Source organism: Triticum aestivum, chromosome 3B, assembly GCF_018294505.1.
Source record: "Triticum aestivum cultivar Chinese Spring chromosome 3B, IWGSC CS RefSeq v2.1, whole genome shotgun sequence".
Lineage (NCBI taxonomy): Eukaryota > Viridiplantae > Streptophyta > Magnoliopsida > Poales > Poaceae > Triticum > Triticum aestivum.
In genome coordinates, this window is record NC_057801.1 from 700,368,544 (window position 1) to 700,440,632 (window position 72,089).

Consider the following 72,089-nt stretch of genomic DNA (forward strand, 5'->3'; position numbering starts at 1 on the left):
AAGACCCTTGCCGGGGACAATTGCAGGGCCGCAGCCAGGCCTGCACCTGACAAGGCTTTACCACCCCACGACCGTTCCAGCATGGCGACCAGCTTGCCAACTAGGCAGACGCCTGCATGGCAGCATGCAGATTCTAGGCCAATTTATCAAGCACCTGCATGGTGGCATGCAGATCCTTGTGAAGGCCCTGCCATCGCGCCAGCACAGCGGCTAGGCAGCCAGCCTGGCGCTGCATGCCTCATCAGCTTGGATGCGTGTTGGAATGGGGTGAAGCGGCGATGAATGAGACAAGTTTTATTACCGTCCCCGATAAAGTTGGAGGGCACATAAGCGACACATTAAATGCGTTTGTTCTACAACGCCATCGATAAGCTTGTACACTATAGCTACTTTACACCTCCTGTGTGCCACTGTGGTGACCCCTTTTGCATATAAAAGGAGGCCCGAGGCATATTGGAGGAGGATTCAGACTTTTTGGACTGGGCATGCATAGCAGCTAGACTAAGAACTCAAGAACACGAGATATGCACCAAAAGCAGGACTAGGGTTTTATGCTGCTCAGCGGCCCGAACCTGGGTAAAAACCCCTCGCGCTGATCACCAGACCTGCTCTTTGTGCAACTCTCTCCCCGCCAAACGTAGAAGGGATCCTCGTGATCCCATAGGTGTCGTTTCCCCCGACATCTTTGGCGCGCCAGGTAGGGGGGAAGTTGCGAAAATCTGGTCTGGTAGTTGGTGCGTCAGTTTCTTCATCTCCATGGCTCTGAAGATGAAGACGATCACGGTGATCGGTTTGTCTGGAGACGGCCTGCCCGTGCCAGCGTGAACGGGCGATGTGGCAGACACTGGTGGCGGAGGAGATCAATACCATCCACACCATTCTGGTACCAGCAACCAGGCAAGCAGTATCGTCCGCAACCACGACAACGATCCATGCACCACCGCATCCAAGGACGGAGCCGTGCTGCCTACGGGCAGCGCGGGGACCTTCAAGGACAGGAAGACAACTCCGCCGACGCATGCATCATGGTCCTCTCATCTCGTGCGCGACGAGCAACGCCTTGACATTGGTGACCCCAGGCGTTGCCGTGGCAAGAGCCCTCGGCATCATTATCAAGACGCGCAGGGCCGACATGCATGCCAAGATGCTGGTGAAAAGGGCGTGTGGCCATGGAACCGTGATGGAGCTCCTTCTAACGTAGTTAGAAGTTCGAGCACCTCCCGTTCCTCGCGTTTGGCGCTGCCACCCACGCGAGTAGAAGCATTGGCACGAGCGCATCTACTCCTCAACTTTCCTCATACTGCGAAGAAGCAAGTAGAGTGGGGGGCTGCTATCCAGAGCCTTATTGGCCACGCCAACAAGGATGGCCACCCCGAGGCAAGTCCTTCGTGGCGCCGGACCACCGAGCCGGTGCGTGTTGATAGTGGTAGGGTCGGGGGCGCTGCAACCACGGTGCACTCCCCTCCACCGCGACAGCTGCGGTCACCGGCTCGTCGATCGACGCCCATGACGACATATCCACGGTGTCGTCTGACCCCCGAGACCGCCACGACCAACGTCAAGTTCTTCGAGAACGGCTCAAGGATGACGCTCGAACCACCATCAAGCGGCGACGGGAAGCGTGCCATCAGTCTGATAGGCATGCAGGGCCCACTGCGTACAAGCCTACGCCGGGGGATTATGGTGATTTGCCTTACGCAATAACCTGTCCAGCATTTACCCATGACCTGCGGAAGTTCGAGTGGCCCACAACCCGCACGTTCAAACCAGAGGTCCCGGAGAAGTACGATGGAAAGACTCATCCCTCCGAGTTCCTGAGCATTTACACCATCACGATGCAAGCTGCCGGGGCTCGGGACGACAAGGTGCTCGCCAACTATTTCCCATTTGTGCTCAAGCCCAATGTCAGGTCATGGTTGATGCACCTGCTGATAGATTACATCTCCTCTTGGTTAGATCTGTGCCACGAGTTTGTTGGCGCCTTTACTAGAGGCCACATAGCTCTTGACCAGGCAAGTGATCTACATGTCATCCCTCAGAAGGATGGCGAATGCTTGCACAAATACAATACAGAGATTCAGCCGGGTGCAATATAACATCCCAGATGTTCATCCTGCTGCTATCATCAGCGTGTTCCACCAAAACATGCACAATTGTAAGATGCATGAAGAGCTGGCGATGAACAAGGTTGCGGATGTTGCCGAACTATATGTTCTGGCCGACAGGTGTTCCTGAGCTGAGGAAGGAAGGAAGTACCCCGATGAAGATGCCGATGTGGGAAGTGACTCTGAAGATGAAGACGTCGTCGCCCCGGCAAAGAAGTGCCGACGACGCAACAAGAAGCGCAAGGGCAAGACCGTGCTTGTCGTTGAGGAATCCAGCGACCTCGACACTGCTAAGAAGGCCAAGGTTGACGACCCCGGCAAGGAGATTGCCGGGTGCGGTGCCTGCTGAGCCTTGGTGGCTACCGGCAAGCCAGAGGGCTCCGACAAGCAATATTGCAAGATTCACCGCACCAAAGGCCATGATCTCCAAAACTGTCATCAAGTTGAGCAGCTGATGGAGAAGTAGAGGGCTGAGTATGAAAGACGAGGCAAAGATAAGAGCCATGATGGTGCGGATGGATCTAGCAAGAAGCACGATGGCCGAGGAGGTCGCCGCGGCAAAGATAAGCAACAAGAGAGGCCTGCTCGAGGCCACGACAAGGAAGAAGGAGATGATGATCGTGACGATGACGATGAGTCCACCGAGCACGAGTTTAGAAAGCAATGGAGGTGATGTGTGTCGATGGAGGTGCCTCGTTGCATTCCTCCCACCGCCAACTTAAATAGTGGGTGCGTGAGATTAATGCGACGGAACCGATGATCGACGCCCAGAAGCCACTGAAATGGTCCAACATGCCTATCATTTTTGACGCCAAGGATCACCCTGATTGCACAACCGCGGTCGGGTGTTTGCCATTGTTGGTTTCACCAACAATACGCAACCTCAAGGTGACGGAAATTCTAGTTGACGGTGGGGCCGGTCTGAACTTGATCTCACCCAATGTAATCAAGAGGTTGCAGATACCTGACGAAGATCTCGAAGAAACATGTATGTTCCAAGGGATCAATCCAGGAGAAGCCAGCTTAAAGGAAAGGTCACGCTACCTGTCACGTTTGGTGGCGACCTGAACTACAGGATAGAGAAGATCGTTTTTGATGTCGCTGAGATCCCGTTGCCATATAATGGGATTCTTGGTCGTCCAACATTGGCAAAGTTCATGGTGGCGTCACACTACGCATACAACAAGGTGAAGATGCCCGGCCCAATGTGCATCATCACCGCCAGCTGCGACAAGAGGGATGCGCTCATCTGTGCCGACCAACTCTACCAAGAGGCAGTTGCAGCATCCGCCACCAAAACACTTGCTCCTGCCACTGGGAAGAAGACTGGCAAGGCCTCGGTCACCGGCAAGACTTCAACTACCAGCAAGACTCCTGGCCCCGGCAAGGACTCCTGCAGCCACTCCGGCAAACGCGCCTCTTTGGAGTGCTACATTCTCGTTGAGGATGTGCCAGAGAGCTCCACCGGCAAGAGCAAGAGATCCAAGGCAGCCCCACCAGAAACCAAGAAGGTACCCATCAAGGAGGATGGCACGGGCGAAGCTTTTACCATAAGCTCCACCCTTGACAGCAAATAGGAAAGCGCGCTCGTCGCCTTCCTGTGGGCGAATGTCGATGTGTTTGCATGGCAAGCATCTGACATCCCCGACGTTCCCAAGGAGGTGATTGAGAACCACCTTGCTATCTGTCCTCATGCACGACCCGTCAAGCAGAAGGTCAGGAAGCAAGCTTTGGAGCGGCAAGAGTTCATCATTGAGGAGATCAGGAAGTTAGAAGCGACATGCTTGGTTAGAGGAGTGCTCCACCCAACATGGTTGGCCAATCCAGTGGTTGTGCACAAGGCGAATGGGAAATGGAGGCTATGTATTGACTATACAGATGTCAATAAAGCATGTCCAAAGGATCCTTTCCCTTTGCCACACATTGACCAGATAGTGGACTCCACTGCCAGGTGCGACCTGCTATCGTTCCTCGACGCCTACTCAGGGTACCACCAAATCTTCATGACGAAGGAAGATGAAAAAAAGACCATGTTTATCACCCCATGTGGTACGCACTGTTTTGTAAGAATGCCTTTCGGGTTGAAAAGCGCTGGTTCCGTGTTCGCTCGAGTGGTCCAAATTGGTTTTGAGCCCCAGCTGCATAGAAATATGGAATCTTATATGGATGATATAGTGGTCAAAACCAAGGACAGGGCCATGCTCATGCAAGATCTGGAGGAAACATTTACAAATTTGCATAAAATCAACCTCAAGCTCAACCCTGAGAAGTGTGTGTTTGGCGTCCTGTCTGGCAAACTTCTTGGGTTCTTTGTATCTCGATGTGGAATCGAAGCAAATGCCGACAAGATCAAGGCGATTGAGCAGATTGAGGCACCGAAGCGAGTCAAGGATGTACATAGGCTTGCTGGCTGCATTGCTGCCCTGAGTAGGTTCATCTCCAAATCCGCTGAGCGCGCCCTGCCCTTTTTCAAAATTTTGAAAAAGGCAGGTCCAATTAAATGGACTCCGTAAGCGGAGGCAACGCTGCAAGACTTGAAGAAGTACCTCTCCTCTACGCCATTACTAGTCGCACCTAAACCGCAAGAGCTGTTGCTACTATATCTAGCGGCGACGAATCAAGTGGTTAGTGCTGCACTAGTAGCACAGAGAGAAGTTGAGGAAGAAGTAGCAGCAGCGGCGAGGCCGTCAGATGTTGAGCCGGGGCCTCCCCCGGCAGGCCCTGATGCCGACGAGGCGGGACCCCCGGCAGAACCTGGTCCCGGCGAGATAGGATCCACGCAAGCGAGCGAAGGGAAACAGAGGAAGAAGATGATGCAGCACCCAGTCTACTTTGTCAGCTCCCTCTTGCCGGGGGCTAGATCAAGATACTCCGGTATGCAGAAGCTGCTTTACGGCCTTCTTATGGCCTCAAGAAAGCTGCGTCACTATTTCCAAGCACATGAGATCACCGTTGTCACTCGCCTCCCATTGCAACGGATCTTGCACAACCCAGATGCAACCGGGAGGATTGTGGAGTGGGCGTTGGAGCTGCCAAGCTTTGGTCTTAAGTTTGAAAGCACTTCAACAATTAAGAGCAGAACCTTGACAGAGTTCATAGCAGAATGGACCTCAACGTCCGACGAAGAAATTCAAGAGACCACTCTTCCCGGCAAGGAGGCGAGCCGTGATTGGCTTATGTACTTTGATGGGGCTTTCTCGCTGCAAGGTGCTAGTGCCGGTGTGCTACTCATCGCGCCCACCGGAGAGCGCCTCAAGTACGTAGTCTAGATGCACTTTCCCCAGGAAAAATCAACAAATAACTCTGCAGATTATGAGGGACTACTCGTCGGTCTCAGGATCATGGCAGACCTTGGGATTAGGAAGCTCATCATCAGAGGTGATTCGCAGCTTGTCGTCAAGCAAGTTAACAAAGACTATCAGAGCCTGTTGATGGAGGCCTATGTAGATGAAGTGAGGAAGTTGGAGGAGCGTTCTGACGGTCTGCAAGCGGAGCATGTTCCTCGAGCAGAGAACAACATTGCTGACGACTTGTCCCTCAAGTTGCCTGTGGAACCAGGTACCTTTGTGCTCCAATTAACTCAGCCATCCGTTGAACCATCAACAGGATAGAATAAGCAAAGTAAGGTGGGCCCCGACAAGTACTTTCCCGCTGAGCTCCCAGGAGCCACCGGCAAGGAAGTTGCCGAGGACCCCAAGCTTTTCGGGGAACAGTAGGTTTCGGTAGGGCCTCAAGCCCTTGCTGTAGAGCCAGCTGCCCCCATGGTAGAAGACATGACTTTAGTCCTTGCCGTCAAGCCTCAGGCTCCGGCGTGGGCACAACACACCGTTCGGTTTCTCCAAACAGGGGAACTCCTAGAGAAACAGGAAGAGGCAGAGAAAGTAGCTCGTCGGTCCAACATGGACCAATTTTTGGACAATGTCCTATACAGAAGGAGAACTAACACCATGAAATTGAAGTGCATTCCTCAGGAGGATGGACTGGAGCTATTGGCAGAGATACATGGAGACATATGTGGCTTCCACATAGGGTCGACAGCCCTTGCCGACAAAGCATTCCGGCAAGGTTTCTTTTGGCCCACCGCTCTCTAGGATGCAACTGCACTAGTAACCAAGTGTGAAGCGTGCCAGTTCCATTCGAAGAAGCTTTCATCAACCAACTCAAGCTCTTCAGACGATCCCTCTTTCCTGGCCATTTTTGGTCTGGGGGCTCAACATACCGGGACCCTTTCCCCGTGCTGTCGGGGGCTTTGAGTACTTGTATGTCACAGTCGACAAGTTCACAAAGTGGCCAAAAGTGGGACTAGTGAGAAAGGTGACAGCACAATCAGCCGTCAAGTTCTTCAAGCGACTAGTTTTCTGTTTTGGTGTGCCAAACAGAGTCATCACCGGCAACGACACACAGTTCACGAGCCACACCTTCATGCAATATATCAAAGACCTTGGTAGAAAAGTTTGTTTTGCTTCTGTTGCTCATCCAAGAAGCAACGACCAGGCAGAAAGGGCAAATGCTGAAGTGTTGTGAGGCCTCAAAACAAGAACTTTCGATAGGCTACGCAAGTGCGGAAGACGCTGGATTGATGAGTTGCCAACGGTTCTTTGGTCAATTAGAACGACACCAAATCGAGCCACTGGCCAGACACCCTTCTCCCTGGTATACGGGGCAGAGGCAGTTCTCCCCACAGAACTCATATATGGGTCACCTCGAGTGCTCGCTTATGATGAGCCTGAGCAAGAGCAGTTGCACCAAGATGATGCTATGCTCCTTGAGTAAGATCGTCTTTGGGATGCTGTGCGAGCCGCGCACTACCAGCAAGCCTTGCGCCGCTACCATAGCCGCAAGGTTCATGCCCGAAGCCTTGATGAAGGTGACCTTGTTCTTCGGCGTACATAGCTGCTTCGGAAGCAGCAAATGAAGGAGTCTGGATGAAGGAGTTCATATCCGATCTAGGTGTAATACCTAGTGCATCGGGTCCAATGAAAATCTTTTGTGACAATACTGGAGCAATTTCCTTGGCAAAGGAATCCAGATTTCACAAGAGAACCAAACACATCAAGAGATGCTTCAATTCCATCCACGATCAAGTCAAGGAGGGAGACATAGAGATTTGCAAGATACATACGGATCTGAATGTTGCAGACCCATTGACTAAGCCTCTTCCACAAGCAAAACATGATCAACAACAAGACTCCATGGGTGTTAGAATCATTATTATGTAATCTAGATTATTGACTCTAGTGCAAGTGGGAGACTGAAGGAAATATGCCCTCGAGGCAATAATAAAGTTGTTATTTACATTTCCTTATATCATGATAAATGTTTATTATTCATGCTAGAATTGTATTAACCAGAAACTTAGTACATGTGTGAATACATAGACAAAACAAAGTGTCCCTAGTATGCCTCTACTTGACTAGCTCGTTAATCAAAGATGGTTATGTTTCTTGACCATAGAAATGTGTTGCCATTTGATGAACGAGATCACATCATTAGTGAATGATGTGATGGACAAGACCCATCCATTAGCTTAGCATAATGATCGTTAAGTTTTATTGCTATTGCTTTCTTCATGACTTATATATGTTCCTCTGACTATGAGATTATGCAACTCCCGAATACCGGAGGAACACCTTGTGTGCTATCAAATGTCATAATGTAACTAGGTGATTATAAAGATGCTCTACAAGTGTCTTCGAAGGTGTTTGTTGGGTTGGCATATATCAAGATTAGGATTTGTCACTCCGTGTATCGGAGAGGTATCTCTGGGCCGTCTCGGTAATGCTCATCACTATAATCTTGCAAGCAATGTGATTAATAAGTTAGTTGTGGGATGGAGCATTACGGAACAAGTAAAGAGACTTGCCGGTAACAAGATTGAACTAGGTATGAAGATACCGACGATCAAATCTCGGGAAAGTAACATACCGATGACAAAGGGAACAACATATGTTGTTATGCGGTTTGACTAATAAAGATCTTCGTAGAATATGTAGGAACCAATATGAGCATCCAGGTTCCACTATTGGTTATTGATAGGAGATGTGTCTCGATCATGTCTACATAGTTCTCGAACCCGTAGGGTCCGCACTCTTAACGTTCGATGACGATTTGTATTATGAGTTATGTGTTTTGGTGACCGAAGTTTGTTCTGAGTCCCAGATGAGATCACAAACATGACGAGGAGTCTCGAAATGGTCGAAAGGTAAAGATTGATATATTGGAAGGTTACATTCGGACACCGGAATGATTTCGGGAAGTATCACATAAGTTTCGGAGTACCGGGAGGTTACCGGAACCCCCCGGGGGACTATTGGGCCTTCATGGGCCCTAGTGGAGAGAGGAGACCGGCGGCCAAGTGGAGGCGTGCCCCCAATCCCAAACCGAATTGGACTAGGGGTGGGGGCCATGGCCCCCCTTTCCTTCTTATCTCCACCTCTTTCCACTTCCCCCCTTCTTTGGAAAGGAAGGAGGAATCCTACTAGGACTGGGAGTCCTAGTAGGACTCCCCCCTTGGCACGCCCCCTCTAGGCCGACCGCCTCCTCCCCCCTCCTTTATATAGAGGGGCACGGGAGCACTCCAAAGCACAACAGTTGTTCTCTTAGCCGTGTGCGGTGCCCCCTCCACCATTTACTCCTCTGATAGTATCATCATAGTGCCTAGGTGAAGCCTTGCGCGGATCACATCATCAACACTGTCATCACGCCATCGTGCTAACGAAACTCTACCTCGACCCTCTGCTGGATCAAGAGTTCGAGGGATGTCATTGAGCTGAACGTGTGCTGAACTCAGAGGTGCCATACATTCGGTACTAGATTGGTTGATTCGCAAAGACGTTTGACAACATCAACCACGTTAACATAACGATTCCGCTTTCGGTCTATGAGTGTATGTGGACACACTTTCCCCCTCTTATTACTATGCATCTCCCAGACAGATCTTGCATGATCGTAGGATTTTTTTTTGAAATTGCATGCTACGTTCCCCAACAATGGCATCAGAGCCAGATCAATGAGTAGATGATATGCACGAGTAGAACACAAAGAGTTGTGGGCAATAATAGTCATACTGCTTACCACCAACGCCTTACTTTGATTCTGCGATATTGTTGGATGAAGCGGCCCAGACTGATATTACATGACCGCGTTCATGAGACTGGTTCTACCGACGTGCTTTGCACACAGGTGGTTGGCGGGTGTCTGTTTGTCCAACTTTAGTTGAATCAAGTTTGACTACATCCAGTCATTGTTGAAGATTAAAATGGCACACTTGACGAAAAGTCGTTGTGGTTTTGATGCATAGGTAAGAACAGTTCTTGCTAGAAGCCCGTAGTAGCCACGTAAAACTTGCAACAACAAAGTAGAGGACGTCTAACTTGTTTTTGCAGGGCTTGTTGTGATGTGATATGGTCAAGACATGATGTGATATAAATTGTTGTATGAGATGATCATGTTTTGTAAAAAAGTTATCGGCAACTGGCAGGAGCCATATGGTTGTCCCTTTATTGTATGAAATGAAATCACCATGTAATTGCTTTACCTTATCACTAAGCAGTAGCAATAGTCGTAGAAGCAATAGTTGGCGAGACGACAACGATGCTACGATGGAGATCAAGGTGTCAAGCCAGTGACAATGGAGATCATGACGGTGCTTTGGAGATAGAGATCAAAGGCACAGGATGATGATGGCCATATCATGTCGCATATTTTGATTGCATGTGATGTTTATCTTTTATGCATCTTATTTTGCGTAGTATGGCGGTAGCATTATAAGATGATCCCTCACTAAATTTCAAGGTATAAGTGTTCTCCCTGAGTATGCACCATTGCTAATGTTCATCGTGCCGAGACACCACGTGATGATCGGGTGTGATAAGCTCTAAGTTCACATACAACGGGTGCAAGCTAGTTTTGCACATGTAGAATACTCGAGTTAAACTTGACGATCCTAGCATATGCAGATATGGCCTCGGAGCACTAAGACCGAAAGGTCGAACGTGAATCATAAATTAGGTTTGATCAACATAGAGATGTTCACCATTGAAAACTACTCCATCTCACGTGATGATCGGACATGGTTTAGTTGATATGGATCACATGATCATTTAGATGACTAGAGGGATGTCTATCTAAGTGGGAGTTCTTTAGTAATATGATTAATTGAACTTTAATTTATCATGAACTTAGTCCTGATAGTTTTTTTTACATATCTATGTTGTTGTAGATCAATGGCCTGTGCTACCGTTCCCTTGAATTTGAATGCGTTCCTAGAGAAAGCTAAGTTGAAAGATGATGGTAGCAATTACACGGACTGGGTCTGTAACTTGAGGATTATCCTCATTGCTGCATAGAAGAATTATGTCCTTGATGCACTGCTAGGTGTACCACCTGCACCAGCAACTGCAGACATTGTGAATGTCTGGCAATCACGTGTTGATGACTACTCGATAGTTTAGTGTGCCATACTTTACATCGGGACTTCAAAGACCTTTTGAACGTCATGGAGCATATGAGATGTTCCAAGAGTTGAAGTTAATATTTCAAGTAAATGCCCGGGTTGAGAGATATGAAGTCTCCAACAAGTTCTATAGCTGCAAGATGGAGGAGAATAGTTATGTTAGTGAACACATACTCAGAATGTCTGGATACCATAACCACTTGACTTAGCTGGGAGTTAATCTTCCTAATGATAGTGTCATTGACAGAGTTCTTCAATCACCGCCACCAAGCTATAAAGGCTTCGTGATGAACTATAATATGCAAGGGATGGAAAAGACAATTCTTGAGCTCTTCGCAATGCTAAAGGCTGTGGAGGTAGAAATCAAGAAGGAGCATCAAGTGTTGATGGTTAACAAGACCACTAGTTTCAACAAAAAGGGCAAATGGAAGAAGGGAACTTAAAGAAGAATAGCAAGCAAGTTGCTACTCCCGAGAAGAAACCCAAGTGTGGACCTAAGCCTGAAGCTGAGTGCTTCTACTACAAAGGGACTGGTCACTGGAAGCGGAACTGCCACAAGTATTTGGCGGATAAGAAGGATGGCAAAGTGGAAGGTATATTTGATATACATGTTGTTGATGTGTACCTTACTAATGCGCATAGTAGCGCCTGGGTATTTGATACTAGTTTTGTTGCTCATATTTGCAACTTGAAATAGGGGCTACAGATTAAACAAAGATTGGCTAAGGACGAGGTGACGATGTGCGTCGGAAATGGTTCCAAGGTCGATGTGATCGCCGTCGGCACGCTACCTCTACATCTACCTTCTGGATTAGTTTTAGACCTGAATAATTGTTATTTGGTGCCAGCGTTGAGCATGAACATTATATCTGGATCTTGTTTGATGCGAGACCATTATTCATTTAAATCAGAGAATAATGCTTGTTCTATTTATATGAGTAATATCTTTTATGGTCATGCACCCTTGTTAAGTGGTCTATTCTTGTTGGATCTCGATCGTAGTGATACACATATTCATAATATTGAAGGCCAAAGATGCAAAGTTAATAATGATAGTGCAACTTATTTGTGGCACTGCCTTTTAGGTCATATTGGTGTAAAGCGCATGAAGAAACTCCATGCCGATGGGCTTTTGGAATCACTTGATTATGAATCACTTGATGCTTGCAAACCATGCCCCACGGGCAAGATGACTAAGACTCCGTTCTCCGGAACAATGGAACGAGCTACTGAGTTATTGGAAATAAAACATACCGATGTATGCGGTCCAATGAGTGTTAAGGCTTGTGGCGGGTATCGTTATTTTCTGACCTTCACAGATGATTTGAGCAGATATGGGTATATCTACTTAATGAAACATAAGTATGAAACATTTGAAAAGTTCAAAGAATTTCAGAGTGAGTGGAAAATCATCACAATAAGAAAATAAAGTTTCTATGATTTGATCATGGATGCGAATATTTGAGTTACGAGTTTGGTCTTCATTTGAAACAATGTGGAATAGTTTCACAACTCACACTACCTGGAACACCACAGCGTAATGGTGTGTCTGAACATCGTAACTGTACTTTATTAGATATGGTGCGATCTATGATGTCTCTTACTGATTTACCGCTATCATTTTGGGGTTATGCTTTAGAGACAACTGCATTCATGTTAAATAGGTCACCTTCTAATCCGTTGAGATGACACCATATGAACTGTGGTTTGGCAAGAACCCAAGCTGTCGTTTCTTAAAGTTTGGGGCTGCGATGCTTCTGTGAAAAAGCTTCGACCTAAGAGCATCTCTAACAGACCCCGCAAAATCCTGACCCGCATAAGTCTTTTGCAGTTCGCGGAAAAGGGTATATGCGGGCCGGTGCAGACGAGGACAGACTCAGACCCCGTATAATCAACCCAAAAAAAGAATATTATCTGAATATACAAAATAGACCCACATCTAGTTCTTTTTTTAGTCGTCCTCTTCCTCTCATCAACCCGACAGACAAGCGGATGAGGAAAACGTGAGGCGAGCGCGGCGCGGGCGGAGGCCAGGGCGAGCGCGGCGCGGGCGAAGGCCAGGGCGGCCGGGGCGAGCACGACACGGGTGGAGGCCTGGGCTGCCGGAGCAGCGCGAGAGGAGGCCGGATTGAACAATCGGCGCATCAAGCTAGCTAGCTAGCTAGCTCTTCGAATCGATTGAGCTGCTAGCTAGCTAGCTCCATTCGAATAGATCGAGCTAGCGAGCTATCTAGCTCCATTCGAGAGCCGCGAAGCCATGGGCGAGCGCGGCGGCCGGGACGGAGGGCCGATAGGCTATCAGACGTCTGGTGGGCGAGCATGGTGGCTGGGGCGGACGGGTGGCGGCCCGTATGAGTAGGGCGGTGGTTGGGGACGGATGGGGCGGCGGCTCGGATGAGCAGCGTGGCGGTCGGCGACGGACGGGGCGGTGGCCTAGAGCGAGCCTGAAAGCTCCGATGGCAATTGGACTCCCGCCAACTGCTTTCTCGCGATGTAGGGCACCATAGAAGCAGAGGCGAAACCTATGTTTTGGCAGATCGGAAGGACTTTTTTTACCGCGCCCCTTAAATTTTTTTGCATGTTGGAGTCATTTACGGGGTCTATTCGGGCATGATTTTCTGCGCCGACCCGCATTTTGGCGGTTATTTTGTGGGTCGGGGCTTTTTGCGGGGTATGCTAGAGTTGCTCTAATAAGCTCGAACCCAAATCGGAGAAATGCGTCTTCATAGGATACCCAAAAGAAACTGTTGGGTACACCTTCTATCATAGATCCGAAGGCAAGATATATTCGTTGCTAAGAATGGATCCTTTCTAGAGAAGGAGTTTCTCTCGAAAGAAGTGAGTGGTAAGAAAGTAGAACTTGATGAGGTAATTGTACCTTCTCCTGAATTGGAAAGTAGTTCATCATAGAAATCAGTTCGAGTGATTCCTACACCAATTAGTGAGGAAGCCAATGATGATGATCATCAAACTTCAGATCAAGTTACTACCGAACCTCGTAGGTCAACCAGAGTACGGTCCGCACCAGAGTGGTATGGTAATCCTATTCTGGAAGTCATGTTACTAGACCATGATGAACCTACAAACTACGAGGAAGCGATGATGATCCCAGATTCCGCGAAATGGCTTGAGGCCATGATATCTGAGATGGGATCCATGTATGAGAACAAACTGTGGACTTTGGTTGACTTGCCCGATGATCGGCAAGCCATAGAAAATAAATGGATCTTCAAGAAGAAGACTGAAGTTGACGGTAATGTTACTGTCTACAAAGCTCGACTTGTTGCAAAAGTTTTTCGACAAGTTCAAGGAGTTGACTACGATGAGACCTTCTCACCCGTAGCGATGCTTAAGTCTATCCGAATCATGTTAGCAATTGCCGCATTTTATGATTATCAAATTTGGCAAATGGATGTCAAAACTGCATTCCTTAATGGATTTCTTAAAGAAGAGTTGTATATGATGCAACCAGAAGGTTTTGTTGATCCAAAAGGTGCTAACAAAGTGTGCAAGCTCCAGCGACCCATTTATGGACTGGTGCAAGCCACTCAGAGTTGGAATATACGCTTTGATAATGTGATCAAAGCATATGGTTTTATACATACTTTTGGAGAAGCCCGTATTTACAAGAAAGTGAGTGGGAGCTCTATATCATTTCTAATATTATATGTGGATGACATATTGTTGATTGGAAATAATACATAATTTCTGGATAGCATAAAAGGATACTTTAATAAGAATTTTTCAATGAAAGACCTCGGTGAAGCTGCTTATATATTGGGCATCAAGATCTATAGAGATAGATCAAGATGCTTAATTGGACTTTCACAAAGCACATACCTTGATAAATTTTTGAAGAAGTTCAAAACGGATCAGTCAAAGAAAGGGTTCTTGCCTGTGTTACAAGGTGTGAAGTTGAGTCAGACTCAATGCCCAACCACTGTAGAAGATAGAGAGAAAATTAAAGTCATTCCCTATGCCTCAGCCATAGGATCTATCATGTATGCAATGCTGTGTACCAGACCTGATGTGTGCCTTGCTATAAGTTTAGCAGGGAGGTACCAAAGTAATCCAAGAGTGGATCACTGGACAGCAGTCAAGAACATCCTGAAATACCTGAAAAGGACTAAGGATATGTTTCTCGTTTATGGAGGTGACAAAGAGCTTGTCGTAAATGGTTACGTCAATGCAAGCTTTGACACTGATCCGGATGACTCTTAAGTCGCAAACCGGACACATATTTATATTGAATGGTGGAGCTGTCAGTTGGTGCAGTTCCAAGCAGAGTGTTGTGGCGGGATCTACGTGTGAAGTGGAGTACATAGCTGCTTCGGAAGCGGCAAATGAAGGAGTCTGGATGAAGGAGTTCATGTTCGATCTAGGTGTAATACCTAGTGCATCGGGTGAAAATTAAAATCTTTTGTGACAATACTGGAGCAATTGCCTTGGCAAAGGAATCCAGATTTCACAAGAGAACCAAACACATCAAGAGACGCTTCAATTCCATTCGTGATCAAGTCAAGGAGGGAAACATAGAGATTTGCAAGATACATACAGATCTGAATGTTGCAGACCCGTTGACTAAGCCTCTTCCACGAGCAAAACATGATCAACATCAAGACTCCATGGGTGTTAGAATGATTACTACGTAATCTATATTATTGACTCTAGTGCAAGTGGGAGACTGAAGGAAATATGCCCTAGAGCCAATAATAAAGTTCTTATTTATATTTCCTTATATCATGATAAATGTTCATTATTCATGCTAGAATTGTATTAACCAGAAACTTAGTACATGTGCGAATACATAGACAAAACAAAGTGTCCCTAGTATGCCTCTACTTGACTAGCTCATTAATCAAAGATGGTTATGTTTCTTGACCATAGTGAGGATATGTGAGGAATGAGATCACATCATTAGTGAATGATGTGATGGACATGACCCATCCATTAGCTTAGCATAATGATCGTTAAGTTCTTCATGACTTATACATGTTCCTCTGACTATGAGATTATGCAACTCTTGAATACCGGAGGAACACCTTGTGTGCTATCAAACTTCACAACGTAACTGTGTGATTATAAAGATGCTCTACAGGTGTCTCCAAAGGTGTTTGTTGGGTTGGCATAGATCAAGATTAGGATTTGTCACTCCGTGTATCGGAGAGCTATCTCTGGGCCCTCTCGGTGCCGGTAACGATATTGAACTAGGTATGAAGATACCGACGATTGAATCTCGGGCAAGTAACATACCGATTACAAAGGGAACAACGTATGTTGTTATGCAGTTTGATCGATAAAGATCTTCATAGAATATGTAGGAACCAATATGAACATCCAAGTTCTGCTATTGGTTATTGATTGGAGATGTGTCTCAATCATGTCTACATAGTTCTCGAACCCGTAGGGTCTGCACGCTGAACGTTCGATGACGATTTGTCTTATGAGTTATGTGTTTTGGTGACCAAAGTTTGTTCGGAGTCCCGGATGAGATCACAGACATGACGAGGAGTGTCGAAATGGTCAAGAGGTAAAGGTTGATATATTGGAATGTTACATTCGCACACTGGAATGGTTTCGGGAAGTATCGGATAAGTTTCGGAGTACCGGGAGGTTACCGGAACGCCCCGGGGGACTATTGGGTCTTCATGGGCCCTAGTGGAGAGAGGAGGCCAGCGACCAGGTGGAGGCGCGCGCCCCCGCAAGCCTAAACCAGATTGGACTAGGGGTGGGAGCACGTCCCCCCTTTCCTTCTTCTCCTGCACCTCTTTCCACTTCCCCCCTTCTCCGGAAAGGAAGGAAGAATCCTACTAGGACTGGGAGTCCTAGTAGGACTCCTCCCTTGGTCGCCCCCTCTAGGTCGGCCTCCTCCTCCCCCCTCCTTTATATATGGGGCAGGGGGCACCCCAAAGCACAATAGTTGTTCTCTTAGCCGTGTGCAGTGCCCCCTCCACCGTTTACTCCTCCGATAGTATCATCATAATGCTTTGGTGAAGCCCTGTGCGTATCACATCATCAACACCGTCATCACGCCGTCGTGCTGATGAAGCTCTCCCTCGACCCTTTGCTGGATCAAGAGTTCGAGGGGCATCATTGAGCTGAACGTGTGCTGAACTCGGAGGTGCCGTACGTTCGGTACTAGATCGGTTGGATTGTGAAGACGTTCGACTACATCAACTGCGTTAACATAATGCTTCCACTTTTTTTCTACGAGGGTACGTGTCTCCCCCTCTTGTTGCTATGCATATACTAGATAGATCTTGCGTGATCGTAGGAATTTTTTTGAAATTGCTTGCTACGTTCTCCAACATCAACCGCTTCAAAATACTCGACAACGAAAATGTTCAGCAAACCTTCAATCACCTCACTGACATCTCAAATGAGCTTCAAGCACTCGGTGCCACTGACATCACCGACCATGAGGTGGTGAAGAAATTGCTGAGATCTCTTGATTCCTCATTCGATACTCTTGCACTGAATATTTAAGAACGTGTATACTACAAGTCACTACATCCTACTGATATCCTCGAGAGGCTAAATACTCATGAGTTCTAGCTTGCTGAGAAGATAGACCTCTGTGGGAGAAGCTATGGAAGATCACGCGCACTAAAGGCCAATACAGTCTCTGAATTTGAAGGTGAGGATTCTGGTAGTAGCCTTGGTGATCCTAAAGAACTAAGCCAGGAGCTAGCAATGGTCATGAGGAAATTCCAGAAGTTCTCAAGGCGTGGTCTCTTAAATCTTCAAGAAGTGATGACATGAGATCTGATTCCTCATCCCGCGATTACAAGAAGAGGACTTGCCACAAATGCAAGAAACCTGGTCACTACATTACCGATTTTCCTCAGTAGGAGAAGGAATCAAAGAAGAAGAAGTACAAGAATGACAATCCTGATGACTCAAAGAAGAAGAAATCTTCAAAGTCCTCATCGTCAAAATCTTCAAAGTCTTCATCTCATAAGAAGAGCAGTTCCAAAAAGGCTCGGACATTTATTGGCAAGGAAATGGACTCTAAAGCTGAATCTATGGAAAATGTGGAAGAGGAGGAATCTGAGGAGTCAGACTCTGGTGTGGAGAGCCTAGCCCTCGCTACTGCTTACATCAGCAAGTCCATCTTCAACACTGAAGAAAATGACCTCCCCAACACTGCTGATGACAGTATCGATGACTACGCTCCCACCTATTGCTTCATGGCAAAAGGAGCCAAGGTACTCAAACATTCCCCCTCCGAATCTGGTGAGGATGAATCCGATGATAATCTCAAACCTAGCTATTCCAAACTTTGCTAAGATTGCTATTAAACAACAAAAGGCTTTGGAAAACATTCAAAATCTGCTAGACAAAAGCGATGACCTGTTGGGTGAGGAATTGGATCGAACTCAAACTCTTACTGATAATCTTCAGCGACTTCAGTCTAAGTTTAATAATCTCCAGAGTCATCATAACTCTATCTTAGCCGATCATGAGAAGCTTTCTTATGAATTTCTTCAGAGAAAGCAAGATCTTGAGAAGTTAAGGGTGAGTTATGAAGATGTTCAGAAGGAAAATGATTCATTGCTTTCTCAACAGATCAGTTTTGCTAAGGAAGAATTCATTCCACCATGTTTGAAATGCATTGCGTGTGAATCTGCTAATTCTTCACCTGAATGTTCAAATGCTTCTATTGCTTTAAATTCTTCAACTGTCTCTGTGGTCACAAATTCCTCATCTGAGGATACCACAAGTATCACTGACGATAATGCAGGTTGAAGGAATTGTATGTGACAGGCATATACAAAAGCCTCAAAGGGCATCAGACCCTTTGTGATGTGCTCAAAAAGCAGATCTTGAACAGGAACCCTAGAAAAGAGGGTATTGCCTTTGAGAGGAAACTCAATGCTGATGGGACCTACTGGAAACTTGAGTAGTGTCCCAAAACCTCATGGGTTGCTGCGAAAGGACCTCCCATAGATACATCCACTTTATCTGGGTTTACTTGTGAATCTTCATGTTCCTCTGATGAGTCATTTGACTCCAACTATAGACTGTTCAAAAATCAGAATGGTGAAGTATTTGCTTGATATGTTGGAACTAACTGTAGGAATGGTCCCCCTATGAAGAAAATCTGGGTTCCCAAAAAGTGCCTTGAAAGTCTTCAGGTGAATGTCCTCACGACACCACCTGTGAAGAATAGTAACCCCAGATCAAATTCTTCATATGTATCAAAATCTTCATATGGATCTATATTGACCAAATTCTTCATTTGGATCAAATTCCTCACATGGATCCATATCATCATATGAACATCATCGTGCTAACACTTCTGTTTCATAGGGAAAGTCTAAAGGCTATGAATATGTGCATTATTCTTCAAATCATTATGTTCATAAGTCCTCAAATAATTTCTCTGCTTATTCATATGCTTACTCTAACCCGTCTTCTGTGAAACGAAGCGCGTTGGCTTCAATGCCACCTTTCTCTTATGGAGCTCACAGAATGATGAGCTCTTTGGCACCCCTCCAGCTGTGGGTGGTGAAGAGAAAGAACTAATCTCTTGTGTATGGTCAGGTCTCCAAACAAACTTAATCGTCTGAAGAATTTGCTGGAGACCTAAATATGCTTGAAAGGTTGCAAGCTAATCATGAAGAAATGAATTACTCATTTTCTCACATCCTCCTACTGCTATATCTGTTGTACTGCTTGATGAAATTCAATCTAATGAAATTGATGTCATATTCTTCACTGTTGAAGTATAGGGGTTCGTAAGTTGCACTAATTCATCTGTAGGATGAACAACCCAAAGCTACTAAGTGGGTCCTCGACAGTGGATGTACAAATCACATGACCGATGACAGGAACTTATTGATGGACACTGCTTTATCTCCATCTCATCTGAAGGATATCACCTACACCGACAAAGGAAAAAGCAAGGTATTGGGTCTAGGTAGGGTTGCAATCTCAAAGGATAGACACATGGACAAAGTTATGCTTGTCGAGTCCTTAGGATTCAACCTCATGTCTGTCTCATTGCTTTGTGACCTTGATATCGTTGTCGTCTTTGGCAAATATCATTGTATTGTGCTAATGGAATCTGACAATTCCAAAGTCTTCGAAGGCTTTAGGAGAGGGGACTTGTATATTGTTGATTTTTCTGCAGGACCACAGCCTGCCACATGTCTACTTGCAAAAGCTTCAGAAGGCTGGTTATGGCAACGATGACTTGGTCATGCTGGCATGAGGAACTTGCATACACTCGCGAAGAAGAAGCATGTTATTGGCATCGAGGGTGTCAAATTCCTCAAAGATCATCTTTGTGGGGCTTGTGAGGCTGGAAAGATGACTAGAACCAAGCACCCCTCGAAGACTATCATGACCACCTCTCGTCCCTTTGAATTACTTCACATGGATCTCTTTGGCCCTACTCATTATGCCACATTCACAAATGCAGCATCTCTATATGGCTTTGTTATTGTTGATGATTATTCTCGTTACACACGGGTGCATATCATCACTTACATAACTGAAGTGCAGGAAGTTTTCAAATGATTTTCCTCAAGAGCATCTACGAACTTCGGTTTGAAGATCAAGCATATCCGGAGTGATAATGGGACCGAGTTCAAGAATACTAGTCATGATGACTATCTTGATGAACTTGGTATTACTCACGAATTATCTGCCCCTTATACTCCTCAGCAGAATGGCATCGTGGAGCGCAAAAATAGGACTCTTATTGAGATGGCTCGCACTATGCTTGATGAATACAAGACACCTCCTTGTTTCTGGCATGATGCTATTGATACTGCATGCCACATCATCAACAGGGTATATGATCACATATTCTTCAAAAAGACCTCATATGAAATCCTCACCGACAAGAAACCCAATGTGAGATATTTCAAAATCTTCAGTGCTAAATGCTGGATTAGAGATCCTCATCACAATTCTAAATTTGCACTAAAATCACATGAGGGTTTTATGCTTGGTTACAGAATGGACTCTCTCACCTACCACTATTGCAGGATGTTGCTAACACGACACTACGATCAGAGACCCTTCGACGAAACTGTGTGCGATGCAATAATCGCAAACAGTGGTGTAAAAAAACCATCAAAAAAGGTGCAAAACGTTTGCGATGACGGATGCATCAAACATGGTTCAGATTTTGGTTGCGTGTGCGATGCAGGGCATACGGTTTAGTTAAATTAACTGTTTGCAATGAGGAGGAACAAAAGAAACGGGCTGCCAAATGAAGGTGTGTGCGATATACAGCATACACTTCACTTGGATGAACTGTTTATGATTAGGCAACACAAAAGAAACGGTCAGCCAGATCAAGGTGTGTGCGATATACGGCATGCGGTTCACTCGGATGAACTGTTTGCATTGAGACAAGAACAGAAACGGATCAATATAACAAGATGTGTGTGATACGCGACAAACAGGTCTGTAATCAGAAATGTATGCGAAGACCGATAATAACACAGACGATTGATTCTAATAAGACGTATGTGATATGCTCTATCTACACAACATCTATTGGCCATTGGGGGACGGGCGGTCATCCAGATACGCCAAAAGGATGCGAAGAGGTATCCTATATCAGCAAGGACTAGATGTTCCACTAGTAGCTCATGTAAGAGAACTCTCAAGTTAAGTGTGCTCAGGCTAGAGCAGCCATCAGATGGGTGACTGGATGGGAAGTTGTGTTGATGTTGAATTAACTGATAGGATGGGTCATATCTGTCAAATTAAATGACTGATATGACCCATCCCATGAGTTAATTTAACCTCGAGGTCCTTGTTTTTTATTTTATTTTATTTTTTAACACATGTTAAAGAAGGTCTACCACATTAATTTTTGACAATGTGTATACGTGGCATACAGTTGATCCATCTGACCTGTTTGTGATGGAATAAGCCGTGTGTGTTGTGGTCAAATGCTTGTTGGTGTACAACCGTTTGCGATTGATGAATTCATCGACGACGGGTTCCCTAGTGTGGCCATGTTCATCTCATCATCATCTACTTCCTGTGCAAGCTCGATGTTCCTTATATGCTAATTTTCCATTAATTGATGGCATTTTATGAATACGCCACCGTTTCCCGCCACCCAGCGATATTGTGCATAAACCTAGGCACAGCGTGACACACAGAGGCAACAAGCGCAACCTATAACACATCCACCTTTTCCAAGCATGCCAACCCAGCAAAGCGCCGCCTCTGCCATCAACCTCATTGACGAGGAAAACCAGAAGGCGCCACGACCCTTCGAGGCCGCAGCGCTCCCCCGCAATGCGATGGACGACGTCGTGATGCGCGTCATCGCCAGGGTTGAGCAGACCCTTGGCGCATGGCGCTTCAGTGCCGTGGATCAAGATAGGCATGTCAGTGCCGAGAGGCTGCAGCTCGCTGCACAACATGATCGATGGCGCCCTAGAGCAAGCTAGGCGCGTCCTTGCTGATAGGTTGTGGCTCGCCGCACGGAGAGACCGTTGGAGTGCCGCAGAGCGAGAGGCACATCGTGCCGCACAGCAAGAGCGGATCCATCAGCGCTTGCCTGTTGTCAATAGGGCATCACAGCTGGGTACACGTCCCGTCAGTACCCCCATTCCTCACCAGGAGTGGGCATAGGCCCTCTACGCTATACTTGCAATAGAGGTCGGCCGTGCCGTACTTGCACCGGACGCCCGCCGCGCCATTCGCATGGGTCGCGCCGTTTTCCTTGTCCACGGCCCGCTCGATGCCAATGTGCTGGTTGGTAGGCTTGACCGCCTCCTTGGCCCAGGTGTCCACATGGGCACAGTAGAGGAACATGGCCGTCGCATCCTCGAGGTGGTGATCTCCGATGAAATAGCCAACTTGGAGCTCGAGATCGCGCTCCATATGTACCGCGAGCGTGTCGACCGCTTGGACGAACGCATGCACGAGTTCATGCAGAGCCAAGAGCTACCGTAGGCATGGGCTACTAGTCATGGTCTAATGGATGTGTTTTATTTTGGTGAGTCGTTTTGACGTGGATAGCTATGTATTCAAAACAATCATAGTATTGCTCTGTTTCAATGTGTGTACTCTGTTTTCCGTTCTTATATGTTCTGTTTCAATGTGTGTTAATATGCTTTCCATTCTGTATATGTTGATGATAACAACTAGATTCAAATTAGTTCATCACAGAATATATATAATATTATCGCATATACGTGATGATACTTAACTACTAGGTACAATGCATAAAATTGAAAACGAACAATACTAAAACTAATAATCCCTCCTCGGGCCAGTATTCTGGCAGCCCCTCGCCAGCAGCTCCTTGGTGCCCGGCGTCTTCCCAGCGCGGGGGCAGTACTCCGCCTCCTCCGCCTCGCAGCGCTTGCCGTATCGATCTGCGTCTTGCAGGCAGACGAGCTCGAACGATCTTGCCATTTCGTTGGGCGCCCACCGGAGCTCCTCGTCGGTGGCATGCTGGAGCTTATCAGCCCACCTCCACGCAGCGATGAGGCGCCTAGCGCCTTTGGCCTTCCTCACGAAGTACCCGTCTTCATACACCTCCTCCACATGATGACGCGCCCACTCCCAAAGATCCACCACCTCCTTTTTCCAGGCGGCATCACGGGCTTCACAGGCTGCCTGGTACCTGTCATCCTCCTCCGCCATCTCCTTCTTCAAAGCCACTTAACCGGCTTTCTCAGCCGGCGGCAGCGACTTCCAAAGAAAAAGATCATACTGGCCCCAAAACCAATCCAAAATTGGTGGTGGTGGTGGTGGTGGTGGGGGGGGGGGGTCCGACGCAACCTCGTCCGGTGACGCGTAGGGGTCCTCGTCGCTGCTCTTCGAGTGAGCGTCCTCGGGGGGCGGCGACTCCTCGTCGGTGCGTGGGCAGACCTGCAGCGCCATGGCAGAGATTTGAGAGAGAGAGAGAGAGCAAGGGGAGGATGTAGATGAGAATGCAGGCAGGATGATGTGAGCAAGGTAGTATTTATTGGCGGCCGGAATCTAGACCAACAGGAACAGTACACACGTCGGTCGCCGGAATTTATGAGTACTGTAGTTTGAATTACACACAATTCCCGCAAAAAAAAATTCTTGTGTGAACATAATAGTTGACAGTTCCCAATACATAACTATGTCTGATTAATAACGCCCGCCACTCACCTTCCAAACCTCGAGGCGAGAAATAGAGTTCCAATCATGTGGGGGCCGGTTGTCTTGCCAGATTTTACATTTTCCTTTTTGAACACCAGATATTTAAATCGTCTGATGATTTTTTAACTCGCACACAAGTACACAAATAAGATTTTTCAAACCGTTATGGTTAGCCTTGCATGTAGATGTAGTTCAAATTTGAATTACGGTCATTAAATGTCTAGAAAATCACTTAAATGTCTTCAAAAGGTCAAATGACCCCTGAAATTTTCCAAATTTTCACATGACAGTTGTATTAGTGCATGTTACATGTAGAAAACAATTGAAGGCCGTAAGAGGAAGCTATCTCCCGTTCGTCATCAAACATGCATTGTTACCTCTCGGGACCACAAGCCTTCTAGTGAGTTGCTTAGGTTTGTGAGGGGTGTGTGTCCAAACTTTCGTCAAACATGCCAATTTTTTTACCACATCATCTTGGTGGCATGACATTACATCAATCAAGGTTTCATGTTTTCTGATCATTTTTAAATTTTTTGGAATTAAAATGCCATGGCACTCCATGCATGTGTCCATGCCGTGAGACCAATATGTTTGAAAATTCCTTCTCATTTACTGCACATGGAATTAACTCGCACACAAGTACACAAATAAGATTTTTCAACCCATTATGGTTAGCCGTTGCATGTAGATGTAGTTCAAATTTGAATTACGGTCATTAAATGGCTAGAAAATCACTTAAATGTCTTCAAAAGGTCAAATGACCCCTGAAATTTTCCAAATTTTCACATGACGGTTGTATTAGTGCATGTTACACGTAGAAAAAATTGAAGGCCGTAAGAGGAAGCTATCTCCCGTTCGTCATCAAACATGCATTGTTCCCTCTCGGAACCATGAGCCTTCTAGCGAGTTGCTCCGGTTTGTGAGGGGTGTGTGTCCAAACTTCCGTTAAAGAGGCCATTTTTTACCACATCATCTTGGTGGCATGACATTACATCAAGCAAGGTTTCATGTTTTTCTGACCATTTTTTAATTTTTTGGAATTAAAATGCCGTGGCACTCCATGCATGTTGTGTCCATGCCGTGAGACCAATATGTTTGAAAATTCCTTCTAATTTACTGCACATGGAATTAACTCGCACACAAGTACACAAATATGATTTTCAAACTGTTATGATTAGTCGCTTCATGTACATGTAGTTATAATTTGAATTACGGTCATTAAATGGCTAGAAAGTCACTTAAATGTCTTCAAAAGGTCTAATGAACCCTGAAATTTTCCAAATTTTCGCATGACAGTTGTATTAATGCACGTTACACGTAGAAAAATTTGAAGGCCGTAAGAGGAAGCTATCTCCCGTTCGTCATCAAACATGCATTGTTCCCTCTCAGAACCACGAGCCTTCTAGAGAGTTGCTCCGGTTTGTGAGGGGTGTGTGTCCAAACTTTCGTCAAACATGCCAATTTTTTTACCACATCATCTTGCTAGCATGACATTACATCAACCAAGGTTTCATTTGTTTCTGATCTTTTTTATTTTTTGGATTTTAAATGCCATAGCACTCCATGCTTAATTGTGTCATAGCCGTTAGACCAATATGTTTGAAAATTCCTTCCAATTTACTGCACATGGAATTAAATCGCACACAAGTACACAAAATATGACTTTTCAAACAATTATGGTTAGTTGTTGCATGTACGTATAGTTCAAATTTCAATTACGGTCATTAAATGGCTAGAAAATCACTTAAAAGTATTGAAAGGTCAAATGATTCCTGAAATTTTCCAAAATTTGACATGACAGTTGTATTAGTACTACAAATTTTCTCGTCCATTTAAAACACAATCCGTTGCCACTTTACTCCAAATTCGTCTTTCACAACTAATAAAAAATATCTACAACATCACACACAGTTGTTTTGTCGGAATCGTTTGCGATGAAATTTTCTGGGTCTATTTAAGTCTTCCTCCTTAAGCTTTGTTGGCTCATCTGCTCTAGTTTCGGCAAACCCCGAATCCACAAATTCCTATCCCCATTCCCGCACCCCCTTCTTGCAAAGATGACGCTATGGAAACGCTTCATGAAGGCCCGTACGATGGTCGCATCTCCCCCGAGCGCGTCCTCCTATGCTGAGAGAGCGGCTGCTTCCGCCGAGAGTGCCGCCGCATCCGCATTGAGCATGAACACTTCCATCGAGAGGGCGTCTGCAGCAGCCAACACGGCTGCTACAGCAGCCGAGACGGCCGTAGCTGCTGCTGCTGCGATGACGGCTGCAAACGCCGAGAGCGCTCGGGCTACCTTGTGTGCCGCCAATGTTGCCCTGACCCGGGTCGAGGCCATCCATGCCAAAATATTCTAGGCCATCTCAGAATCCAACATGCAACCCACGTACGAAAAGGCGACAGTGGCCATGGAGAACCTTCTTCCTCATGAGGTCGCCGAGCAGGAGATGGAGATGCAGGAGGCAGCGGAGATCGAGGAGCGCCGGGAGGAGGAGTTGCGCATGGCCGAGGTCGAGGTAGAGAAGAGTCTGTCCGTTGAGGAATCGATGGTGGAGTACCAACACGAGCTCTAGCGCAGCCACTACTATGAGTACTACAACCTTGAGGGCAGCGCTGAGGACGAGGACGAGGACGCAGTCGACTTCAGCAGGGGGATGCGGAGTCCACCAACAGTGGCATGTCGCCAGGACAAGTCATCGACGTCTCATCTCACACGGGCGATGCATAGGCTGGCGCGGCGGTGGATTTGTTAAAATTATGCGTACTTAGGCTTTGTTTTTAATGTTGGTCTTTTGTTAGAGCAATGTTTAGGTCAACTAGCTCTATTTAATGTACGCTCTTTTGTGTGCCCAAATTAGCAAGCGATGTTAAATTATGAAATGACGTACCCGAGGAAATTTCCACTAAAATTTGATTTATCAAACTCACCCCATGCGCGTAAAGAAGAAGAATCGTTTGCGATGCACACTATCATTCAAAGTGAATGGTGTCCAGCGGCACCGCGAACAAAGTTTCCCTCCACATTTTGAAAATTTTAGCCTACCGCCGAAATATCTACCCCCCTTCCCCACCCCCTTTTCTCCCTAACCACAAGTCACATTTCCCCTGTTTCCCCCTTCCTTCCTTCCTTCCTTCCTAAGATATAGCCGCTTCCTCGCTTGCTTCCTCGCTCTCGCCGTCTCGCATCCTACCGCCGGGGTCGCCATGGTCTTCTTTAAAGACCTCTCCAATGGTTCCTCCTCCTCCAACGACTCCTTCACCACCCGGGTATGCCTCTCTTCTCTCTCCCGGGCTATGACTTGGAATGAATGATTTTTACCAGGCGGTCGATTTGAGTCATTTCTTCCTCTTGCAGTTCCCTAGGACCATTAGTTGCAACGAATGGAGCGGGGTGGCTGAAGATCTGTCTGCTCGTTGTCACCATCAATCTCCATGCATGAAGCTAGTTGCGTTTGAATATGTGGATAGTGGGAGGAACTTTCTGGCATGTGCAGAGAAGGTTAGACCCTCTTTCCTTGTTACAAATCATTTGTTAGATGTGATTCAGACACTGTCACGGTTCGAACCCATTCATACCACACCTTCAACCAAAAGCATCCTAAGACAGTGTCACAATTTGTACCAAGTATCTAAAAATGTTGCCATCTCATTAGCGGTGCCATTAGAAAATTATTTGGCACCGCTTCAGCAATTTGTGGAGCCAACTTGTCCACACATCTGAGCAGCCAAGCAGTAAAATACTAAATCTTTATGGCACGAAGGAACTGGGCGTCGGAGCAACTAGGTGCTCCGGAGTTCGGGTGCCTGATTTGTTTCTGCTGCATCGGCTCACCAGTGCAGGGCACTAGTGCGAGATGTAGTAATAGTTGTCTTTACACCGGTTTTGGCTTACATAGTGGACGACCTTAGTGCTATTAGTTCTATGTTACTAAATTTATGCATGTACACACCTGTTAGTATCAATTTGCTGTCATCAAAACACTGTCGCTATGTTTGCAGTTATATTTACCATCCTCTTAAAATGTTCAATTTGTTATTTATGGTACATGAGTAAGAACTTGTAGCATTGTTGTAGTTAATTATAGCTTCTAATGTTTCAGAATTTGGTTATTGTCTCAATAGCAATTAACTCATTTGCACATTGATCTTTTTGAGAAGATATGTCATAATTAATCTGTTGCTTCAGTTTTTTCAAAATAAGTATTGGTGATTTTCTATGTTTCTATAAACCCATTTCCCCTAAAATTGTTACTGATCTAGTTTTAAATATTATAGGATGAACGGAAGTGTTCTTACTTGGAGTGGGTTGATCAAGAGTGGCCACAGTCTTTGAAGATGTGCCTAGCAAAGCTCTGGAGCATGTCTCAGGAAGAGAACATAGGTAGGCTTAGAGAAAGTGTTGTCAACACTGAAGAATATTTGAAGATGCGGGATAAAAAGAGGAAGGTGGAGAATGAGATCAGATTTTTTAAATCAGACTTTGCTAAGCTGCTGTTGGCGAAGGAGGAGGCACTTTCCCAGTTGGCCAGTGCAAAACAGGTTCTTACTGAACTGAAAGTAGAGGTGGATAAGGCGAGCCTGGATGATCTCGATTAGGGAAATGAATATATTGTTCTAATATTGTTCTTATGAAATTGAACTATCTATATGTTGTACTGTGCTGTTTTCTGGTAGCTATCGTACAGTGATGTTAAAATATATCTATGTCCCTGATATGAAATTGGCAAACAACTATCCGATATGAAATGTGAATTTGCGTAATACTGGAATTATTAATTGTAAATTAATAAACCTGCTAAATGGGTCATGGAACATTGCAAATGGTTCTAGAAATAAAAGCACTTGTGATGGATAGCCCAATGCCACACAGTTTTCTTCATCAAATCGTGTGTGATGTAGTTGATAAAAGCAAACGGTTAACCAAGGCAGAGTGTGTGTGATAGTTACACCTATCACACATGAGCCTATACATAAACCCGTGTGAGATGTACATATGAACGGAAATGTTTTCCCTGGATTGACTGTGTGGGATGTGCATACGAACGGAAAAGTTTTCCCTGTATTGACTGTGTGGGAAGTACATATTAACAGAAACATTTTCCCTAGTTTGACTATGTGGGATGTACATAAGAATGGAAATGTACTCCTTGGATTGACTGTGTGTGATATACATACGAACAGAAATGTTTTTCTGGGATTCACCGTGTGGGATGTACATATGAATGGAAACAATTGGGTTTTGATGCCTCGCCCGATCGCACACGAGCTCATTTTGCCCCAGCCTGTGTGCCAGGAGGGCCTATCCCCGACGGTTTCTGGGTCATGTGGGAAGGACCCCCCATCGCCCACACTCACTTGGCGACGGTTCCAAATGCCGTCATGGAAAGGGGATAAAAATCGTTTGTATAGCACTGACGCGTACCAGTGTACAGAGTCTTCAACACCTATCACCACAAGGTTGTTGAAACTGTAGATGTGTGGTTTGATGAAACTAACGGCTCATAAATAGAGCACCTGCCTCCTGTGCTAGATGAAATGTCACCCAAGGAATCCATCAAGTTCAAGGCTACTGAGGATATCATACCCACTGAAGAATCTGCTAAAGAAGTCATTCTAGAACGTGAAGAAAATCATGTTGGTGCACCTCAAGGAAACGGCTCTGAAGAAAATGCTGAGCCAAATCAAAGTCGTTAACCTGCTCATCCTCGCGTTGCAAATGAAGTGCAGATTGAGAGAATCATCGACGACATCAACACACCAGGTCCTCTCACACGCTCAAAATCTTCACAGTTGTCTAACTTTTGTGGGCATTTTGCTTTTGTCTCTATCACAGATCCCACAAAAGTTGATGAGGCATTTCTGGAGCCTGAGTGGATTCAAGATATGCAAGAGGAATTACATCAATTCGAACTCAACAACGTGTGGGAGCTTGTCAAGCGACCATACCCACGCAAACACAATATCAATGGCACAAAATGTATCTACCGCAAAAAGCAAGATGAAAATGGCCTTGTGGTGAGGAATAAGGCTCGTCTTGTAGCTCAAGGCTACACACAGGTTGAAGGATTTGATTTCGATGAAACTTTTGCACCTGTTGCCAGACTTGAGGTTATTCGCGTATTGCTTGCTTATGCTAACCATCATAATATCATCTTATATCAAATGGATGTGAAAAGTGCATTCCTCAATGGTAAGCTTAAGGAAGAAGTATATGTTGCTCAACCGCCAGGTTTTGAGGATCCAAAGCTTCCTGACCATGTCTTTAGACTCAATAAGGCCCTCCTCAATTGTAGCCAATATTTTATTGCGAATAATTCCGACAACCTCAGGAGAAAAAAAGGCATTTACTTATTAAAGAGATGGTGCGATTTGACTATGGCCTCAAGCAGGCTCCTCGGGCGTGGTATGATACTTTGAAGGAATTCCTCATGAAGAAAGGCTTCAAACCCGGTTCACTTGACCCAACTCTTTTCACCAAAACATATGATGATGAATTATTCGTGTGCCAAATATATGTTGATGATATTATCTTTGGCTGTACTAACCAACATTACAGTGATGAATTTGCCTATATGATGAGTAAAGAATATCAAATGTCTATGATGGGATAACTGAAATTCTTCTTAGGTCTTCAAATTCGTCAACAATGCAATGACATCTTCATATCTCAAGAGAAATACCTCAAGGATGTGTTGAGGAAATTCGGCATGCAATATTGCAAAGGCGTCAAAATCACTATGCCCACAAATGGCCATCAATGCATCAATGAAAATGGTAAAGACTTCAATCAAAAGGTATTACCACTCCATGATTGTATCTTTATTGTATCTATGTGCATCTAGGCCGGATATTATTCTTAGTGTTTGCATGTGTGCCCGATTTCAAGCTACACCGAAGGAATCATACCATAAGGCTGTGATGCACATTCTTCGATATCTAGCTCACACTCCAACACTTGGATTAAGGTATCCCAAGGGCTCGGCTTTTGATCTCATTGGATATTCTGACTCTGACTATGCTGGTGATCGGGTGGATCGCAAGTCAACATCAGGCACATGTCCTTTCTTCGGACGATCCTTGGTATGTTAGTCCTCGAATAACCAGAATTGTGTATCACTCTCTACTGCTGTAGCTGAGTACATTGCTGCTGGTTCTTGCTATTCTCATTTGCTATGGATGAAGCAAACCCTCAAGGACTATGGCATCAATGTGAAGAATGTGCCACTCTACTGCGACAATGAGAGTGCCATCAAGATTGCTCATAACCCAGTTCAACACTGGAAGACAAAGCACATCTAGATTCTTCATCATTTTCTTTGTGATCATGTATTGAAGGGCGACATATCCATCGACCACATGAAGACTGAAGATCAGTTGGTAGATATATCTTCACAAAGCCCTTGGATGAGAAGAGATTTAGCAAGTTGCGGTGTGAGCTAAATATCTTAGAATCTTCGAATGTCTTTTGAAAGAACACACATCCTAACAGTTATGCAAAATTGATGACTTAGATGTGCAACACACGAGGTAACTTTTTATTCAATCAATGAAGACTAACCCTTTAAGTGTGAAAAAATTAATGAAGAATTTGATTCTCAGAACCCTATGACAATTGCCTATATATATATATAGTTTTTCATGTCCTCAACAACATTCACTTATTGCTAATTCTTCAAGTTGACTTTTTCATCTAACTGAATGTGATCGGACCGTTCCCCCTCTATGCTAAACTCAATCCAGTCTATTCACAAATTCTTCATGTGTGTCAGTGCACAAAAGTAGGGCTCTCTTTTGTACCCCTTTACTTGTGCACGGGCAGTCAGAGCCGCGCCCGCGGCCACACTTACCAGGGCAGAGGAGGGAAACCAAAGCCACAAGATAATCAAGGCAACGCCAAGACCGGAGATACAAGTAGCAAGAGGGCAAGGCTGGCCTTGCCGGGGCAGCCTCTGCAGCTCCGGCAAGAGCCTTGCCGGAGCAATTTGCCCAGCGCTAGTGGAGCGCACCACCCTTGAGCCCAAAAGTTCCAATGCCATCAAACCACGTTGGAACCAAGGCTCGGGAGGCACCTCCATGATGGCATGCAGATCTTTTTGAAGATAATTAACACACAAGATCAGATGAGGACCAGAAAACGATGATCCTCGGCAAGATCCTTGCCGAGGAAATCCACGAGACCTTCGGCAAGATCCTTGCCGGGGACGACCGCGATGCCACAACAAGATCCTTGCCAGGGCCCCGGCAAGACTCTTGCCGGGGACATCCGCGGGGCCATAGCCAGGCCCGCACCTGCCAAGACTCCACCGCCATTCCCATCTAGCTGCCAGCCCACCAACTAGGCAGGCACCTGCGTGGCGACGTGCGGTTTCCAGGCCACCTCATCAAGCACCTGCGTGGTGGCATGAAGATCTTCATGAAGACACTGCCACCGCAGCAGCTCAGCAGCCTGCCACCGTACATGGCACTGCACGCCTCGTTGGCCTAGACGCGTGTCAAAGCAAGGTGAGGCGGTGACGGATGGGACGGGCCTCGTTACCGTCCCCAATAAAGCAAGGGGACACCTAAGGGGCGCATTGAATGTGTTATATCCTGTAGTGGCGGGCGATAAGCTCAGCCATTGTATACCTTTCCACCTCCTGTGTGCCACTGTGGCGCCCCCTTTGACTATAAAAGGAGGCCCGAGGCATACTGGGAGGGGATTCGGCTCTTTTGGACTACGCGCACGCCGTAGCTAGTTCATGAACTCCAAGAACACTCAAATATACACCAAAGTAGGACTAGGGTATTACGCATGCTTGCGGCCCAAACCTGGGTAAACGATCTTTGTGCTGACTCCTAATCCCGCTCTTTCCACAACCTCGCGCCCGGCAATCATAGCAGGGATTCCAGTGATCCCATAGGTGTCGTTCTTCCACACCGATATCTTTGGCGCGCCAGGCAGGGGCCCGTGAGCTATGAAATCCGGTTTAGCCGTCAGTTTAGCAGTTCTTCATTGCCATGGCTTCCAAGGAATAAGGCGTCCGAACGAGCGACATCATTCACGGATGTAGTGAACGCTCGCGCAGCGACAGAAAAGCTAAGTCACGCAAAAATTTGAGCAATTCTTTTTATATAAGATTATTCTCCTTGGGGATCTTTCCCTTTGTATGAGAAACTTGCACGCAATGGAGCCCTTCCACTATTGGCAATGCCCTTGTTCTGTTCCGAGTCTGCTCAATAGTTTAAGCGGCTGCGTCGAGAATGGCAGGGTGTCCTCCCACTATTGGAAACACTCTTGTTCTGTCTCGAGTCCGCTCGACACTTCGAGCGGCCGCATTGAGAGTAGTGAGGTGGTTTTCCTGGCAGCAAGCACACCCAGCGGGCCCTCAGGATCTGTCCTTCAAACCGCCGCGGCTTGGGTTTATACGCCGGCAAGCCTACCCAATTAACATAGGGTGGACATACAGAGAGAGATCAAATTGGAAAATAACATGCATCGATTCAAAGTACCGCAGAGTTATATTACATCAATTGTTGCCGCTGTTCTAACTAAAGGTAAAAATTGTCTTGGTCATGAACCTACAACGGTGATGAGAAACGGGGTGCCTAGTCCTGGCGCTGGCCCTCTAGCCTCTGAATTCCGTCGACACAACTGATGATGGGCTCGATACGCTCCTCGAGCGTTGCGAGGTCCACACCCTTCGGCAAGCTCTCCAGCGCAGCGTCGAAGTCGAGGTTGGGGTTCCAGTACACCACCTTGGTGAGGACCTTGGTCATGGCACCCCGACAAAGTTGCCGGGCCTCATTGGCCAGAGAGCTCGCTCTATTAGAGCGAAACTGCTCCAAGGTTCCAAGAACGCCCTTGAAGAACAGGGTCAGCTTGGCGTTGGACTCACGTTCGGCTCTAGGGCGTACCTCACGTTCGGCATCCCCATGGCAGCCAGCTTCGTGGAGATCCTGCCGGCAACGTTGGTGAGGCGGCTGATCCAGAGGTTTTCGCCCTTCACATAATCCTTGTGGTTGGCAGCATCATTACTCCGCAGCTGCCTCTCCTCCTCCAGATTCTTGGTCAGGGTCTCCTCCCGGGCCCGGACCTCCGAAAGTGTCCTCTCAAGGCCCTCTAGCTTCAGCTTCAGGTCCTTGAAGGAGCTGTTGGCTTGGGAGAGTAGCCCGGCCTTGTCAAGGACTACGACCTGCGCCTCCACCAAAGCGCCGCTGACCGTGTCCTTCTCCTTCGCCAGCTCTAGGGCCTTGTTCTTCAGGCCATCCTGCTCCACCTCCAGCTTCTTCACCTTGCCGGCATGGACCAGGGCTTGATCATTGAGTGCCTCCTTATGCCTCTGCTCCGGCCCCTGGGTCCGTTGCGCGACGAGCTTCTCGACATCCTCATCCTTGCCGCGGAGTGTGGCGGCGAGCGCCTACTCACGAGCGGTGAGGTCCTCCTCCTGGGAGTTCAGCTTGGCATGGTGCTGGTTCCAGATGGCCTCATCCTTGGCGGCCTGTGCCCTCGCCGCCTCCTGGGCCTTCTCGATGTCAGCCTGCTTCAAGATGAGCTATTGCTTGCGCTCGGCCAGCAGATCTTGGGCGGCCTTCAGCTCTTCGTGGGCCTGGAGAAACCAGGCCTGCGCCTCAGTGACATGTTCCCCAAGGTCCACCTCCACCTTGTTCGCCACCGCCACCCTAGACTTCACCTTGTCCAGACGGGCGCGGTGGAGCGCCTGGAGCTTCTGGAAGGTGGCGCTCATGGCCCGAAGCAGCTGATCCTCTTGGGAACCGCCGCCACCGGCGCTCGGTTCGTCGACAACCTCGAGCACGGCGGTGGCGAGCGCCTCGTCGTCAAAAACCTCCCCCTGGGCTGGCGCCCTGGTGCCCGCCGTCCCTGGAAGGTGGACGAACAGATCGTCGCCCACCTTCAAGTACCTGCCTGAGCTGGAGGCGGCGGAGGAGGAGGGTTGATCGTCGACCACCCCCTCCTCGGCAGCAGCCTTGCCGGTCTCCCTGGCAGGCCCCTTGTCGGCCTCCTCGGCAGCGGCCTTGCTGGCCTCCTCGGGGGACCCCTTGGCGGCATCCTCAGCAGCGGTCCTGGTGGCCTCCTTGGCGGCGATCTTGTCGGCCTCGGTCCCAGCATCCCTGGCGAACTCCTCGATGACGGCATCGATGTCCTCCTGGACCGCCGAGGAAGGATCTGGACACCGAGAAGGGGAATGAGGCGAAGCCAAGACCAAGGTTTAAGAAGAAGAAAGAACAGGGACAGAAAGCGAATATCTTACCCGTGCCAGTCTGGGAAGAAGTGGCCCCCTCCCCGCCAGCATCCATCGCCGAGACGGAGCCACCAGCGCCCAAGTTCGCCTCCTCCTCCTCGGTGCGCATGGGCTCGGTGCTCGGCGCCCTTGCTAGGGACGCCCCTCGGGGCGGCGTGGTTGATGGGGGCGGCGTGTTTGGGGGTGGCCCTTAGTGCCTCCTCCTACTATCGTCCTCCTCCTGCAGCCACGACGAGGTCAGTGCCAAAGGATCATACCCCAACCCACGTCGAGGAGTGAGTGGTGAACATACATTGGGGGCTGAGGCGGGGGCTGCTGTCCGGGCTGATCTCCACCACCGGCGTGCGTGAAGTGCTACTGGGGGCTGGTCGCCCGACGAGGCCCTTGCCCTCTTCGCCACCCTTTGGGCCAGCGTCTCCCTATCCATGCAGAGATGAAAACAAGTCAAGAAGAGCGACGCGGTCTGAAAGGACGGGGATGACAAAGGGCAAGATACTTACTCGTCCTCCACCTCCTCTTCCGCTGCCCTCCTCTTCCTCCTTGGGCTGAGGGACCCAAAATCGAAGCGACCTCCGTGTCAGCATCTGCGAGAGGAGGGGAAGGAGATGGAGTCCGGCAACGCTTGGACAATGAAGAGGCGGTTTCTTTCCTCTTTGCTACCGTGGCCTTCGCCACCTTCTTCGCTGCCGCGGCCCTCGTCAGCCGCGCGGACTTCCCCTAGACCTCTTGCTGCTGCCCGGTCCTATCGGACCGGACCGGCTCGCCAGAGCTGGCTCGCCGCAGGACACGCCTCTTTCCCGTGGCCGGAGGGTTGTCAGCCTCGGCCTCTTCCTCGGTCGACTCCTCAGACACATCCTCAACAAGGGGTGTTGACGCCGCTGGCCTCCACGGCAGGCTTCACCCACTGGGCGAGCTCCCTTTCTTCCGCAGCCATGTCGGCCTCGTCTTCCATGCCACCAGCGCTGCCAGCCTCCCTGGCAAGCTCCGCCTCCGCCACCCCGGCAGCGATGTAGTCCAGATCCGCCTTGATGGTGTCCTGGATGAGAAGCGGCTCGTCATGGTCATAACCCTTTGACAAGTTGTCGAAGAACTCCTGCACTTCACGTGCCGGGGGCTCGGCCCAGGACAGGTTGAGTCCATGCGCATTCAAGACCAGTGTCATGTCAAGGATGGCAGACTGACAAGAGTTGTTGCTCAACAGGACCATTCCCGCTGGCAAACCGAACAGGGGCCCCTTGATGACCTTGCCAACCTTCGCGGCCCTGCCAGTCCTCTCCACCCTGCCGTTGCTGTACATGTCAAGCTGAAAGAGCCTTTGGCAGTAATAGGCGTGCCCCATCACCGTGAAGTTATGCTTCAGGACAGGGCGGAGCCTCATGATGTCAGCTGCATTCCTGAAATCCCAGGCCGACCTCCCCTTGTTGTGCAGCGGGGCGATTCAGCGACGGATGAAGTCCGCCCGAATCATCTCAAGGGTGAGCCCAGCCGTGGTGAGGCGATGGATCCTGGTGGTGACGATCAAAAGCTTCTCGTCATCAGCGTCGAGGTCACTCCAGTCTGCGCGGCGGGTCAGCGGGCCCTGATGAACCCGGCAGAACTCCTGCGGGGCCTCCTCCTCGATCCAACACCACCGGCCCCGCCACTCCTCCCACCTCTCCTTTTGGGCACCCTACAAATATGTGCCTTTCTCCTGGGCCCTCGGGATCTAGGAGATGCTTCCAGAGATGGCGCCCCCTAGTTGGATGCAAGGGGAGAAGTAGTGGCAGAAGAGCGCCGTGCTGGGGAGCACCCCGGCAAAGCCCTCACAGAGGTGGGAAAAGAGAGCCATGCACGCCACGACGTTCAGCGTGAGATCCAAAAGATGGAAACCGTTGATGTGCATGACATCGTTGAAGAAGTCAGAGAAAGGGGGGCAGAGCCCGCTGGATAAGAAATCGACGAAAAAGGGGAAGCTCTTTGGGCCGGCCTTGGTGCAATCGGTGGGGATGACGCGCGTGGTTGGTTGCCCTGTTGTCTCCCTCCCCCACAAGGGCAGGAAGAAGTCCTTGAGGTGGACCGCATCAACCGTCAAAAGGAAGTAGGCGAACTGTGTCCGCTGCGCTGCCGCCTCGCTCTCCGGCGCCTCTTTCTCTCCGGCATCCTTGGCCGCTCCCTTGCCCCTGCTGGTTTTAGGCCCCATGGCGGCTGGAAGGAGGCGATGGATGGAGAGCAATGGGGGCACAACAGTGACGAGCAAAAGCAAGAGCGTGAGGAGGAAGAAGATAGGGACGGCGGTTCCGAGATTGGGGAAGGTGCAGAGGGTAAATTAGCAGCGCACCTGCGGTTATTCCTTTTTTATGGGGAAGGCGCGGGCCGCCTCTTTACCATTTACTGCGATGTGCGCATGTGTGCAGCGAGCGCCCCATGCATGACCCCCACGTCGCGCACGACCCCCACGTCAGGCATTCAATGCGGGTCGTGGGGAAGCAAAGCGGATGAAGAAGTTACCGCGGTAAAAATCTGCCCGCCCTGCCCGTGCACGGTTCTGGGCCTAGCCCAACAACGCATCGCGCTATGTGTGGCCTAGGCCCGGGGGCTCCTGTCGGTGCACAAATGTAGGGGCTCTCTTGTACCCCTTTACTTGTGCATGGGCTGTCAGAGCCGCCCCCGCGGCCACACTTAGCAGGGCAGAGGAGGGAAACCAAAGCCACAAGATAATCAAGGCAACACCAAGACCGGAGATATAAGAAGCAAGAGGGCGAGGCAGGCTCCCCCGGCAAGGCCCTTGCCAGGGAAGCCTCCGCAGCCCCGGCAAGAGCCTTGCCGGAGCAACTTGCCCAGTGCCAGCGGAGCGCACCACCCTTGAGCCCAAAAGTTACAATGCCATCAAACCGCATTAGAACCAAGGCTCGGGAGGCACCTCCATGATGGCATGCAGATCTTTGTGAAGATCATTAACACACAAGATCAGATGAGGACCAGAAGACAACGATCCTCGGCAAGATCCTTGCCGAGGAAATCCACGAGACCTCCGGCGAGATCCTTTTTGGGGACGACTGTGGTGCCATGGCAAGACCCTTGCCGGGGCCCTGACAAGACTCTTTCCGGGGACATCCGTGGGGCCATTGCCAGGCCCGCACCTGCCAATACTCCGCCGCCGTTCCCATCCAGCTGCCAGCCCACCAACTAGGCAGGCACCTGCGTGGAGACGTGTGGTTTCTAGGCCACCTCAGCAAGCACCTGCGTGGTGGCATGCAGATCTTCGTGAAGACACTGCCACCGCAGCAGCTCAGCAGCCTTCCAGCCTACACGGCACTGCACGCCTCATTGGCCTAGACGCGTGTCGAAGCAAGGCAAGGCGGCGATGGACGGGACGGGCCTCGTTACCGTCCCCAATAAAGCAAGGGGATACCTAAGGGGCGCATTGAATGCGTTCTGTCCCATAATGGCGGGTGATAAGCTCAACCACTGTATACCTTTCCACCTCCCGTGTGCCACTGTGGCGCCCCCTTCAACTATCAAAGGAGGCCCGAGGCATACTGGGAGGGGATTCAACTCTTTTGGACTACGCGCACACCGTAGCTAGTTGAAGAACTCCAAGAACACTCAAATATACACCAAAGTAGGACTAGGGTATTACGCATCCTTGTGGCCCGAACCTGGGTAAACGATCTTTGTGCTGACTCCTAATCCCGCTCTTTTCACAACCTCGTGCCCGACAACCGTAGTAGGGATTCCAGTGATCCCATAGGTGTCATTATTCCACACCAACAATGTGCGTTCTATTTGAAACCCGTTCAAAATCTTCACTGTGTCCTTGACAGCTGAAGAATTTGCGAGCGAAACTTAAATATTCATATCTATTTTTCGGCTTTTGCTTCTCAAATCGTCCGCATCCCACGATAGGGTTAAACTCTTCACCCACGATCTAACACAATCTCCACCTCTCAGTATGTGGGTGACACATGTCGCTAGGATGGCAAGGGTCAGGGGCATGTTCGTCCAATTTCCTCAGATGAGCGGGTTTTCACCTCGGCTATAAATACCCCTCGCCCCCCTCACACCTCATTTACTCCGCTCGATCTCACTCCCCTCGCTTGAGCACCGAGACCTAGCGCCGCCGCTACTCTCCATTGTTGCTGGTGAGGAAAAGCTTCACTACCTCGACCTCGTCGCCGCCGTACTAGCGCCGGCCGCAGAAATCTTCACCTCCGCCGCCGCCGTAGCTGTCTCTCATCGCCAAGTTAGGGCGTGGGAGATCTGGACTAACGAACTTCTCCACTTCCACTCTTTTCCAGTTCGTCGTGTTCTTCGTCAAGGGTAAATAAAAACATTTTTATTGCCCTTGTTGATTCTGATGATTTCCACAAAATCTTCAAAAGGTGTTTATTCTTCAACTTCCACATTCTTAAACACCTAGTTGAATATAGTCTTGATTTGTTTCTCTAACATGTGTTTTTCTTCAAGATTCCTCAATTGTCTGGATTTTCAATCTATACAACTCTGGAACTTAAGACAAGAACACTTAGTGAAATTCCTCAAGACACCCATGGTCCAATTCCTCAAACTTGATTCTTTTTAAAAATAAAATTCTGAGAACGCATATGACCTCTCCAAATTCTTCGCACCTATACTCTGTTCATAGGTACACATGTCTGCTGCTGGATCACTAGGTTCTCATCAACTGAACTCATTTGCAGCGTTCCTCGAAGACAAACTGCATACCTCCTCAGAAACTTCGATTGTTCAAAATCCTCAAGTGCAGAAAATGGAAGATGGTAAGAGTCCTCAGAAAGGAGAAAAGAGGCCTGAAAGAAATACTGCTTTTGAAATCCCTGAAGACATCTATGATGAATATTGCACTCCTAATGAAGCCACTCATGGCAAGGAGAACAAAAATCAGCGCAAGGTGCGCATTCAGCGGATTGAAATAAGATGGGCAAGAGAATGGAGAGAATGGAGGGAATATCGTTATGTCACTCCGACTGAACATGGAAGAGAATAGAGCATGATCAGAAGATGGAACGATACTTGACTTGAGGAACAACTCAACGCCTCCAGAAGAATTGAAAGAGTTGGATGAAAAGAACGAAGAAGAAGAGAATGAATCACCGGAAATAATTAGAAAACATACGAAGATACTTGAGTGAGTTAAGATGCAAGAGAACGAAGAGATCGCAAACTGATTAAAGAATGCTTGAATGAATGACCGGTACAAATATGGGAACGAACGAAGCTGAAAACTTTGAACAAAGGAATCTTCTAAAATGGAAGCCTCCGGATAATCGAAATGGAAGAACAACTCCTGAAATACTCCATATGGTTAAGAAAAGAATTGCATGATCGGAAAAAATAAGAGGATAACATCAAGCTAACACCACGAATCTTCGAGAGAAAGGACAAGATTTAGAAGGAACTCTTCTTCGGTCTTTGAATGACGACGAGGAGCACCACTGAAACTATCGCGACACTGCGGAACAATGAAAAGAGGAAAAGGTTGAGTGACAGATGAAAAGAATTTGGAAGCGATCTTGGAGAAGGCATGTGACTGATGGAATCCATTCTTACGTCACACGGGAATAGCTCCGGAATAATTTGAAGAGTCAGGTAAGATCCTGGTAAAAGACCTGTGGGTTAGGGCCCACTGAAGAGAAAACACCGTTGGAACGGATTGTTGAATGAGAAATGATGCACCAGAACAATTGAAATATTTGATTGAGGTGATGACCTCGACTAAATTTAAACATAGACAAATCTCCTGAAATGTCTTCTACACTCCAGAACGATTAAATGGCATGAGGCATGGTTCGCACATGTCAAATGATTTGTAATCAAGAGACACCAGAAGTCCATCTGCATGGAGCTTCTTCATGCGTTTGACACTATTGTGACCAAGGCGGCATTGCCACACATATGTGGGACTATCATTATCAACGTTACATCTTTTGGTATTGACACTATGAATATGTGTAACATCACGTTTGAGATTCATTAAGAATAAACCATTGACCAGCGGGGCATGACCATAAAACATATCTCTCATATAAATAGAACAACCATTATTCTCGGATTTAAATGAGTAGCCATCTCGCATTAAACGAGATCCAGATACAATGTTCATGCTCAAAGCTGGCACTAAATAACAATTATTGAGGTTTAAAACTAATCCCATAGGTAAATGTAGAGGTAGCGTGCCGACGGCGATCACATCGATCTTGGAACCATTCCCGACGCGCATCGTCACCTCGTCCTTCGCCAGACTCCGCTTATTCCGCAGCTCCTGCTTTGAGTTACAAATATGAGCAACCGCACCGGTATCAAATACCCAGGAGCTACTATGAGTACTGGTAACGTACACATCAATAACATGTATATCATATATACCTTTGGTGTTGTCGGCCTTCTTGTCCGCTAAATACTTGGGGCAATTTCGCTTCCAGTGTCTGTTTCCCTTGCAATAAAAGCACTCAGTCTCAGGTTTGGGTCCATGCTTTGGCTTCTTCCCAGCAACTGGCTTACCGGGCGCAGCAACTCCCTTGCCGTCCTTCTTGAAGTTCTTCTTACCCTTGCCTTTCTTGAAACTAGTGGTTTTATTGACCATCAACACTTGATGTTCCTTTTTGATCTCCACCTCCGCTGATTTCAGCATTGAATATACTTCAGGAATGGTTTTCACCATCCCCTGCATATTGAAATTCATCACAAAGATCTTGTAACTAGGTGGAAGTGACTGGAGGATTCTGTCGACGACCGCGTCATCCGGGATATTAACTCCCAGCTGAGACAAGCGGTTGTGCAACCCAGACATTTTGAGTATGTGCTCGCTGACAGAACCATTCTCCTCCATCTTACAACTTTAGAACTTGTCAGAGACTTCATATCTCTTGACCCGGGCATGAGCTTGGAAAACCATTTTCAGTTCTTGGAACATCTCATATGCTCCGTGCTTCTCAAAACGCTTTTGGAGCCTCGGTTCTAAGCTGTAAAGCATGCCGCACTGAACCAGGGAGTAATCATCACTACGCGACTGCCAGGTGTTCATAACGTCTTGAGTTGCTAGGAAAACGGGTGCTTCACCTAGCGGTGCATCTAGGACATATGCTTTCTTGGCAGCTATGAGGATGATCCTCAAGTTTAGGACCCAGTCCGTATAGTTGCTACCATCATCCTTCAGCTTGGTTTTCTCTAGGAATGCGTTGAAGTTGAGGGCAACATTAGCGTAGGCCATTTGATCTACAAGACATATTGCAAATATTTTAGACTAAGTTCATGATAATTAAGTTCATCTAATAAAATTATTTAATGAACTCCCACTCATATAGACATCCCTCTAGTCATCTAAGTGTTATATGATCCGAGTCAACTAGGCCGTGTCCGATCATCACGTGAGACGGACTAGTCGTCATTGGTGAACATCTTCATGTTGATCGTATCTGCTATACGACTCATGTTCGACCTTTTAGTCTCTTGTGTTCCGAGGCCATGTCTGTACATGCTAGGCTCGTCAAGTCATCTAAGTGTTTTGCATGTGTAAATCTGGCTTACACCCGTTGTATGCGAATGTTAGAATCTATCACACCCGATCATCACGTGCTGCTTCGAAACAACGAACCTTCGCAATGGTGCACAGTTAGGGGGAACACTTTCTTGAAATTTTATGAGGGATCATCTTATTTATGCTACCGTTGTTCTAAGCAAATAAGATGTAAAACATGATAAACATCACATGCAATCAAATAGTGACATGATATGGCCAATATCATTTTGCTCCTTTTGATCTCCATCTTCGGGGTGCCATGATCATCATCGTCACCGGCATGACACCATGATCTCCATCATCATGATCTCCATCATCGTGTCTTCATGAAGTTGTCTCGCCAACTATTACTTCTACTACTATGGCTAATGGTTTAGCAATAAAGTAAAGTAATTACATGGCGTTATTCAATGACACGCAAGTCATACAATAAATTAAGACAACTCCTATGGCTCATGCCGGTTGTCATACTCATCGACATGCAAGTCGTGATTCCTATTACAAGAACATGATCAATCTCATACATCACACACACACACACACACACACACATATATATATATATATATATAATCCATCACATCCTTTTGGCCATATCACATCACACGACATATGCTGCAACAACAAGTTAGACGTCCTCTAATTGTTGTTGCAAGTTTTTACGTGGCTGCTATAGGTTTCTAGCAAGAACGTTTCTTATACCTACGCCAAAACCACAACGTGATATGCCAATTGCTATTTACCCTTCATAAGGACCCTTTTCATCAAATCCGATCCGACTAAAGTGGGAGAGACAGACACCCGCTAGCCACCTTATGCAACTAGTGCATGTCAGTCGGTGGAACCTGTCTCACGTAAGTGTACGTGTAAGGTCGGTCCGGGCCGCTTCATCCCATGATGCCGCCGAATCAAGATAAGACTAGTAGAAGCAAGTAAATTGAGAAAATCGACGCCCACAACAACTTGTGTTCTACTCGTGCATAGAAACTACGCATAGACCTACTCATGGTGCCACTGTTGGGAATCGTAGCAGAAATTAAAAAAAATCTACGCATCACCAAGATCAATCTATGGAGAAACTAGCAACGAGAGAGAGGGGAGTGCATCTTCATACCCTTAAAGATCACGACACGTAAGTGTTACAAGAACGTAGATGAAGGAGTCGTACTCGTAGCAATCCAGATCACGGTGGATTCCGATCTAAGCGCCGAACAACGGCACCTCCGCGTTCAACACACGTGCAACCCAGTGACATCTCCTGCGCCTTGATCTAGCAAGGAGGAGGGAGAGGTTGAGGAAGACAGCTCCAGCAGCAGCACGACGGCGTGGTGGTGGTGGAGCAGCGGTTCTCCGGCAGGGCTTCGCCAAGCTCAAACGGAGGAGGAGAAGTGTTGGAGAGGGGGAGGGCAGCGCCTTGGATGTGGTGCGGCTTCCCTCCCTCCTCCCCTCTATTTATAGGGTGAGGGGGAAAGGGGGTCGGCCCCTGTATATGAGATCTAGAGGCGGGGCGGCCAAGGGGAGGGGACTTGCCCCCCAAGCCAAGGGGGGCGCCCCCTTTAGGGTTCCCCCCCAAACCTAAGCGCATGGGCCCTAGGGGGGATGGCGCCCAGCCCACTTGGGGCTGGTTCCCTTACACATACAGCCCATAAATAAGGGCCCTCCGGGGCAGGTGGACCCTCCCGGTGGACCCCCGGATCCCCTTCGGTGGACCCGGTACAATACCGGTGAACCCCCGAATACTTCCGGTGACCGTATGATGACTTCCGATATATAAATCTTCACCTACGGACTATTCCAGAACTCCTCGTGGCGTCCGGGATCTCATACGGGACACCGAAGAACATTCGGTAACCATGTACAAACCTTCCCTATAACCCTAGCATCATCGAACCTTAAGTGTGTAGACCCTACGTGTTCGGGAATCATGCAGACATGACCGAGATAGCTCTCCGGCCAATAACCAACAGCGGGATCTGGATACCCATGCTGGATCCCACATGTTCCATGATGATCTCATCGGATGAACCATGATGTCGAGGATTCAAGCAATCCCGTATACAATTCCCTTTGTCAATCGGTACGTTACTTGCCCGAGATTCGATCATCGGTATCCCAATAACTCGTTCAATCTCGTTATCGGCAAGTCACTTTAATCGTTCTGTAATGCATGATCCCGTGACTAACTACTTAGTCACATTGAGCTCATTATGATGATGCATTACCGAGTGGGCCTAGAGATACCTCTCCGTCATACGGGGTGACAAATCCCAGTCTCGATTCGTGCTAACCCAATAGACACTTTCAGAGACACCTGTAGTGCACCTTTATAGCCACCCAGTTACATTGTGACGTTTGGTACACCCAAAGCATTCCTACGACATTCAGGAGTTACACAATCTCATGGTCTAAGGAAATGATACTTGACATTAGAAAAGCTTTAGCAAATGAACAACACGATCTTGTGCTATGCTTAGGATTGGGTCTTGTCCATCACATCATTCTCCTAATGATGTGATCCCGTTATCAATGACATCCAATGTCCATAGTCAGGAAACCATGACCATCTGTTGATCAATGAGCTAGTCAACTAGAGGCTCACTAGGGACATGTTGTGGTCTATGTATTCACACATGTATTACGGTTTCCGGTTAATACAATTATAGCATGAACAATAGACAATTATCATGAACAAGGAAATATAATAATAACCATTTTATTATTGCCTCTAGGGCATATTTCCAACACATGGGTCGTGCAGGATCAAACTGAAGATTATCTACCATGTCCAGATGAGGCTTATCAATGCGTGGAAGGCAAGAATAGAGTCAGGAGGTTTCCCTACCTGATAAACCAACCTTGTACAAACCCTAGACCTCCCTATAATGTGTATATAAACTGGAGGGGTTAGTCTGTAGAGGGCAACTATCATCATCATCAGAATCCTCATATGCTAGACATCTAGGGCTAGCCATTACGATCTCTAGGTAGATCAAGAAGGACTAGCCATTATTTGCAGACAAAATTAAACCCATTATCTTAAAAGAAATGAAATGATCTGAACGAATAAGCAGAGAAGGAAAAACAGATAATGGAATCATGAATACACTAATTTAGAGAACTAAAAATCATCAGTAGACAATTGAATTCATGAACAAAAAACCATAAGGGGTTGCATACATTGCACCTGAAAATTAACCCACCCACTTAATGGTCAATTTCCACGAACACAAACAAAAATCTAGTAGTGGAAACTATGATATTAAATATCAAATTAATGATAAATTGCAACTACAAAGGCAGGCATGAGACCTTACAAAAGCTGAACAGAGTCCACAACTAAAAATACAAAAAAATCAGTGGAAAAAATGCATGTAAAACATGACTATGAATCGTGCAGCCTAGGCGAACCATACTAAATAGCTAAATATCTGACATCACACACCATAATTTGGACGTCACAGAAATGTACACATTGCACTGGACTGACTAAATAGGATCACCTCAAAGTCATTGTGTACAAGGCAAACCACCTCAACAAAAAATTTAAGCTACTGGTGGAAACTATGGATTTCAAGCTGACTTCCATGTAGACGCAACTAAATGTCAGGACCCCGACTCAATGCCACATCGATCTAGCATGTAACACCTCATATCACTTTGCGGCCTCACACACGGTGTTCCCACGGGTGTCGCCTTACCTTTGCCCGGGACCGTTTGCGCCTTTTGGCACACGTATATGACAGTGTCGCTAGCATCCATATGATAAGGAGCCCGGGCTGACATGGCTAGTCGTAAACCCAAAGTGGCACAAACTTACAGGGACAGGCATCCATGACCCAGCATCGAACGTGTCGGTCATCAGCGAGTGAATCCAGGCTGTAGCACTGGGCTAGCAGGACTCCGGTGAACCGGGCTGTATCGGGCTAACAGGACTCCGGTATTCATCGCGTGACATTTCCCCGAAGGGACAGACACAGGAACGAAGAAGGACACATGCCGGCCAGCCTAAGTGTTCCGGAGCAGTAGCAAGCTACCATGGCTCAGTGGAAACACTAGGAGACATTTCCCGGTAAGAGAGGCTACTAAAGATAAACAACTAGATAGTCAGATCCCACACATACCAAGCATTTCAATAACATACACACAATATGCTCGATATGTGCAATACAACATGGCATCACAACATGACTCTACGACTCAAGTATTTATTCAATAGGCTCCGAGGAGCGAGATATTACAAACATGGGTCTCATGACCCAACAATCAGAGCATACAAGTCAAAGCACAAGCGGAAGCTATCATGTCTGAGTACAGACATCTATAAATGAAAAAGGCTGAGAAGCCTGACTATCTACCAGATCCTGCCGAGGGCACAAGATCGTAGCTGAGGTAACAAGCTAAACGTCGAAGTCCACGCGGAACTACTAGTGAGACTGAAGTCTCTCTGCAAAACATAAAATAGGCAAACGTGAGTACAAATGTACCCAGCAAGACTTACATCAGATCTAACTACATATGCATCATTATCAACAAAGGGGGTGGTGGAGTTTGACTGCAGCAAGCCAGCTTTGACTCGGTGGCTATCCTGAACTACGACTGCAAGTAACTCTTTTGAGGTGGCGCACACGAGTCCACATATTCACCATATCAATACACCACTATGGATCCGCTCCCGTCTCCCTACGAGAACGCCATCCATAGCACTCACGCTTATCTTGCGTATTTTAGAGTATCCACTTTCACTTGTCTATGAACTATGCAAGGGGTCCACGTTTCCATATCCGAGGAATCCGGCTATTCGAATAGATAATGATAACCCTGCAGGGGTGTACTTCTTCACACACGCTTTCGCCACTTACCGCCCTGTACACGTCATGTACCTCGGCAACCTTCAAGCGGAAGCCGGGCGAGGGAGTCGGCCACGACCTGACTAACCGAACAAGTCTCTAGTCCAGGTTTATCGCCTATTCGGGTTCCATCCGCAAGGAGATCCGGCCGGGGTGTCGCTTACGGCCCCAAACGATGTGTGCAGGGTTCCCAAGCCCACCAACCGGGTGCCACTTGGTACACCGGGCCACTGTGCCTAGTCTGTCCCAAGCCCACCTGTACCGGGTGCCACTTGGTAGACTACTAACACTACCTACAAACACCAGAAACTAGTTGCAACTCCTGGACAGAGATCATGTTGATTAATAAGTCGAGAGGGGTCGAGTTACCGGAACCCAATGTGTGGTAGTAACTGGTCATGGATCACAAACACAGAACTCAGTTCCTGAGGACGGCTGCAATGAGACAACCCACCATGTACTCCTACATGGCCTCTCACCGCTACCTTTACCAAATCGTGTTCACACACTTAGTTCACCATAGTAGGACATGTTCACACGCCTCTGATTCATCCCCGATGAATCAGACCTGACTCAACTCTAAGCAGTAGCAGGCATGACAAACAAGCATGAATGAGTAGGCACATCAGGGCTCAAACAACTCCTACTCATGCTAGTGGGTTTCATCTATTTACTGTGGCAATGACAGGTCATGCAAAGGATAAAGGGTTCAGCTACCGCAGCAAGTATCAAATATGTCGTTGTTGTCCTAATGCAGTAAAAGAGAGCAGGAGCGAGAGAGTGGGATTTTATCGGAATGAACAAGGGGGTTTTGCTTGCCTGGCACTTCTGAAGATAACATTGAGTCTTCATCAGTGTCAACGATCACATCATCGGTACAACGTCTATCGAGAGGGGAACAACACCGGCAAACAGAAGGAAACACAATCAATGCAATGCACAATATGATGCATGCTATGACATGGCAACATGATGGTGTTTTGAGCTAATGCATCTAACAACAAGTTAAATGGAGTTGGTTTGAATCCTAGATTCAAATTCAAACTCCATATGTGATTATTTAAATGCCATTCACTTCATTTGTCCTAAACAGTAGTGATAAGTTGTTCTAACATGCATGAAAATGGTACAGATGGATTCCTTGAATTTTTCTGATAATTTTTCATATATAAAACATTTAATTTGGAGTTACGGTTAATTTTCTATGATTTATTGAAGTTTTAGGCTATTTTCTGGAATTTCCTGATTATTTATAAAATAAACTAAATTCCAGAAAAGGAATATTGCGTCAGCATGACGCCGGGGTGACGTCAGCAGGTCAAAGGCGTCGACCAGGTCAAACCTGACCAGTGGGGTCCACTGGTCAGTGACCCAGTCAACTAACCAAGTTAGTTAGCCCTAACTAACTTAGTTAGCCGGGCAGGGCCCGCATGTCAGTGGCCTATCTAATTAGCTAAGTTAATTAGCGCTAACTAATCTAACACTAATCAAGCAGGCGCCTGGGCCCACACGTCAGGGGGGTCAAACCCCGGGTCAACTCGCCGGAGTTGACCCGCGGCTCGTCGCCGGCGGAGCCAGAGACGGCGGAGGGGGTCGGAAATCCTCCTCCGGCGACCAAATCGGAGACTGAGGGGCTCTACGCGTAGCTGGTGTGTGCGCGCATCGAATCGTGGCATCCGTTCGTGCTGGGGAGGTCGGATTTGGCGACGGCGGCGAGCGGGGCGGCGGCCGGAGCACGGCGAGGTCGGGGTTGGCGCTAGGGGGCACGGCAGGTCGCACGGGTGGGCGCGCTCGGCTCCTGGAAGGGTGCTGAGCACGTTGCCGTGCTCGGGAGTTAGCTACGGTGGCTCTAGCACCGTCTGCGTCATCGCCGGCGGCGAGGAACGGTCGGCTCCGACAGCCGGGGTGGTTAGAAGGCGCGGACGGGCACGGGGAGAGAGGGGAAATGGACAGGGGCTCACGGTGAGTTCGAAGAGAAGGTCGGCGTGCTCGGGGAGGCGGTGGAGACGGCGAATCAACGGCGGCGGTGGTCGGAGCCCGAGGTGGAAGACGACGGCGATGGCGATGTTCCGGGCCCTCCCGGCTTGCGTGGCTCATCGAAGATGAAGAAGACAACGTGGCGGAGCTTCTGGGCGCGTCGGGATTGCGTGGGGTGGCCGGTGGCCGCGAGGGAGCTCGTCGGTGGCGGCGGCTCCGTTCGGTCGCGGGAGGGAGAGAGAGCAGAGGGGGAATAGGGACGGAGGGAGAGCGAGAGGGGTTCCAGGGAGAGTGAGAGAGAGGCCAGGGGTGTCGTGGCGTCTCCAGGCGCATCGAGGAGGGAGGCAACCAGGCAGGAGGTGGCCAAGCGCGACGGCGGTGCTCGCCACCGAGCTGCTTCGTGCGCTGGCACGGGAAGAAGACAGGAGAAGGGGGGCCAGGTGGGCTGGGCCGCGCAGGTGGGCTGCACAGTGTTGGGCTGTGGGTGGCTGCCAGGTAAGCTGAGGTAAGTTCTCTCTCTGCTTTTATTTATTGTTTTCTATTTTGTTCTGTTTTGTTTTGGTTTAGTAAAATACTAAACCATTTTATAAAATCCTAAAAATAATTATGTGGCTAGAACTAAAATATACTAAACCACATAAAATGTTCCAGAATTATTGGACATATATTAATTATATATAATATATATATATATCCAATGCAAATATTTATGCATTAATTCCAAATGCCCAGAATAAATACTTATGGGCTCCTAAAAATATTGGTTTGATTTTTATCTCTGTCCAATATTTTCAGAGAGCAACATGAGCATTTTCTTGGACCTTTTTGGAGCAATTTTTATTTGGGTCATTTCCAAAAAATGATTCTAAGGGTTTCACAAATCCCCATTTCAAATTTAAATGGAATTTAAACATGATGCACACACTAGGCAGCACCAGAAGCTAGGGATGTGACAACTCACCCCCACTAAACAAGAATCTCGTCTCGAGATTCAAGCGTAGAGTAAGATGAAGGGGAAACGCAAACTAGTATAATCTTCACGATCCAGGTTGCACTTCGAATGAACGTTGATTCGTTCACCATCATTGTCTTGATGTCTTGCTTCGAGAACTTCAGCTAATCATGACAAGAAGGGGAAAGGGAAACTCTAGAAGGATCGAACTTCTTGAAGGTCGAACAACTCACGGAATGAGACATAGAACCATCTCTCGGGTTGAGACACGAGATACACATCAAGAGGGGTGGAAAGAAACGGATGACGAAGGTTCACTAGGTGGACAACAATTCCACACTTAAAAAGGTGGTAAACGATTGTCAACGTAGCGAGGAGTTGAGTTGCCATGATACCACAACAAAGCACCTTAGGGACGGTGACTCGTAGAAATATCCCCTTAAGTGGCAAAAAGAATTACCTTTGATTTAAAGATCATTGAAACTCTTTATACCAGCTTAAGGCAAATCATAATCGATCATTTAGAGGGGTTCGGTAGAAAGGCATACCCGGACTTGGATGATGTGGATTACCTTGTTGAAGACAACGTAATGGATGAATTTGCTTACCACCGGAAATGGAAGAGACCCATAGTAGAATGGCACATGGGCGGTGCAAGCTGGGAACAAAATGCAAATGCTGGGAATGATTCTGGTAACTGGGGAAGAACCCAACAATAGAGAGTGAACTCACTGTTTGAAAAGGTCATAGCATTGCTGAGGGAACTGAGAGGAATCCCAGTTAGAGCCGATGATAACACGTAGCGCTTGTGCGTGCTCTCAAGAACTTGAGCATTTCCACAATCATCAAGGTTTTATCAACAACCACGTCAAGGGTGCTGACAACACAACATACTACCATGATGGATAGCGATGGACGATGCAGATGCGAAGGAGGATAACACTTTCTCAGATTTCATCTTAGCGAGGCCAAGGGAACGAAATCTGGATGATCGACCGAGAGACATTTAGCACTCCGCTTCTAATGTTCTCCTTGATGTGCTAGCATAATCCACCCATAGATATGGTTTGATATCTAGAACATCAAGTAAAAAGGTCGGACTTCGGAACACAGAAATCCATAGGGGCAACTAGGGAGTAATCCTACGAAATCCCTATGGGGAGGTGGCCAACTTCCTCAATCAAGATATTATAATAACAGGTCTTCCGGCTGGGTGTGTTGGCCACGACATCCACTTTACCGGTTTCCAAGGGATCGATATTATAGTTCTTTGGGAAATGTTCCAACCATCATATCTGCCTGAGATTCAGATCTGGTTGGTGACAGGATATTCTAGACTCATCGAGTCTAGGAAGAAAAATGAAAGTTTGCAACACAATTCGACGAGATGACGTTGCGAGATTCTCGGGAAATGAACTACGATAGTAAGCTCCAAAACATGAGCTGGTTCTGCTACAAACATGTGAACACGTTGTCCCACACAAGCATGGCCACATAGTAGTCTTATAATAAAACACTACCGAGTTCAGGAGGTGGAACCATCAACGAGGGTATCGAAGTCCTTACATAAGTCTGGATTAGCTCTTATGAAGGAACTCCTTCTCCTTGAACAAATCAATCAGTGGCTTGGTGTGCTAGGGATACATATAGATTGAAGGTTGCAAGTCTTCAAACTACAGAATTCTTCGCACGTGTGCATGACTGATTTGAAATGATTCCAAAGAAAGCAACATTGACTTTCTCGAATCCACGGCGGCAACTTGCATCAGATGCACATGAATTAAAGGAAGTCACTACCTTCATCCAAACATATGCTTCATGAGCTAGCATGAACAAATGCTTTCAAAAGTTTCCAACACTAGCTTAATGTTCAACAAAATCATGGAGGAGATAAGGATGTTGTCAATGGGCTCAACAACAATTCATCTAGGTTTCCTTTTAAAAGGAATTCCATAGTTAAGTGAACACGGTGATAGCATTGGTCAGACCAAAGATGTAATGGTGTATGCTCGAGGGATCAACCACGAATAAGACAACATTACGAGCATCGTTGGTTCTGGTTTGATTTGACGATAGCCCACACTCAAATCAAAGGATTGATAAGACAATAGGTCCAGCAACTGATCACAGGGACCAATCAATGAAGATATCATCTTTCTTCAACACACACTACACCAGAATATCCCTTTGGAACAAACTAAGTTAGGCAAGCTTTTATCTTCCAATTCTCCAAGTTGTTGTCTAGCTTAACCAACTAGCTTCGGGATATCCAACACAGATTCTTGGAAAAAAGGGTGGTTCACAAGAAACCGACTTGATCACGAGCTCAACATAGCAGTCAGGAAACAACCCGGTAACACTTCCAAGAAGATATTTGGAAAGTCACGAACCACCGGTATGTTACTAAGCTCGAGAACAATCTCGCTTTTCAGGGCAAGACGATATGATCAAATGAGTGAGGACTTGAAATAATTCCTATCTCATTGGTCGAGGAGTGCACCAGAAATAGGGACTAGGTAGCACAATCAATCTTAGAATGATGATTCAATAACCAACACGCTAAGAATGAAATTATTATCCTTTAACTACCAAGCAACGAGGTTGCTGGGAGTATTGATTTCACACATCACAATTCATTTGTCGGTATTCCGGTTGCATCAACACGAAGAACGAGGAATGACTAATGATGGCAAGAAGTATCACTGTACCAAGAGTTCATAGGATGGTGTGCAATTCCTATAACAATACCGATATAAAGATGGTAATACTCCAAGGTAAAACAGAACAAAAGCTGGATTAGCAATTTGATCTGCGGAGCACAACTTCTTTGACCCAATCCTGGATATGGATGAGGTACTGGAGTTTGTTTCTCCAAGTCATTCAGGACAGAATGGCTTGACGGACCACAAGAGTAATAGGCATCGATAACGAACGCACGCATACTCTTGACTATCAATTGATAGACGAGGGTCGGAAGACAACTAAAGAGGGACAACTCAAAGGAACATATAATTTTCTGAGTTGTGGATGCATGGTTTGGCATGTCGAACGAATTCAACATATTTCTTCCGGACAATCCATGCGGAAAGGTAGAACTGGCAGAGCCGCAATATATAATGGAGAACTCATCAAGAGCACTCTGATTGTGATCGTTCAGTTCAACGAGGAACTTCTGCCATAAGTAGTTCATGGTATTTGGAAGAAGAAGATACCACAGACTTCAAGGACTATCCCAAAGGTTACTAATATCCTAAAGGAACTAGCAAACACTATCAACATGAAGTAAGTAGAGTGAATCTCGGGTTCAAAACCCAGAAATAGAATGCCTACTAACTAATAGCATCACGGGATGCTTTCAAAAATAATGGCCAGAATCATCACACTGGGGATACAAAAGCATTGCTAAATTGCTAGGTGACTTCCTAAACACCTAAGGTCATAATAGTAACTCCAACATAATGTCAAGGCAATAGAATACCTCAACTCAACAATTAGTGTGATTGAGCTGGCATAAAGGAGCATCGAAACCAGAGGAAAAGGATTTTGCAAATGCATCAGACTATTTAGAAACCTGGAATGACTCGGACAGCATAACAGCTGTAAATGCTCAGAAAAGACTTGAGACATTCACCAAAATGGTGGCATAACCACTCAGAAGCACAATATCAAGGTTTCGAGATCATCAGAGACATACCGAAGTCGTAGGAGCTGAACTCAAGCTTAGATCCAACAATCTTATAAGCCTACGGGTAAGTAACACGTGATCCTGATAGAAAGAGGAGATAGCCTAATTCCTTAACCCCGTAGGAAAGATAAGATGACTCACATCAGAAGGCAATAGGTATAAGGAGTAAAAAGAGCCTTACGTTCCATCCCACAATCAATTCCCTTATATAACTAAAGAATTTCTAGACTCAACTTCGACCAGTTTGGCTTGGTAATCCTACAGGCAGTCAAGCTCTGATACCAACGCTGTCAGGACCCCGACTCAATGCCACATCGATCTAGCATGTAACACCTCATATCACTTTGCGGCCTCACGCACGGTGTTCCCACGGGTGTCGCCTTACCTTTGCCCGGGACCGTTTGCGCCTTTTGACACACGTATATGACAGTGTCGCTAGCATCCATATGATAAGGAGCCCGGGCTGACATGGCTAGTCGTAAACCCAAAGTGGCACAAACTTACAGGGACAGGCATCCATGACCCAGCATCGAACGTGTCGGTCATCAGCGAGTGAATCCAGGCTGTAGCACTGGGCTAGCAGGACTCCGGTGAACCGGGCTGTAGCGGGCTAACAGGACTCCGGTATTCATCGCGTGACATTTCCCCGAAGGGACAGACACAGGAACGAAGAAGGACACATGCCGGCCAGCCTAAGTGTTCCGGAGCAGTAGCAAGCTACCATGGCTCGGTGGAAACACTAGGAGACATTTCCCGGTAAGAGAGGCTACTAAAGATAAACAACTAGATAGTCAGATCCCACACATACCAAGCATTTCAATAACATACACACAATATGCTCGATATGTGCAAATACAACATGGCATCACAACATGACTCTACGACTCAAGTATTTATTCAATAGGCTCCGAGGAGCGAGATATTACAAACATGGGTCTCATGACCCAACAATCAGAGCATACAAGTCAAAGCACAAGCGGAAGCTATCATGTCTGAGTACAGACATCTATAAATGAAAAAGGCTGAGAAGCCTGACTATCTACCAGATCCTGCCGAGGGCACAAGATCGTAGCTGAGGTAACAAGCTAAACGTCGAAGTCCACGCGGAACTACTAGTGAGACTGAAGTCTCTCTGCAAAAACATAAAATAGGCAAACGTGAGTACAAATGTACCCAGCAAGACTTACATCAGATCTAACTACATATGCATCATTATCAACAAAGGGGGTGGTGGAGTTTAACTGCAGCAAGCCAGCTTTGACTCGGTGGCTATCCTGAACTACGACTGCAAGTAACTCTTTTGAGGTGGCGCACACGAGTCCACATATTCACCATATCAATACACCACTATGGATCCGCTCCCGTCTCCCTACGAGAACGCCATCCATAGCACTCACGCTTATCTTGCGTATTTTAGAGTATCCACTTTCACTTGTCTATGAACTATGCAAGGGGTCCACGTTTCCATATCCGAGGAATCCGGCTATTCGAATAGATAATGATAACCCTGCAGGGGTGTACTTCTTCACACACGCTCTCGCCACTTACCGCCCTGTACACGTCATGTACCTCGGCAACCTTCAAGCGGAAGCCGGGCGAGGGAGTCGGCCACGACCTGACTAACCGAACAAGTCTCTAGTCCAGGTTTATCGCCTATTCGGGTTCCATCCGCAAGGAGATCCGGCCGGGGTGTCGCTTACGGCCCCAAACGATGTGTGCAGGGTTCCCAAGCCCACCAACCGGGTGCCACTTGGTACACCGGGCCACTGTGCCTAGTCTGTCCCAAGCCCACCTGTACCGGGTGCCACTTGGTAGACTACTAACACTACCTACAAACACCAGAAACTAGTTGCAACTCCTGGACAGAGATCATGTTGATTAATAAGTCGAGAGGGGTCGAGTTACCGGAACCCAATGTGTGGTAGTAACTGGTCATGGATCACAAACACAGAACTCAGTTCCTGAGGACGGCTGCAATGAGACAACCCACCATGTACTCCTACATGGCCTCTCACCGCTACCTTTACCAAATCGTGTTCACACACTTAGTTCACCATAGTAGGACATGTTCACACGCCTCTGATTCATCCCCGATGAATCAGACCTGACTCAACTCTAAGCAGTAGCAGGCATGACAAACAAGCATGAATGAGTAGGCACATCAGGGCTCAAACAACTCCTACTCATGCTAGTGGGTTTCATCTATTTACTGTGGCAATGACAGGTCATGCAAAGGATAAAGGGTTCAGCTACCGCAGCAAGTATCAAATATGTCGTTGTTGTCCTAATGCAGTAAAAGAGAGCAGGAGCGAGAGAGTGGGATTTTATCGGAATGAACAAGGGGGTTTTGCTTGCCTGGCACTTCTGAAGATAACATTGAGTCTCCATCAGTGTCAACGATCACATCATCGATACAACGTCTATCGAAGGGGAACAACACCGGCAAACAGAAGGAAACACAATCAATGCAATGCACAATATGATGCATGCTATGACATGGCAACATGCTGGTGTTTTGAGCTAATGCATCTAGCAACAAGTTAAATGGAGTTGGTTTGAATCCTAGGTTCAAATTCAAACTCCATATGTGATTATTTAAATGCCATTCACTTCATTTGTCCTAAACAGTAGTGATAAGTTGTTCTAACATGCATGAAAATGGTACAGATGGATTCCTTGAATTTTTCTGATAATTTTTCATATATAAAACATTTAATTTGGAGTTACGGTTAATTTTCTATGATTTATTGAAGTTTTAGCTATTTCTGGAATTTCCTGATTATTTATAAAATAAACTAAGTTACAGAAAAGGAATATTGCGTCAGCATGACGCCGGGGTGACGTCAGCAGGTCAAAGGCGTCGACCAGGTCAAACCTGACCAGTGGGGTCCACTGGTCAGTGACCCAGTCAACTAACCAAGTTAGTTAGCCCTAACTAACTTAGTTAGCCGGGCAGGGCCCGCATGTCAGTGGCCTATCTAATTAGCTAAGTTAATTAACGCTAACTAATCTAACACTAATCAAGCAGGCGCCTGGGCCCACACGTCAGGGGGTCAAACCCCGGGTCAACTCGCCGGAGTTGACCCGCGGCTCGTCGCCGGCGGAGCCAGAGACGGCGGAGGGGGTCGGAACTCCTCCTCCGGCGACCAAATCGGAGACTGAGGGGCTCTACGCGTAGCTGGTGTGTGCGCGCATCGAATCGTGGCATCCGTTCGTGCTGGGGAGGTCGGATTTGGCGACGGCGGCGAGCGGGGCGGCGGCCGGAGCACGGCGAGGTCGGGGTTGGCGCTAGGGGGCACGGCAGGTCGCACGGGTGGGCGCGCTTGGCTCCTGGAAGGGTGCTGAGCACGTTGCCGTGATCGGGAGTTAGCTACGGTGGCTCTAGCACCGTCTGCGTCATCGCCGGCGGCGAGGAACGGTCGGCTCCGACAGCCGGGGTGGTTAGAAGGCGCGGACGGGCACGGGGAGAGAGGGGAAATGGACAGGGGCTCACGGTGAGTTCGAAGAGAAGGTCGGCGTGCTCGGGGAGGCGGTGGAGACGGCGAATCAACGGCGGCGGTGGTCGGAGCCCGAGGTGGAAGACGACGGCGATGGCGATGTTCCGGGCCCTCCCGGCTTGCGTGGCTCATCGAAGATGAAGAAGACAACGTGGCGGAGCTTCTGGGTGCGTCGGGATTGCGTGGGGTGGCCGGTGGCCGCGAGGGAGCTCGTCGGTGGCGGCGGCTCCGTTCGGTCGCGGGAGGGAGAGAGAGCAGAGGGGGAATAGGGACGGAGGGAGAGCGAGAGGGGTTCCAGGGAGAGTGAGAGAGAGGCCAGGGGTGTCGTGGCGTCTCCAGGCGCATCGAGGAGGGTGGCAACCAGGCAGGAGGTGGCCAAGCGCGACGGCGGTGCTCGCCACCGAGCTGCTTCGTGCGCTGGCACGGGAAGAAGACAGGAGAAGGGGGGCCAGGTGGGCTGGGCCGCGCAGGTGGGCTGCACAGTGTTGGGCTGTGGGTGGCTGCCAGGTAAGCTGAGGTAAGTTGCTCTCTCTGCTTTTATTTATTGTTTTCTATTTTGTTCTGTTTTGTTTTGGTTTAGTAAAATACTAAACCATTTTATAAAATCCTGAAAATAATTATGTGGCTAGAACTAAAATATACTAAACCACATAAAATGTTCCAGAATTATTGGACATATATTAATTATATAATATATATATCCAATGCAAATATTTATGCATTAATTCCAAATGCCCAGAATAAATACTTATGGGCTCCTAAAAATATTGGTTTGATTTTTATCTCTGTCCAATATTTTCAGAGAGCAACATGAGCATTTTCTTGGACCTTTTTGGAGCAATTTTTATTTGGGTCATTTCCAAAAAATGATTCTAAGGGTTTCACAAATCCCCATTTCAAATTTAAATGGAATTTAAACATGATGCACACACTAGGCAGCACCAGAAGCTAGGGATGTGACACTAAAGTACCAGGCATGAGATCTCATAGCGGGCTGCACTGAGGCCACGAACTGAAATAAAATCAAAAGCAGAATCAATTAAGGATCTAAACACCAGCGCGATTCGAGAGCACCTGCGCGGACCAACCTAAACATCTTAATCTATGAGATCACGCAAGCAATTTTGCACGCATCAGGTCAATCTCCTAGGGTTTCGAGAAAGGGATTCGGAACTTAAACACAAGGGAAAAAGCTGAACGAGGAGAAAAACCTGAGATAGAGGCAGAACGAGGGGCGCTCTCGGATGGTGCGAGCATACCACCAATCTACCGGAGCACTAACGCAACAACGGTGGCCTCATCGCCGGAGAGGAGGGAGAGGAGAAGAGAACCCTCTCAAGAATATGAGCACCCCCGCAGAAAGGGAACGGGCTGGCGATTTTGAAATAAGTGTGACATCACCAGTCACGTAAGGCACCAGTCGTGCGGGCACAGAAAGGAAAATAAACTTAAAAGAGAAAATACACCAATCTCAAAGCAATGAACAAATAAACTGCTTTCAAAATTAATGCAACGAGACTGTATGGATGATGATTTTCACATAAAATAAAAACTATAGATGCTTCAGAAAAGCTGAATATCTCAATTCACATATTAAATTAGAAAAAAAAGAAAATTAAGAAATTTTGAAGCATTAGTTCATTCTGCAAAACCCTTTAAAAACTTGTGAGAAGATTAAAAACTCAACACATTTAACTTTACAAAATAATTAATAAACCAAGAAAAACATGAATAAAATAAATTTAGGGAGACTGGTGCATAAAACTCAATATCACAGCAAGAGAAAACAAGGTATAAAATATAAATTTAGGGTGATAATGAATCAACAAACAATATGATCCAGAAGGAAAAATATCAACCAGATCAAGTAGATCACAAGGAAAAAATCATTTCATAGATAAAAAGAAAAAAATCAAACAATTCTAGGGTGACTTTCAATCAACAATTAATATGATCTATAAATGAAAAGATCAACCAAAGAAATTGTTGGGCATCCAGAAAAATAAAAACCAATACAAACTCATAAAACACCTAAAAGATATAAAAATCAAAAATTGGGACAGAAAGAATACAACAAACACACACTAGCATTACTAACATAAAACATTCACAAAGTCTGATAATCTTTGAATTCTAAGACATAGTTCAAACAGTACTAAGATAACCAGACTTTCCCTCGGTCCTTGACTTAACTAACCATAACTTATAGTCATAATTATATAGTGCTAAAGATAAGACAAGTCCAACACATAAACCCAATATAGCTTAAAAACTTTTACTTATCAACTCAACCCAAAATAACTTCTCTCATGGCTTTCACTCTACATCAGTCTCTGGAAGACAATCGAAATAGTACGATCATATGATGACTCGTTGAAAGTGATAAGCACAACATTGTCTTTTGCAAAGAAGTAGCTGCGATTAATTCACTGAAACTGGTCTTCTCAATGACCATACTCCCATCTTGCTTGCATAGATTAAATAATGATGGGATGAGAATATGTGTATCCTGCAGGAAAGCTTCCAGACACACTTTAGCACTGATTGGCACATCAACAAAGCTCCTCAAGCTAGAGACAACAACCTTTGGAATTTTCTGTTACAATAAAAAAGAAAAAGTATGGATCAAAGATTCACAAACCGAAAAAACTTTCTCAAGACTAAACTTTCGTGAACAAATCATTAAGCACAACAAATCTTTAAAAAGAAGAAAAAATGAGTAGTAAAGTAAAAAACTTACCAGGATAAACTTCCCAGTGTTTGTGACAGTCATGACATGAATGAACGGAATGCAACGCAGGAAGCTTGATGTCCGGAAAAGAGAACGTACAAGGGAGCAATTGTTTTGATAGTTGAACTCCAAGCCACGAGGCATGAAAGCAGAGAAAACTAGCTCATACTTTGCATCAGTCAAGTTTTCGAAAGCTACAAAAACAAAGAGATAACCAGAATAAGTTAACATCTATCTTATATTTACTAATTGGAGGCACCAAACGAGGCACTACGTTAATCCTAGAAAACTAACAAAATTAGCCATCTGATCTAAGTGTTAAGTATCTGCAGCCGTTGGATGAAGTCCATAAAAGAGTCCTAGCAATTTATCCCACACGTATGTCTCCTTAGAAGAAAAAAGAGGCCTTCACGTGGAAGCTCAAAAAGAAAAATCAGATCTCCACGCATAGCCGCATCTCTTCTGCCAGCGCTGCTCCTCCTCCTCTGCTACCTCTCCATGTTCTCCATTAGTGTCTTCCTATTATATACTCCAAGGTACGATCCGTGCTGCTATTCATCTAGAAGAAAATGACCCAATCCGATCTCTCATTCCCCTTCCCCTCCAATTTTGAGATCTCCTTTTATTCCAAGTTTCTGAATCCTAGATGGGTTATGCATATGTGGATCAGATGTGTATCCATGGTTGTTTGTAAGAGGGCACCATTGATATTTGAGGGCGCACAAACGAGAAGTCAAAGGCAAGTACAGGATGGTGACAACTTCATCATCTTCTCCTGCTCTGTTTGGTCTCCACAGGTACGCACGCACCTCCTCGGGTTTTTACGGGAAATTCTTATTTTAGGGAGAAGTTCTATCAAATTGTCTTTGGTGATCACCAATCATGACTCTTGCCTGTTGATTACAAGGATTGTGTCATATCAATAGAGAACATCACACATGAAACTTTCCCTAGCGTCCATGGCGACGAGTAGGTCGATCTATGCTGCTAACTTAATCGCATTGATGGCTGTGTTCATGTTAATACTGTCTGTGGTGGAAGCGTGTGGAGATGTAAGCATAGGAGCATATTAATTGTCATCTATATACATGGGAAACAGATTAACAGCATCACCTTGCAGCTCCGAACATGCTCGCCGTAGCCATGGTTCCTAATGGTAAGTTTCCACTGACCATTCATATCTTAGTTGTAGGGTGTTGGAATTTCTCATCTCATATCCAAATACACAACACCAAACACACGCACATACCTAAGCAACTAGAGGAGCATACTTCTTTATCAATTATTAGAATTAATGGAGATCGTAATACTATTTGTGTGCCTGCCAAATTTCTACCTACTGAATGCAACTGGGGTGATTTGGTGAGTTGACTTATGTGCTACGTGCAAAAACTGAAGAGAGGCAGACAACGGGTAACTTCTAACAATTATAGTTTCATGAAACTAGATCACTGTCAACTGTAAACTACTAATTTTAGTTAAAAGCCTTGACTCATTTCCTTGAAAAAACATTAGATTCATCAAGTTTGAGGTACATATTGCTTAAGTACCATGGAGGATATTATTTCCACTCGATGAGAATCATTATTTGTAAATTATTTTTCATTATCTAGGGATAAGGTAAAATTGGTTCAATAATGGACTTCTGGAGGCTAATCAGACTAATTCATGTTACTCCTACGAAGGGCGCGGGATCCTCCTCTACTTCTTTCATTAGATTATTAGAGGAAAGAACTATGTATGGTCTCTCTATGTACTAGATGCTTTGTTCCTCGGGGTGGTAGTATCCTTGCTATTGATTCAAAACCGATGTGTACACTTGAGCTAATTTTTATGTTTAGATCTAGCATATGCAAGAGGAGGAAATCAATATCAGTTACAGATGGCAACGATACAAGTTTCAGTTCGATCGTCTATTTTAGTTTACTGCTAGCATATTCAGTACTAGAAGGATGATAGCCTCTCTACATAAATTCACCGGTGACCGGTACCATTTGCGTGGGGCCTCCTGTACAATGTTGTTTTGCTCACTAGAGGCTTGGAGGAAGTAGAGTATTGACGGTCCTCTTTGAAGCAATTATGATGGTGGCCATGATCGCTATGGTGGCACAACATTTTGTATCCCGGACACCATTCAAGGTCGTCATGCACTTCTCCTGTCCCAGTTCAGTAGGGAAGTAGTAACACTCATTCCTGTCTTCCCTTGCCTGTTTCTCAGGTGCATGAGGACTCAAAATCTTGGTTTTCCTTCTGTGGATACTGCAGGAACAGGACATCAGAAGCACAGACGTAATTAATGTGCATAGTTGTACTCTTTTTTTACTTTTTTCTGATGAAATATTCATGGTTTCCATATCTGGTATTCCAAATCAAATCAGTGGACGTGGCCAGGTTTGATTAATTTTGCACCACAGAGAGAAAGTTATGGTGGACGAACAGGTCCAGAAAACATCTCCGAGCTTGCATTCAATATCATCAATATGCTTGTGGCATCTTCCATCATGCAGGCAGCGACTTTCACGGCTATTTATCGGTTGTTTTGTGTTACACTGGTGCAAACCAAAGAAGCCTGCTCTACATCAAGTTGTTGTTAGGCTCGCCTGTGTGTTCTTTGGTGATTAGGAGAAAGAAATATCGAGAAACACATGGCGACCATCTGTTGAGTCCTAACCGGCTGCCTACATCTGTCTACAAGATTGGATGGCGAAATTGCAATATGAGACACTTAACCATGCGACATTGATTCACCCTACTACTTTTACTTCCATTGTGTAATCTACCAGGCATATATGCAAAAAAATGTGTTCAAACATAGTATAGGCTAAGCATGCGATTGACATGATATCATAGACTATTGGTTTTCCACTCCTGAATTTCAGCAGTATTACTGCGCAACAACTCCCTATATAGTCATGTTAGATGGTGGCCTCTACGATCTAAGGTACATAATTTATTGTAATTAGATTTGCATAATTTATCTTAATTAGATTATTCTTGCAATATGAAAAAATGATAACTCTTCCAATCTATGTAAATTTTATAGCGCATATGGCGGCCAGGAAGCTTTTGTCATGACATATACTGCTCGTCGTCTAAGGCCTATGCACAGGGGTGGGTCATCGCAAAGAGGACGATGCCAGACAGGTGACACATCTGTGTCATTGCACCAACATTCACGCTTAAGTCATGATCTAAATCTAACAAAAGTTCGATGTACCATCTCTGAGTTAATCTTATTTACACAGCACATACACAACTATTTTAGCAATAATATGCCAGAATAAGGAAAAGATATATGTTATGGCGTCACTTGGATCCTTCTGTTTCGAAGAAAACAGATGTTTATTCCAGTATTTTTCTTTGTGTAGGTTTTAATATACTGATGTAAGCAAGCATATGGAATTACATAAAGACAAATTCTATCAACACGAATTCTATAAATAGAGGTTAGAACTTACATACCTTTACTATAATTTCGTGGTTAACTATTTTGTAACATTTGAAGTTTAACTTTCATGTGGAAAAATTCATGGAAATTTGGAGAATAAACACCACAATAAAAAATAAAAACATGTTCCATATTTTATATTTCCAGTTTTAGGATTACAAAGTGTATGAACAAGATTGTATTATGGTATATCTAGCCCGTGCAGACGCACGGGTTGACGACTAGTGACAATAATGCAATTAAAAAGAAAAAAAGAAACAAGAATGGTAAATAACACAGAGAAATAATCAGAAACTCGCCAACAGAAGATAAAGGAAGGATCCTTTCCCCATCACGGAAAGTCTCTACATTCAAATCAAAACACATGGTGTCCAAAGTGAAGACAACATGATCTCTAGCACGAAGAGCATATAGTCATTGCTGAATTCAAACCTAGCACTGCCATAAAACTTTGAATAGTTGCCTCGATGTTTAAAGTCTGAAGCATAAGACCTACTCTCATAAGTAAGAATAATAGACTCAGTCCTCTTGTGCTTGAAAGTTTGTGCAACATTCCTGTGCTCCTAGATATAACCAGCTAAGAAATCTCTCACATTGCATGGGATGTACTGAAAAATAAAAATGAAACAAACCAACACAAAGTAAATATCGCATGAAAAAACTGCACATCCATCATACTAAAATTGCGCACGTCATACAACTAATCCATGAAACTCAAAAATTTCAAAAAATATAACTTGCATCCTTGTGATACTAAACTTGCACAGAGTTTATGACAGCAAAAAATTCATAAACCTAAAATTGCATGATCAATACAAAAATTGCACATTCATTACAATAAATTTGCACACATTTTACAACAGCAATACTGATATTAACCTTGGTGTTATCGTAATTTAGAGTCTACTGGAGGTAGATACATTGGTGTATACAAAAGGCATTTAACCTACATGAAAGCTAACTCAAATTGAAAATTATAACTACACCAACACAAAGTAAATTTTCCATGAAAAAATTGCACATCCATCACACTAAATTGGCGCACAGTTTACATCATCAATACTCATATTAACCTTGTTGATACCGTAATCGAGGGTTTACAGGAAGTAGATACATTAATTTGTACAAAGGGCATTTAACCAGCAAGGATTACATGGTAGCTGACTCAATTGAAAAATATAACTACACGAAAAGAACTAATACACAAAATTCAAAATTTTGAAACAAAACTTGAATCCTCGCAATACTAGACTTGCAAACGTATTATAAGAGAAAACTTCATATAGAATCCATGGATTATCAAACATGCATGATCAAAATACTAAACTTGCACACATTAAACAACGGCAAAAAACCTAAAATTAACATTATTGGTATCGTGATTTAGTGTTCACTCGAGGTAGATTCATTGATTTCGACAAAGAAGCGATTTAACCTCCATGGATTACTGGAGGTACAATATTGGAGGTAGGTACATGGAGGTATCAAACTGCATTCACAACTATAACTACAGCAACAGAACTAATAAAATTGCACATTCATTACAGTAAAATTGCACACATTTTACAACAGCAACTACTGATATTAACCTTGGTGTTATTGTAATTTAGAGTTTACTAAGGTAGATGTATTGGTTTATTTATAAGGCATTTAAACTACATAGAAGCTAACTCAATTGACAATTATAACTACACCAACACAAAGTAAATTTTCCATGAAAAATTGCACATCCATCATACTAAATTTGGGCACATTTCACAACAGTAATACTCATATTAACCTTGTTGATACAGTAATTGAGGGTTTACAGGAAGTAAATACATTAATTTGTACAAAAGGCATTTAACCAGCATGGATTACACGGTAGCTAACTCAATTACAAATATAACTACCAACAGAACTAATCCACAAAATTCAAAATTTTGAAACAAAACTTGAATCCTCACAATACTAGACTTGCAAACGAATTATAAGAGAAAACTTCATATAGAATCCATGGATTACTAAACTTGCAAGATCAAAATACTAAACTTGCACACATTAAAAAACAGCAAAAATACCTAAAATTAACATTATTGGTATCATAATTTAGTGTTCACTCGAGGTAGATTCATTGATTTCGACAAAGAAGCGATTTAACCTCCATGGATTACTAGAGGTATAATATTGGAGGTAGATACATGGAGGTATCAAACTGCATTCACAACAATAACTACAGCAACAGAACTAATAAAATTGCACATTCATTACACTAAAATTGCATGCATTTTACAACAACTACTGATATTAACCTTGGTGTTATTGTAATTTAGATTTTATTGAGGTAGATGTATTAGTTTATTTATAAGGCATTTAAACTACATAGAAGCTAACTCAATTAACAATTATAACTACACCAACAGAACTGATCCATAAAATTCAAAAATTAGGAATGAAACTAGTATCCTCATAAATACTACACTTGCACACACTTATAAAAAGAGCAAACTTAGAAAGAAAAACTAGCAAAACTACATTAAAAACTAATTCACATAAACCCATGTTCCATAAAAAAATTGCACATTCATCATACTGAACAAGCACACATTTTACAACAGCAAAACTACTGGGGTTTACTGGAGTTAGATACAAGGGCGTAGCTAACTCAATTCACAAAAAAATACTAAAATGAAAAATGGGTACAAAAATAGTAAGCTAGATTGAGGTTTACTACATGTATAAATGTCACGCCCAATATGCGACCCTATCCAAGAGGAACTCGAAGGTACCACCAAGGATAGACCCGCATATTGAAACGCTTTTGCAAGGTGAATATCATTACATCAACATTACATAATAGTGGGGATACATACAAAAGGCATACAATGCCACACGAATACAACAACATTATACATAAGAGCACCATCCGACTACGGATGAAACACAAACAAAATCTCAAACGACATCCACCCTGCTAGCCCAGGCTGCCGACCTGGAACCTATCCCCTGATCAAAGAAGAAGCAGAAGAAGAAGTCCAAAACAAGCAAGCATCGCTCTCGCGTCATGATCATCGCATAACCTGTACCTGTAACTGTTGTTGTAGTAATCTGTGAGCCACGAGGACTCAGCAATCCCATTACCATGGGTATCAAGACTAGCAAAGCTTAATGGGAAAGGAAAGGGTATAGTGGTGAGGTTGCAGCAGCGAGTAAGCATATATGGTGGCTAACATACGCAAATAAGAGCGAGAAGAGAGCAAGCGGAATGGTCGTGAAGCTAGCAATGATCAAGAGGTGATCCTGAACTCCTACTTACGTCAAACATAACCCAAAACCGTGTTCACTTCCCGGACTCCGCAGAAAAGAGACCATCATGGCTACACACGCGGTTGATGCGTTTTAATTCGGATCTGGTGTCAAGTTATCTACAACTGGACATTAACAAATTCCCATCTGCCCATAACTGCGGGCATGACTTTCCAAAATTTATACCCTGCAGGGGTGTCCCAACTTAGCCCATGATAAGCTCTCGCGATCAACGAAGGATATACCTTCTCCCAGGAAGACCCGATCAGACTCGGAATCCCAGTTACAAGACATTTCGACAATGGTAAAACAAGACCAGCAAAGCCGCCTGATGCGCCGACAATCCCGATAGGAGCTGCACATATCTCATTCTCAGGGCAACACCGGATGAGCAATCCGTACAACTAAAACCAGACCTCAAGTTTCCCTGAGGGGGCGCTACAAAGGGCTCTAGTTCGGACCAGCACTTAGAGAAGCACTGGCCCGGGGGGGGCTAAAATAAAGATGACCCTTGGGTTAATTACTCCCAAGGGAAAAGTAGGTGGTGGTGAGGCAAATGGTAAAACCAAGGTTGGGCCTTGCTGGAGGAGTTTTATTCAAAGCAAACTGTCAAGGGGGTTCCATAAATCATCCAACCGTGTTAGGGATGCAAAATCTGGGAACATAACACCGGTATGACGGAAACTAGGGCGGCAAGAGTGGAACAAAACACCAGGCATAAGGCCGAGTCTTCCACCCTTTACCAAGTATATATATGCATTAATTAAATAAGAGATATTGTGATATCCCAACAAAATCCTGTCCACATGGAGCGATCTTCAACTTCACCTGCAACTAGCAATGCTATAAGAGGGCTGAGCAAAGCGGTAACATAGCCAAGCTACGGTTTTCTAGGAAGGATGAAAAAGGTTAGAGGCTGACATGGCAATTGGTGAGGCTTGAGCAACAAGAGATAGGTAGCGCGACAAAGCGATAGAACGAAGCAATTAGCATAGCAATGATAGTAGTGAGATCCAAGGTGACGGTCATATTTCTTGAAATCCCGCTAGGAAGAAGAACGAGTCCATGAAGAAGATGAATCCATGAAGACGAACCAAGCATAGACGAATGAATCCTCACGATCGCAATGAAATAGAAACTATCGAGAAGAAGCACACAACATGGTAAACACACCACACATAAACATGACATGATGCACAACAAGCATGATGCATGACAAAGCATAGATGAGGCTACTCATGGCAAGAGATGATGCATACAAGAGCAATACATCAAAGCAAGTTTAAATGAGGCCGGAAACAACATATAACAATTCCGGTAAGTTCTCATATGCAAGTTTCGAAATGGGTCCAGATCTGTATAAACATTATGTTCAAGTTGTTAAACAGCAAGTTAAGATGCACCAAGATGATCTACACGAGATTCTAGTCAATTTACATATAAAGTTCATTTAATTTGGAGCTACGACCTAGAAGATATGAGCAAAACAAGTTAAACATGGCATTGATGCAAAATGCATACAAACATCAAGCAAACACCTCAAAACAAGGATGCAACATGATAATATGAAACTACATGCAAAATCAAGGAAGTTTCATATAGAGCACACTCAAAACGGAGCAACGGTTCAACACATACACTCTATACAAGTTATAGCAACAATCTATTCAAAACAGCAACTAGGCATATTGCAAGAATCAAAACAACATGCTACAGCACCCCAACATGAGAACAAAAGGCATGGACATAATGTACAGGTAAATCATAACAAAACATGAACACTGAGCTATCTCCAGAAATCACTAGAACATGCTCAAAAACACATGGCAAGATTGCAAATAATAACAGTTTAGAGGCTTAGCAGAAATAACATCAGCTTGCAATGTTTAGAGCCATCAAACAGCATTCTACATGAACTTATCATAGAAACCTAAGGCATGGCATGAAACTACTAAATGCATAGAACAAAAGTCCTTTACTGACCATGAGCCAAAAAGGATCATAAGATATGATGCCACCCATGTAAACATGGCAAATGATATGATGGATTCAAACATGGCAGGAACAACGATAAGTAGGCATGTTGGTGAGCTTGTACCACTCACCACGGAGCAATACATGGCATGGCAAGGGAAACAACAGTGAGAAGACATGTTTATGAAGCTATACATGGCAAGATCAAGTTCATAGGGTACATGGATCACTAGAAAAGATCATGGCAAAACTGAACTTAATGTTAACAGGCTGACAGCAACATTATTTAGCAATTTGAGAGCAAGATTACAACAAGCTACAACTAGTCATAAATGCAACCATGGGGATGGATGGATGGAGCATAACATGTATAACAAAACATCCTTATTAAACATCTCCAGATTATGCATAGAATGACTTGTAGCAGCAGGTTTACATGGCAACAAAATATAACAGAATCAGCCTAGCAAAACAGCAACATCAAGTATTCTACTTAACAAGCTTGATGCACTCAGTAAAAGACTCACAAAAATACATGGACTGCACCTCCGTAAAGATGACATGATGTAGTTCGAAACATATGTAGAGCTCATGCTCATAGGATGCACACATTAAATGCAACAAAAATGACAAATCACCAAGTTGTAACAGTTTCAGCAGATTAACATCATATAACACTCTTGCAACGATGATTCGGGCATGAAGATGGACTCAAACAAACATGGCACAATGGAACTGAATGTAGAGCATCTCACAACAAACATTTTGATATATCATGCGCATGAAACGTAGCTACAGATGCAGAGTTATGGCATGTCGAACAGGGCATGAAAATAACAGCAGATCTGGGGACTTAGCAGAATTATACCTCCGCGAAAAGTCAACCCGGGACGAGGAGATCCCGGGACGGAGCAGATCCGGGCACGGGGGAGCGTTTTCTTGGGATCCCGGTGGATCTCGTCCAGATCTGGCCGGATCCCAACTCCGGCGAGGAGGCGGCGACTCCGGCGAGGCGACGGGGATGGGAGGCTGAAGGCGTGGGACGGCGGAGGATCTCGGGGACAGTGCGGGGCTGCGGAGGACGACGGGGCGGCGGCCGGAGGGCGGCGAGCTCGGCGAGGACAAGCGGTGGCGAGGCCGAGTCCGGCGGCGGCGGCGTGCCGCGGCGGAGGCGGCGGGAGCAGGGTGCCGGCGGCGGAGAGGAGGAGCCGCGGGGGCTCGGCGAAGGTCGGGCAGCGCGCGACCGGAGGTGACGAGGCGGCGGCCGGCGTGGGACGGGGCGCTGTCGGCGGCGGCAAGGAACGGCGGTGACGCGGTGTCGGGCGGCGGACGGTGGCCGGCGCCGGCGCGGGGCCGCGGCGGCGAGGACAGGCCAGGCAGCGGCGGCGCGCGGGCTCGCGCGGGCCGGATCTGGGCCCCGCGGGCCGCGCGGTGGTGGGAGGCGGCGGAGACAGGTGGCGGCACGGGGTTGGTCCGGGGCGGCGGCGCGATGACGTGTCGGCCCCGGATTGGTCCGGGGACGTGGCTGCAGGGCGGCGGACGCGTCCGGACGGCGGCGGACATGTCCGGACGGCGGCGGACATGTCCGGCGGCGCGGTGGGAAATAGGGTAGGGTTTCATCTGCGCGAAAAATTCGGGAGGGGCACAAATATATAGGTAGAGGGAGCTAGGAGTGTCCAAATGAGGTGCAGTTTTCGCCCAGACAATCGTGATCGAACGACCGAGAGCATGGAGGAGGTTAGGATGGGTTTTGGGCCACTTTAAAAGGGTGTTGGGCTGCAAAGAGAAGGGAGCTTTACGGGCTACGCGGTTAACCGTTGGAGTATCAAACGACCTCCAAATGGCACGAAACTTGACAGACGGTCTACCGGTGCTATACCAAGGCCGCTTGGCAAGCCTCGGTCCATTCCGAGAACGTTTAACACCCGCTCACAGCGAGAGACAAAAGGGGAACGCCGGAGGACATAGGAGTGCCGGATTGCAAAACGGACAACGGGGAAAATGCTCGGATGCTAGAAACGAACACGTATGCAAAATGAGATGCACATGATGACATGATAAAATGCAACACGCAAGCAAATGACATGGCAACAACGGCAAATAACTGGCAGACACCTGGCGCATCGAATCCGGGGCGTTACAATAAACATCGATTTCAACAACAGGAATTACATGAACTACACAATACCTCAATTAACTACTAAAAATAGAGAATTTGCAAGCTCATACAAGGGGAGAACAAAAATAAATAAGGTAAAGGGATAAGATTAATACAACTCACCATCCTGCTAATGCAATACTCATCAAGGACAACATCGAAAACTTTAGGGACTTCATCAGCTGGCACAAATGAAAAGCATGGAGCACCAGGACAACGACAAACATGGCAAACCATACTGTAAAAAACCAAAGTGTTATTCTACATGGATAACTTAAAATATAAAAGATCTGAAATTAACAAGCTCCCTAAAAATGATTAAACCTAAACAAATTGCATCTCTAAGCAACTAGACTTGCATAAACTCTTGATATATCAATGCGAAGGCATACACAAATAAAAGTTGAGAACTGCAAAAAATAAGAACATTCAAAGAGTTAGAAAAAAATCAAATAACACAACTAGCGCACCATCATGCTACAGAAGGCTAAAAAACCTTAAGGATATGGAAACATGCATCAGAACCCTAAAAAGAGGGGCAAAGAATTAAGGTTGCAAACTATAACCTACACTTGACTTAACTAATAAACATACTAAACATGCACATAGAGAAAAATAACATCTACTTAACCCCAAAAAATGACTACCGAGCTTCGTATTGAAGAAGTGTTAGAATATAACACTAGGGGTGCAAAAAAGGCACCCAAGCAATCCCACTCCTTATTGAAGATGAGGCAGGCTCAGAAGTAGCTAGCCTGATGTAGTTCTAGCTTAATGTGGGCTAACTCAACACTCTGGCAGGCTCTGACACCACGCCACTCCACACACATACTAAGATTAATGAGTGCTAATTCAAGAAAAGAAGATATATAAAACCTAGAAGCACATGACCTTCAATCTACATTAGTTACACCCTTGTATAAATCTAATCATAATGACAATAAAAACAAAAAAAGATATGATCTTTAAAGACATACAACACTCATTGAGCACAACTTGTACAAACCCTAAAACCAAAACAATATACATCTAATAACCCTAAAAATGCTACTTGAACAACAACCAAATGAATAAACAAAGAAAACCCTAATCAGAGCAAA